The sequence below is a fragment of the Phocoena phocoena genome, chromosome 17 (genome assembly GCF_963924675.1).
Source record: "Phocoena phocoena chromosome 17, mPhoPho1.1, whole genome shotgun sequence".
In the NCBI taxonomy this organism is placed as follows: domain Eukaryota; kingdom Metazoa; phylum Chordata; class Mammalia; order Artiodactyla; family Phocoenidae; genus Phocoena; species Phocoena phocoena.
Window position 1 is genome coordinate 79,569,033 of NC_089235.1, and position 67,574 is coordinate 79,636,606.

At 60.8% G+C, this 67,574-nt stretch overlaps 4 protein-coding genes across 5 annotated transcripts; 2 read left to right on the forward strand and 2 right to left on the reverse strand.

The window, feature by feature from the left end:
- The first annotated feature begins 2,031 nt into the window (after positions 1-2,031).
- LOC136137276 (prostate stem cell antigen-like) lies at positions 2,032-3,734 on the forward strand. Its single transcript, XM_065895685.1, has 3 exons — positions 2,032-2,083; positions 3,144-3,251; positions 3,520-3,734. The coding sequence occupies exons 1-3, from the start codon at positions 2,032-2,034 to the stop codon at positions 3,732-3,734; spliced, it is 375 nt and encodes a 124-aa protein (XP_065751757.1).
- A 5,925-nt stretch (positions 3,735-9,659) lies between these two features.
- On the forward strand, positions 9,660-12,415 carry THEM6 (thioesterase superfamily member 6). 2 transcript variants are annotated; one of them, XM_065895711.1, is made up of 2 exons: positions 9,660-10,172; positions 12,302-12,415. In XM_065895711.1, the coding sequence occupies exons 1-2, from the start codon at positions 9,660-9,662 to the stop codon at positions 12,413-12,415; spliced, it is 627 nt and encodes a 208-aa protein (XP_065751783.1). The 2 variants fall into 2 exon arrangements, with proteins under 2 accessions (XP_065751783.1, XP_065751784.1); XM_065895712.1 differs by having other exon boundaries at positions 9,660-10,013.
- Positions 12,416-32,634: 20,219 nt separating this feature from the next.
- LYNX1 (Ly6/neurotoxin 1) lies at positions 32,635-33,396 on the reverse strand. The gene is made up of 3 exons (XM_065895624.1): positions 33,345-33,396; positions 33,029-33,130; positions 32,635-32,825 (listed from the first exon to the last, which is right to left on the reverse strand). Exons 1-3 carry the CDS (start codon positions 33,394-33,396, stop codon positions 32,635-32,637), a joined length of 345 nt encoding a protein of 114 aa, XP_065751696.1.
- Positions 33,397-40,094: 6,698 nt separating this feature from the next.
- On the reverse strand, positions 40,095-41,494 carry LY6D (lymphocyte antigen 6 family member D). Its single transcript, XM_065895652.1, has 3 exons — positions 41,443-41,494; positions 40,546-40,644; positions 40,095-40,330 (listed from the first exon to the last, which is right to left on the reverse strand). The coding sequence occupies exons 1-3, from the start codon at positions 41,492-41,494 to the stop codon at positions 40,095-40,097; spliced, it is 387 nt and encodes a 128-aa protein (XP_065751724.1).
- Positions 41,495-67,574: the final 26,080 nt, after the last annotated feature.

Consider the following 67,574-nt stretch of genomic DNA (forward strand, 5'->3'; position numbering starts at 1 on the left):
TCCTGCCTGCGTCAGCCAAGGACTGTGTCGTGCTGTGCTGTGCACGGCCGGGTGTGGAGCAGCATTCTCGGCCTGCACACCTGGACACCAGGAGCACCCCCATTCGGGCGACTGAAAATGTCTTCACACCCCACCAAACGTCCCCTGGGCCACGGAAACGCCCCCATCTGGGAACCACTGCCTTACAGCAACCACTTCATATCAGATCACATCAGCGAACACACGGGCAACTGTCAATATTTGAAGAATGAGTGCTTCAGGCTGGTGCTAGGTGCTGGGTGCCTTGAACACAAAACAGATAAGAAAGGCCCCAGCCCAGGGCACCGCAGCTCCCCGTGAACTGGGGTGGGGGAGGGGCGCAGACGGCAGCCCCACAAGGGAACAGTGAAGGCACAAACATTTTACATCCCACGTGAGGCAGCTGAGCTGAGGGGGCGGGGGGCGGGGGGGGGCACGTTCAGAGAGAAAGTGCCAGGCACGTAGCGTAGGCAAGGAAGGTGCACTGGTGCAGGGGACACGCTCACCTCTGTGTGACCTTGAGCAAGTTCCTCCCTCTCTGGGCCCCAGGCTCCAAGGGACAGAGCCCGGCCTTGGGGGAGCCGGGGGGCTGGAGTTGGGGTAGACCCCAGGAGTGCTGTGAATCCCGGGAGGGCCGGGTCTCAAGGCACCCCTGGCCCACACCGCCCTGTCACCCTGCTCCCAGGCTGCCCCCCACTGCGAGGCATCCACTGCCCCTCGGCCTTCCCTGCGGCCCACGGAGCCCCTTCCCCTAAGGATGTTGCGCCTGGCAACATCCTTTCCACCCCTGACGTGCCCTGGGCCCTTTTCTGGGGGGTAAACCAAGGAGGGGAGTGAGATGTGCTCCACGAGGCCATCCACAGGGCCAGGAAGACCTGAGGAAATGAGAGGCCCTCTCCCCCTGTAGGAGGAGCTCGTGCCCCCAGACACACCCTGGGGCCAGCAGGCAGTGGGTGCAGCCTGTGCCTGCCACCACCTGGTCGACACTCCAAGGGGTCCCAGGGAGACTGGGCACAAAGGGAGGGTCAGGTTGAGAGGGCAACAGGGACCACTCATGGCCCCCAGGGCAACAGCAGCCAGGAGCCACTGGCCCTCCCAGGTGCAGAGGAATGAGGGGAAGGGCCAGTCCCAGAGGCTGGCTGGAGCTGCTGTGATGGGAGAAGGCTGGTGACGCCATGGTGGCCCAGGCGTCAGGTGCGGCAGAACAGGTGGCCTGACTGCTGAGCATCTCACCCTCAGGTCTTGGCCAGTGGAAGCCTTTATAGGATCCTTATGGGACCCAGGACACAAACAGGGTGGAGAGGGGGCCTGGGTCTGGATGGAAAATATCTGGCCCAGTGCCGAGCTCTTGTCACCTCCTCGTCCCGCAGAGGCCACTGACACGGCATTTCCAGGACTCCCTTGCAGCTAAAGTGCCACGGTGTGGTGGGGTATTGAGTAAGGTCATGAGGGTGAGGCCCGCAGCTCCGGCCCGTACGTTGTGCTCCACACCCGCGCGCCCTGGCAGCCTCCCCAGAAGGTCCCCACCAGGCCCCCTCTCTGCAGCCCACATTTCCTTCCTGCTGATTGTGCCATCTGATCAAGGCCTGTCACCCCAGTGGGACTCAGCCACAGGGGTCAGCATGGCTCCCACACAGAGCACAGTGGGGCCGAGGGAGGGGCCCTCAACCTGGGCTCAAAGACAAGAGTGAGTGAATCTGGGGAATACGCTCTCCTTTCTCTGGCCTTGCCGCCCCTCTGAGGTGGTGAAGAAGTGGTCTGCGGCCTCGTCCTGGGGCGGCTGAGAAATGGCCCCTGCCCCGGGCAGGCTCTGCCTTCCCGAAGCAGAAAGAAGGCCAAAGGGAGCGGGAGGGTGCAGCCGTCGGGGGGGCTGGAGATTGGGACCTGCCCCGCCCTGGGGCCCTGCAGCCAGGAAGCTACTGGTGTTGACTGTGGGCAGCCACCCCCCCCACCCCAGCCAGCAGAACCATATAAAGCCGCCCAAGGTCTGCTCCCTGCTGCCCACCCACCACCATGAAGGCTGTCCTCCTTGCCCTGCTAGCCGCTGTCTTGGCCCTGCAGCCAGGTGAGACCGCAGGGGGTCACGGGGCAGGGTGGGGGGAGCAGGGCCGGGGCGGGGGGCGGGGGGGGGATGATCGAGGAAGGCCAGAGGGGCAGAGAGGAAGGAGGGGGCAGGCTGGGCGGAAGGACACGAGGCAGGGGCGCGGAGAAGGGGCTTTGACCCCACCCAGCTCCCCCTGGGGCAGCTCTTAGTGCAGCCAGGATACCGGGTCATCTCCTAGCTGTCCCCCGAGGCGGGAGCAGGCTGGGCAGCACGGGGGTCTCTCCTCCAGCGCCGTGGGGCTGGCCTGGCTGCTGGAGGTATGCGCAGAGAGCCTGTGGAGTGGGTGGGGGGCACAGGGGCAAAGGGCCTCAAGTGAAGAAGGGCCACAGAGGGTCGGAGGGAAGAGATCCTTCTGCCCAGGCCCAGCCCCGGCTTCTGATGGGGGCAGCAGGGGTAGGCTGTGGGCCTGCACTGCTCCAGTCTGGACTCAGGCCCGGTAGGGACTCTCCCGGGCCAGGGCCCCGGGTGATCAGTAAAGCCCTCAGAGCCTCAGCACCCTCTTCTGGAAAGCAGGGATCATGGTGGTGCCCGAGGACACACGGGTCGGCCAGCGTGTGTGGTGCCCGAGCACAGGCTGGCCGTGGGGAACCTGTTGGCACTGGGGTGACATGGATCCCAGCTTCATCATTGTTTTACCCAGAGGAGACCTAATCATCATGACAGCTGGGGCCACTGCCCCCCGGGACAGAGCAGGGCGGGGCCAGGGGCGCACCTCCGGGCTCACAGCTCCGGGTTGGGGGGAGGGGGATGCTGAGAGGGAGTGTGAAGGGTCCTGTCCATCCTGCCCTCACCTGCCTGGTGCGCGTCCCTCTCAGGAGCGTGGGCATTGTAACAGGGCCTTAGAAGCAAGGGGGTGGGCATGGTGCCCTCCCTGTGAGGGGCCCCCAGTTTGTGGCTCTTGTGTACCAGACAGTGCTCTCTACTGTGTGACCTATGAGAAAAAGAGGTTCCCCCCACACCCCCGCAGTGTGGGAGGGCAGGCTGGGCAGCCTCTGAGCTCCACCCCACCCCCACCTTGCAGGCACCGCCCTGCAGTGTTACTCCTGCCAGGCCGAGGTCAGCAACCAGGACTGCCAGCACGTGCAGAACTGCAGCCACTCTGAGACCCAGTGCTGGACCGAGCGCATCCGTAAGTGGCCCTGCTGTCCCCGCAGGCCTCCCTGTGCCCCTGCCCTGCCCCCTGCACCATCCCCTAGAAGCCCTGCACCTTCCCTCCACTGGCAGGGATTCAAAGGGCCTGGGATTAGGTCTCTGCGCTGGACTGTTCAGCCTTCTGTCCACCTGCCCACTTGTTCTCCTGTCCACACATAAATATAGATGCCCAGCTTCCCATCTATATTTGGTGGGTGAGTATCCAGGGCCCGGCCCTCGCCCAGTGGTCCCCATGCCTCGCCCAGGTGCTGTTGATCTCCTGACCCTCATCAGGAAGGGCTGCAGCTCGCACTGTGTGGAGGACTCAGAGAACTACTACGTGGGCGAGAAAAACGTCACATGTTGCTCTACTGACCTGTGCAACGCCAGCGGGGCCCACACCCTGCAGCCGGCCATCGTCACCCTGACCCTGCTCACCGCTCTTGGTGTGCTGCTGTTCTGGGGCCCCGGGCAGCTGTAGGATCCAGGAGGACGCTGTTGTGTCCCATGCTGGGCAGTGGTGCCCAGGGGCCCGGGGGGCACTCCTCACACACACCCGGTCCAGTCACGGCCCCTTCTGAACCCTAACTCAGGTCGGGCGATGCCCCTCTGCCCTTTCCAGCCCTCCCTGGCTCCCTCCAGGACTCCAGCCCAGCTCCCACCGCCCGGCAGGCTGCGCTCTGTGATGTGGAACAGCGTGCAGATGGCCCATCAGACCCCCTCCCAATATTCCGACCCACCCCTTAACCTTCACTCAGGCACCTCTTCCTCCAGGAAGCCTTCCCTACTTGCCCCCTCCACGAGCTGAGCCAGGTCCTGTCCGTGGTGTCCCCCGCACCCAGCATGAAGCAGGCTCTCAGGAGGGCCCCAAAAAGGCTGAGAGGAAATGTTCCGAGTAGAATTAGGGTCAGAGGTGGGAGGTCCTGGGAGCCCCAAGAGATGAAGCTTGGAGGGGGGAACAGCTCCCCATGTTCATAGGGGTCCTGGGGCAGCAGCAACCCCAACACACAGTAGGCCCTTAATAAAGGCCCATGGGCTTGGTTGCAGAGAACCTGTCCTTGCATGCCTGCAGGCTGAGGTCAAGGTTGTGGTCCAGGGCTGTGAAGGGTTGCCACCTGGGGGCCACGTCTGTGGCTGTGGCTGTGCACTTGGCTCCGGCCAGGGCAGGAGCAAATGTCTGACTCCTAGAAGGGAGGACATTGCTGCAAGGCCGTGTCCCTGGGACCTCCCGGCTCTTGCTGTGTGGCCTCGCACATGTTGCTCAACCTCTCTGAGCCTCAGATGCTCACTGGGACCCATCTCTGCTGTGAGGACTGACCCAGAGACTTCAAGGCATGGAGACATTTCTGGGTGGGAGGGGCTGCTGCTGCTGCATGAGGCCGCCAGAACCCCTGCCCTGTCCTCCCCCTTCAGCTTGAGGACAGCCCCTCTGTCTGTTTCTTCAATTTCTTATTTTGTTTGTTGTAAGGGCTTCACACCCAGAGCAAAAAATTCAAACTGTACAAGAGGGTCTCCAGTGCTGAGCCAGTTCCCCAACCCCGACCGCGGGCCCCTCCCCTCTCTAGGATGCTCCCATCGCACGCTTGGGGCTCCTTCCGGGGTAACTAACTGTGAGGCCTGGGGGAGCCCCAGGGGACGCGGCCCCTGCCTGGCCTTTTTCATACCTGGGAAAGTCCTTTTGAAAACCCAGTTGGCCCCTGCCCTCGGGCACCAGGGCTCACGGAGGGCCGGGCCCTGGGTGAGACCTGCCTGCACAGGACGGTGCTTCCAGCCCACACCAGGCGCTGGGTGGTAGATTAGGCAGGATTAGAACCCGGGTACTGGAGAGACCCTCCAGGTTGGCACAGCAGCAGGTGGGGTGGGGTCGCACTCACCCGAGTCCAGGCCAGGGCACCCCAGGGAGCCCAGTGTTGCGGCTGGTGACGTCTGGAGGGCAGAGGAGACCAGAGGTCCCCGCACTCAGAGCCCAGGACGACCCACACCTTAGCGCCTCCCTGTGGAGGGGTGCTCCGCCCTGGGGCCAAGGCTCATGGAGGTGAGGTGCCCCAGTGGTTTGAATTCTTTGGGTCAACATGAGAGGAGAGAGATGGCGGGTGGGTCCCCATGCCCTGTAACCCGGGGCCTCCTCTCGCCTCCTGAGCCATCCCTGAGGTCACGCAGCCTTGAGCCTCCAGAAGAGGGACAGGCCCCGGGAGGTGCAGGAGCGCTCCCGACCCAGCACCGCGGGGATGGAGGGCTGACGGGGCCTCTGCCTCTCCAAGGGTGAGGACAGCATAGGGGCCACCTGCAGGGGCAGCCCAGGGTCCCTGAGCCAGCCCAACGCAGCGTCTGGACTGGGACCCCCACCTGCTCCACCCCACACCACTTCATCGTCAGAAACTGTGGGAAAGCAAGAAAGAGGAAGTGCAGAACCCTCTCCCCACGCCCTAGGATGGTCCCCATTTTCCGTCCCCATTTTCACCCTCATGGTGACGCTTCTTGTGCAAGAATAAGGAGCATCCTGTGAGTTTACACACCTGGTCACACTCTCTTCAGGAAACCGCTTTTCCTTTTTTTTAAACCTCTATCTCTCCTTGGTAAGGACGAGACACCCCCGTGGTGGCTGAGGTGATCCTCCGGACAGACCGACGTGTTTTTGTTTTTAAGATGCCACTTGCCGAGCATCTTCCGTGGGAGAGATACTGTCCTGGTCTGTCTGCATCTATAGTAATAGGTGACGACAAAAGCAGACATGGCATAGCGCTCACCACGGGCCCCGCACTCCTCTGCCGCCTCCCTTGCAGTCATTCATTCATTCCTCCCCCCTTGGGGGCAGGGCTGTGCAGAGGAGGAACCCGAGGCACAGAGAGGTGAAGCAACTTGCCCAAGATCACACAGTTAGTTAGAACTGGTGAGGCTGCATTCCAACCCCGGTAGAAAGAGGCCCAGAGAGGTGAAGGAGCTGACCCGGGGTCGCACAGAGGGCTCCTGCCCACCCCAAATCGGGCCCCTGAGTGGGCATCTCCCGCCCTGGCCCCAGCTCCCAGCCACACCAAGTCCTGGGCTTTCCTCCCCTGAGGACTCTGGCTCGGCTGGACGTCTCTCCGCCAGGGCTGAGGTTGATGACTGGTCTGGCTCCCCGGGAATGTCCCCACCCTCCCCACTGGACTCCAGCTGCAGCAGGGAGTCAAGCTAGATGGGAAGGAGAGTGGGTCTCCAGTAGGTGCTGTGCAGTCCTGGAGTACCCCAGGGGGCCCTTCCTGAGTCAGAAGAGATGCAGAGTTCTTGCCCAAGCGCCCACAGCTGCAGGGCGCAGAGCTGGGACCCCATCCATCCACCCCACAAAAGATGTGGGGTGTTGGGGCAGCCCGCAGGTGAGCAGTTCGCCTGTGCCCAATGCTTGGACCACCACCGTGGCCCGCTGCCTGAACGTCAGCACATGCCCTGGGGGCCCAGGTCTGCCTCACCAGGGACGCTGGCTCCGGGACTCGCCCTGGGCAGACAGCACCCAGAAAAGAACCCCAGCACAGAAGTAATCGAGTCGGTCTCCCCCAGGGCTGCGATAGAGCTACCCTCTGTTAGGGAGACCGCCCCCTTTTTACGGAACTGAGTTTCAGGTCCACGATGGGCCGGTCCCCCAGTTCGCACTGCGGACAAACAGGTCTGCGCCCTCGCGACCCTGGTTCTGTCCCGCCCGCAGGCTACCCCTTCGTGGCACTGTGGTGGTGACCAAGGCGTGCGCGGACCCATGTGAGCCCTCGAACGCGGACGGGCTGGGCCAAAAGGGCCCACAGAGCTGCTGCCGCCAGGATCCGTGCCCCACGCGGGGCGCTGCTGGGGTCCGGGCCGGGCCGGGCCGGGCGGGGGCCGGGAGCCACTCTGGGGGCGGGGATGGGCGGGGCTTGGGCGGGGCCTGGGCGGGGCCGAGGTTGGGTCCCGGCCCAGGGGCTGCCCGCCGCGTTCCGGCCACTCGCACCGCGGCTCCTGTTTTGCCGGGCGGCATCCTGAGCCCCCGCTCCTCTTGGGTCTGGAGCCTCGAATCCAAGCAGGCAGCCGCTAGAACTTAGGCTGCGGGCCTGCCACTGGCGGTGACGCCCGGTGCTCCCCAGACACGAGAGTCCTTGAGGAACCGAGGGGACCCAGAAGTACCCCTCCTCTGCTCCTCCACCCTGCTGGATACTCCAGGCCAGGGCCGAGGGAAGGGATCGAGGTTCCGCGCCCAGGACTCCTTCCAGCCTCCCAATAAACGGCCAGTGACCCATCACAAGATGCCTGCGTCCATTGTGTGGGACTGAAGCGGCCCGATGGTGGGGGGAGGGGGGGCAGAGAAGGCGCTGGTCCTTACAGCATTCACGTTTTGAGGGCCCTCGGTGCACTGGGCATCCCGCTGGCCCTGGGCTTTGGCAATCAACGAGACAGACCAGGCCCTGGCCTCCTGGCCTCAAGGTCCAGCAGGGAGAGAGCACCCCCTGCCTACGGATCATATCTGTGAGAAAAAGTGGAGTGAGACCAGGGCTCTGGGGATCTAGCCCAGTCCGGGATTCAGGAAAGGGGCAGATGGGGCAGGGAGGGTCCCCTAGCAGGGACAACAGCATGTGCAGTGTGTGTGTGTGGTGTTGGGTGGCCTCCTGGATAGCAGAAGCTCAGAAGGAAGCCAGGTGGGCAGGGCGGTGGGGGGAGCACAGGCTGTGAGGAAGTTGGGGGCAGGGGTCTCATAAGCTCCCGGCTGGATTCTCATTCACCAAACTTCACTGACATCTCCAGAACCAGGTCTCTAGCTTCGGGGCCCTCCCTGGGGGGACGGGACAAGGTGGGTGACAAGGAGGCTGTGTTCTCAGAGGAGCAGCAAAGGGGGGCTCCAAGAATATGTCATTCTTCTATTCGCCCTGAGAAGCTAGCTCACCCCCGGACAGACAGCTCAGAGCCAAGCCAGGGCAGGGAGAGCATTACAGGGACACGCCCGAGCAGTGTGCGGGAAGGGCCTCCTTACCGCCAGGGCTTCCTAGGGCAGCTGGGCCTGCCCTGATAGGAGACGAGCTCCCTGTCCCTGGGAGTATCCAAGCAGATCCAAGGCCCAGGAAAACCCAGACCCCACTCTGCCCAGCTGCTGGCCCCAGAAGCAAAGCCAGAAAAGCAACAAACTCAGCCTCTGCCCTGACAGTGAACGTGGCATGGGAGCCCGCCCAGCCCCAGCGTGGACTGTGGAACAGGGCTACCCCTAGATCTCCTTCTTCAGGGGTTTTCAAGAACCCCGCAACCCGAGCCCAGGCTGGGTGTGGACTGGATGAAAGCCCAGTTGCCTCAGTCCAGGTGCTGCCAGATGCATTCTCAGAGCCTTGGGACCTCAGCGACCACTCCTTAAACCCACCCATCCCGGGACTCCAGTACTGACCTAAGGAGGCGGCCTCCAGGGCCACTGGCAAACGCCTTCGTTGGAGAGGCCTGGAGGCCGGCCGGCCGGGCCTTCTCTGGGCCTTCCCTCCCGGCCTCGCAGAAAAGAGGAAGAGGACACCTACTGTGCGTGGCAGTCTGCCAGGCCAGGCGTCCCAAGTGCCTAAGGCAAGGCCTTTGAATCGATTGCTGAGTCATTTACATTTACTGACTCTTCCCTCTCCTTCCGGGACGTTATTTGCTCCATCTTCAAAAAGTGCAAAAGGTGGGAATGCTTGGAAATGAGGTTGCGGTTATCAGGACCTTTGGGGAGGAAGGGGTGAATGTGGGGGGAGGGGTAATGAAGTTACAGGCTGAGACTGAAAAGGTGTATTGGGGCCAGACTGAGATACTCCCTGAACCCGCCGCATATGGGGCTGTCGCCCTGCGAAAGTGGGGAGCCAGCCCCCGGTGGTTCTGGAGTAGAGGAGGGTCGGTTTCCAGCAGCCTCCAAGCAGCGCCGCTAGGGACCGGCCTATGTCCATGTGTCCTGCCAAATTCCACAGCCTAGGCCGGGGAAGTGCTGGAGACTCTGACCCTCGGAGATCAGAGGCGAAATCTCCAGGGTCACTCCAAGTCTTCAAGAGCCAGGGAAAGGCGCGAGGGGCTCGCGCTCGCAGAGGGCGGGCAACGCTGCGGGAGACCCGGAACGCTCCTGCGCCTGCAGCGCGGGGAGTCACCGCCAGATGCCGCTGTGGTGCTCGGAGCGCCGCCCTGTGCCCCGCCCGCTCCGGGGAAAGCAAAAGCGGCGCGGGCTGCGGGGGTGGGACGGACCACTGAGAGCGGGGAGGGGGGGCTCGGGGCGGGGGGCGGGGCTCCGCGCAGGCCTCTGGCGCGTCTCCCCCCTCAGCCAGCCTCGCGAGATGGTTCGCTCCGGCCGCGCTGCGCTCAACGGTTCCCAGGCTGGCCGGCAGAGCTGGGGCATCAGGGCTGCATTGCCGCGCGCTGTCGGCACCAGCGCCGAGGGCCCCGCAGCACCGCTGCGCCCGCCGCCGCGATGCTGGGGCTGCTCATGGCGGTGCTGGCCCTGGCGCTCGCCTACTTCGCGCTGCTGGACGGCTGGTACCTGGTCCGCGTGCCGTGCGCCGTACTGCGCGCGCGCCTGCTGCAGCCCCGCGTCCGTGACCTCCTGGCTGAGCAGAGCTACTCGGGCCGCGTGCTGCCCTCGGACTTGGACCTGCTGCTGCACATGAACAACGCGCGCTACCTGCGCGAGGCCGACGTGGCGCGCGCCGCGCACCTGGCCCGCTGCGGCGTGCTCGGGGCTCTGCGCGCGCTCGGGGCGCGCGCCGTGCTGGCCGCTTCGTGCGCGCGCTACCGCCGCTCGCTGCGTCTGCTCGAGCCGTTCGAGGTGCGCACCCGCCTGCTGGGCTGGGACGACCGCGCCTTCTACCTAGAGGCGCGCTTCATCAGCCTGCGCGACGGCTTCGTGTGCGCGCTGCTGCGCTCCCGCCAGCACGTGCTGGGCACCTCGCCGGAGCGCGTTGTGCAGCACCTGTGCAAGCGCAGGGTAAGCGTCCCCCGCCCCGAGCGCACTCCTCCCGCTGGACCCTGAGGACTCATGGTCCCTGCCCCCTGCCCCTGGGGAAGGCCTGCCGCCTACCCGTTTTGGGGTGCCCCTGTCCGGCCGAGTACCGCTGCAGCCCTTTCCTTTGGACCCAGGGCCTTCTTCACTGATGCCATTCTTCTTGGGACCTCTCAGGGTCCCCTCATCAACTCTCTGTAGTCGGACTCAGCATGCTCCCCTCCTGCCATCCCTTATTAACCCCTCAAGGCTCCCTGCCCCACGCTACGCCTTTTCCAGAACAGGGAAGGCCAGACCAGGCGTCTCCCAAAGAGTCTAAGTGTGGCTTGGAGTGCGGAGCCGGCCTCACTGGTCCTTGGTTCTGAATGTAGCATGGAAGCCGGGTGGGGGTGGGGTGGGGAGATGGGGGCTGGGGCGTTAGTGAGAGGAGGTTGCTGGGAGTTCTCAAGGACCTGAGAGCCCTTTCACCCAGCTTAGACCTGAGGGGCTGGGTCACCATCACCTGGGTTAGGGGTGAGCCCTGAGCCCTATAGCGCTGCAAGCCCTTCCGCCTTTTCCAGTTGGAGAAAAGAAGGCTGCAGCACCTGCCTGGGGCGCAAGGCCCCTCCCCAGGGCCTGCTCCTCCCAGCACAGCCTGCTGCCGCATCATGGCACCCGGGCCCTGGGGATGCTGCTGCGGTGCTGGGTGCCAGGGCAGGCTCCTGCTGCAGGCACGTTCCTAAAAACATGCTTGGAGCCTCCATGCCAAAGCCAGGCCCGCTGGGCCCGAGGTGCCCTCAGGCAGGGTGCTGCCCTCTCTGGCCCTGGACAGGAGCAGAGGAGGGACACAGCCGCACGTTAGTCACGAGAGGCTAGCCTTTCCTTTATATCGAAGGTGGGGAAACTGAGGCTCAGAGGGGCAATGCGAACTGCTTGAGGCTGCACAGTGGGCCACAGGCCCAGTCCCCTGGTTTTCTGTCTCTTTGAGTCAGGGACGCCCCCAAAGGGCCTGGATGCCTCCCACCCCGCGCCCACAGAGGTGCTCTGCATGTCCCTTCATGCGTCAGGAGGCTGGGAGGGGATGGCCATCGAGGCTTTAAATCGACGGGCTGAGAGCTGCGAGCAGAAGGTGGAGGAGAGGGAGCCAGGGCCACTGTCCTGCAGGGGAGGGTGGTCAGGCGGGGGCTGATGGGTGAGACCTACATGAGAGGCAGGGGGCGCCCACACCATGGCATGGCGAGGACACTCGGCCACAGATGGCCAGGAGTCACCCGGCCTGAGCCCGTGGGTCGGGAGGGTCCCGGGTGCAGTCCTGGGTTTAGTGTGGGACAGGCTGAGCCCAGTGCCCAGAGATCTGCATGCTGAAAGGCTGGTGTGGGGCAGCACGGCCTTGCAGGGAGAGCTGGGCTACAGCCAAGTCTGGATCTGGTGATTCCAGCGGGGCCGGGAGGAGGATGCTTCCAGGAGCCAGGCCCGGCTCTGCCCAGACTTACCCTGTGACCCGACTCTGAGCACCTCTGCCCAGCCTCCCTGACGCCCTGAGGTGGGCGGGCATTCCCCCTCCTTCCTGAGAGGCCCGCAAGTCCTCGGACCCCTCCAGCCTGGCCCAGCCCCTTGCCCCGTCACGAAATGGTGGCCGAGTTTGCAGGGAGGTGGCTGGTGTGGCTGAGCAGGAGGGCGCAGGAGGCCGGTGCTGAGCTGCGAGGTGGCGTCCGGCTCCTGTTGGCGCGCTGAGAGGGGGCCTCAGGCATGGCCCTGTCCTGGGCTCTCCTGGCAGAGCCACTCTGACGCCGCTTCTTCCCCTCCATCCCCTGCCCTGCCTCTGGCCGCTCTGGGTCTCCCGTCGCCCCCTCCAACCAGCTGGCTTCAGAGGTTTTTGCCCCAGATCTGGGAATGTGCAGAGGGCTCAGTTGCCACCCAGTGGGGGAGACAGGCCTGAGGAGGGGCATGGTACCCCGAGAGCTGGGATGGGGAGGAAGGATGCCTGGGAGGGGCTGGGGCTGGGGAGCTGTGTGAGCCGAGGTCCAGACGTGTGAAGACAGCAGCCTGGCTGTCCCCGCCCCCCTCCCCCAGCCCTGCTGGTCCCCATGGCAGCGGGTGGCCCGTGGGAGTCTCACCCTCGTCTTCCCCTGCAGGTGGAGCCCCCTGAGCTGCCAGCCGACCTGCAACACTGGATCGCCTACAACGAGGCCAGCAGCCAGCTGCTCCGGGCCGAGAGCGGGCTCGGCAGTGTTGTAAAGGACCAGTGAGCGCCACAGCCTACCCGCCCTGCCCACCAGCCTTGACCTCGGGGCAGTTGCCCACCCTTCCCCGCCTGCCAGGAGGCAGAGAACGCAGAACGGGCTGGCCGGGCTGGGCTCTCTCTGAGCTGGAGTGGGCTTGCGACCGGCCCAGCCCCTTTCGCACGCCCAGGGCCCTCCCCCGCCCCCATTATTGATGCCCCTCTCCGCCCCGTCCCAGGCGGAGCACAGGGTGCGGGTGACACAGGCACCCAGACCAGCTCCGACGCGCTCAGGATGACGACGATGGGAAAACTGGGAGGCCCAGGGCCCTTGGCATGCAGGCAGCGGGGTTTGGGGGTGGCCCACCCAGCAGGTGCAGCCCCGTGTCCGTGTGTCTAGTTGGGGGAGAGTGCCTGGAGCAGGGGACTGGCTGGAGTTGCCCTGAGCACCGGAGCTTGGAGTCCGAGCTGCCGTGGGGGTGAGGCCCAAGCAGTCCTGGAGGCAGGGCTGGGGCTGGCCGGGGCCGGGGCCTGGGGGCCGGGCACGGCAAGGAGCTGGGAAGGATCAGAGCAGCATTTCAAGGCAGATCCCTCTGGCTGCGAGTGAGGGAAGGGGAGGCCCAGGGCAGAGTCTGGCAGACCAGGGCTCAGGCAGGCTGACCCAAGGGCACTCAGGAGGGAGGCCTGGCCACCGGGCTCCTGGGATGGGGCAGGTCCTGCCGCAGAAGCTTGTGGCCCTGGAGCGTGTGCTGGGGCCAGTGCAGGCCAGATGGCGCAGGGGCTCCAGTGGAGGTGGTGAACTGTCGTAGCTGGGGGTGTCCTAGTTGGGGCCTGCTGCTGAGGAGGGATTGGGGCGTGGGATTCTGCCTGGGTGCCCTCACCCATCTTCACCCTTCAGTGCCCATAGGACTGTGCTGTGTGACGCTGCAGGGGCGTCCTGCCCTCTCTGGGCCTACAGCACCTCAGTTGTCTGCCCTCCTGCTGGGGCTGTCCCTGCCTGACATTCCGCCCCGCTGTTGACTTTCTTCCTTCCTGTGCAGAGAGCTGCTTCCCTCAGTGGGCTGAGGCTGGAGAGGGTCTTCTTGGTTTTGCTTGAGTGGCTCTGTCCTGGCAGCTGCTCTTGGGGCTCCCTGATGGCGCCACCGGCCGAGGGCTCCCACTCCTGCCCAGTCTCCCGCCTTGTAGCTGGGGAAGGGAGGCCTGGAGAGAAGCAGGCACTGGCCCGGAGCCTCCAGGAGCGCTGAGGGCAAAGCAGGTGGGCCTTGTCCCTGGCTGGCTGGGGACAGAGGTCAGGGCTCTGGGTGTGGGATTACTGCTTTCCCGTGTGGGGGGCTGCCCAGGGCAGGGTGCCTGCTCACCTGTGCCCCTGCAGCTGCCCCCTCCAGCCCACGGGGCAGGCCAGAGCAGCTGGGGCCCAGGACTGCCCCCTTGCCACCCAGTCCACGACCCGCGGCCAGCTGGAGCCGGGAGCACAGCCACACCCCTCATGTGTCCCCACAGTGTCACCTGCCTCAGCCACTGTGGGGACCTGCAGTATTTCTGTTTTATTTAAAGAAAGCCCAAGAGTAAAGGGTCTTAAACGTGAGCTTGCTGGGGAGTCCTCATTTCCGAAGCCCTGGTCCCCCAGGGGTGTTTTCTGGCGTGGGGGTCTGTCGGGCTTGTTGGGTGAGCTTGGGGACCACGCTGGCTGGCTGGGATGCTGTCCACATTCCACAGAACATGGGGTCGAGGCCAGAAAGGAGCTGCCCCAAGCCCCTCCGGCCCTGGTGCTCTCCTCATCTGCAGTTTTCCACAGGGACTTGGGAGGTCATGCCCCAGAGTCTGGGTCTGGGCCCCCAGGCTCCTGGGGTCACTGGGCAGGGTGTGGGTGCCAGGGGGGTCAGAGGTCAGTGGGCCTTGATGCGTGGGGGCCAGGGGGAGCATAGGGGCTGTTCCACAGGCTGCTCCAAGAGGGCAGGGAGTGGGACCCCTGGGATGTAAGGCAGGTGAGTGATGGAGGTGTGGGTGGTGTCCATGCTCTGACCACCTGCCCAGGAGGGCCCAGCACTGGGACCTGGGAAAGAAGGGCAGTTGGAAGCAGCTGGGTTTGCAAGAGGCATTCAGCGATGGGACAGTGGGGCTGGAGAGGCGGCGAGCAGGTCAGCGGTTTGCTGCCAGGGTGGTCGGCTGGGGCCTCGGCCCTGTCCACCTTTCCGGGCAGCCTGAGGGCCTTGGGGACTGATGGGCCATGCCTCATGCCTGTCCTGAACCAGTGGCCACGTGGGGGGCAGTTGGGCACCCGCACAGAATGTCTGTTTCTCTTTGTGTAAGAGGTGTTTGCACAGGTCCTGAGAGGTCAGGGGCAGGGGAGGTGGGGGGATCATATTAGGTGTCTGAGCTGAGCATTGCCAGACAGGACAAGTTACGGGGTGGGACCACAGATAGGAAATGGTGCGTGCAGATGACCTGAGCCTGGGCAGGTCCAGCCAGTGGTCCTAATTGGCTGGCTGGGGCCCTGGAGCAGGACGGGGGGCTGCGGAGACAGGATGGGGGTGCCTGGGCGTGGTCTGACCCACTTGGCACTGTGTGTGTGTGTGTGTGTGTGTGTGTGTGTGTGTGTGTCAGAGAGAGAAGGGGTGTTCAGGATGGTCAAGGGCATCTGGGTTGCATGTGGCTGCCCCAGGGGCATGGGGACTTCTGTGTCCACTTCAGGGAGATGCACCCCAGCTGGGCAGGGGGAGGGGAGGCTCTCGGTCCACATTTGGAGGACAGGCCAACAGCAGAGGGGAGGAGGGTCCTTGTTGACTAGAGGGACTGGGGCCAGGGCTGGGGCTTTGGAAGTGTATCTGCAGCCTGGCTCTTGGGGCCAGTCCCACTCTGATCCCGTGGACTGGCCACTTTTGTTGAGAAATTCAAGTGACTGTTTCAGCCCGCATGCGGGCCGGGCACTGGTTCTCCTCTGGGCCATGCTCCCCACCTCTCACAGGCCGATGGCTACAGGGATGTCCGCGCCAGCACCCCGCAACCCTGTGTTGTCTGTGGGGTATCTGGCCGCCAGGTGACCCCCCCGCCTGCCACCTGCCTGCAGGACACTCGGGGCGGGGGCAGGAGGGGCGCCGGAGCTCCTGGTGGGGCAGTGGTGGCGTTCCACACCCTCATCTCTCCTTTTCTCGATTTTAACGTAATGGAAGAGGGACCCTTGCTCCTTTCCCTTGCCAGTGGGCAGGGGTGGGGGGGTTGAGCAGCCCTTGGTAACCCTTGGTGGGCATCTCCCCTCCCTTTGCAGTTCTCTGTGACCCACCAGCTTCCCCATGACTGGAGGTGGGGCGTGGGCACGGTCTGGCACCAGCTCCTTGCCTCTAAGGCCCCACGTGCCCGCAGATGGTGTGAGCAGCTGCCGGGCACCCTCTGGCCACTCCTGAGGCCCCTCCACCGCGGCCTCCCCATCTCCCGTGGCGGGTGCGGGCCGGTGGTCATTTCCAGGCCCACGGGCTGGGCAGAGGCTTGGTGGGCCCCTTTGGGCTCAGACCACCTCACTGAGCTCCCGGTGGAGGTGTCGGCAGACGCATGACCTGGGTGCCCAGGGGAGGGGTCCGAGGGGTGCGTGCCGTCTGCTGGCCGTGTCGGTGCAGGGCGGAGGCCCCACAGGTGCCTGCTGCCAACCACCTGCTCACCTGCTCTGCACCCCTAGAGAGCCCAGAGGTACCCTCCCTGTTGCTCCTCTGGTGAGGCTGAGGTGGGAGTGACTCAGCCTCCCACTCCGCAGGGTCCATTAGGTGCTGTCTAGAAGTCTGGCCGCAATGTGGAAAGTACCCAGCCCAGAGGCCCGATGGCACGGTGGGCAGAGACACCCTGGGCTCACTCTGGCTCCCGCCTCTGCCTCCCTATAATGGGGCTGGAGCAAGTGACCACCAGGGACAGCTGGGAGCCACGTGAGGGAGGGGCAGGAGCCTGAGACAGGCCCTCCTGGGACCTCAGGACCCTGGGCTCCTGGGGGGTGGTCAGCCTCCGAGGACGCCCTGCTGCCCACCCTTGGGCAGACAGGCCAGGCCACTGGGAGTGCTGCGGGCGCAGCACGGCCTGGACCCCCGAGCTGGCCCTGGGGGCCAGGGGTGAGCTGGCATGGCCTTCATGTTCCGTGCACACAGCCTCCTCTAATCTCAGCTGTCCCCAGGGCCCAGGGTGTAGTAGGCCCGTTGTCTCAGGAGGTGACTGAGGCCCGTGGAGATGTATGGGTGGCAGCAGGCCCAGGTGCGCCCCACTCCTACACACTCGGGAAGACCCAGCCTGGGTAGGCAGGCTGAGCTCCACACGCCCGCTTCCCCAGCCTCCCCTTGCTGCTGTGGCAGCCCTGGGCTGGACAAGCATACTCGCCCGTGGAGAAAACTGGATTGCAACCCCAGTTTCCTCCCCATCCTGGGGGTGGGGGGCGGGGGAGACGCCTACAGGGTCTCAGGGACTTCTGGGAGCGGGATCAGATTTTCCTTGGGCTGAGGAATGGGTCCTGCCTGGTCTGACATGCAGGAAGGCTGGCCCAGGATGCATTTCTCCTCCTAAGCCTCTGTTTTCCCATCTGTGAAATGGGTCAAAGTGGCCCTGGGCGAGAATGAGGCTCAGGGGCCAGAACACGCCTGGTTCCAAGCCCAGCTGCCTGAAGGCGGTCTGTGGGCTCTCAGTGTCCAGAAGAAAAGAGGTCGTCTCCAGCCTCACCTTATTTTCTACAAGTTTGGTGGAGGAGGAGGGCAGAGAGTGCCCTGAAACTGTTCTCTCCCCTAGGATCCCACGAGTAGCCTGAGGCCCAGTGAGCTTGGGCCGTGGAGGCGTGCCAGCAGCGCTGACCGCCAGCAGTGCCAGGCTCTTCAGGAAAGGAGGTGACCCAGGATTATGGCCCCCGAGGGGCCAGGGCCCCAGCACTGAGCCTGGCAACGCCCATAGAATTACAGAGGTCATGGGAGCAGCAGTAGCTGGGGTGGGCAGCCCCAGTGCTGTCTGGGTCAGCGGCCTCGCAGGAGCTGGAGCAGGAACTGGTCACCCCGGGGCTGTGGTTGAAGCGGAACTCCGCCGGGGAGGGCAGGCATCAGGGCCTGCGCCCCGCCACCCAGCGCCTTCTTCAGCCGCCCCAGCCTCCGTGCACTTGACCTTGCCCTTCCTGCCTCTTCCCGTGCTCCCCTGAGACCCCTAAGCTAACGGCTGCCCTGGGAAGTTACCCTGTTGGGGTCTGCAGTGTGGCCCCGAGGCTGGTGCAGCCCCACAGAGCCAGCCTGCGGGCCCCCAGCCTCACCTGACTCCACCATCAGCTGCGAGGTCTTGCACGCTGTGTCCTCCGGCTTGCAGTTAGTAATGGTCTCGCACAAAGGAAGGGCCGTGGGCTGCTCACAGGTGAAGCACCTTAAGGCCTCACCTGGGAGAGGGATAGGGACAGACCCTCATCATCCGGCCTTGAGACCCATTCTGGACACAGGAGGAAGGGCTGGAGAAGAGGCCAGGGATGGTGCAGGCCCTGGGCCATTCCCCACGGATCCACCTGGAGCATCTTCTGTCCCTCCCTGGGCGAGTGGCTCGCCCTGCTGAGCCCCTTCCGGCCCAGGCCACCAGCACAGACTTGAGCACCGCGAGCCTCTACCCGAGCTTTGGTCTGCCTTCCTGGAGAGCGGGCTGTGACCCCTGTCCTGGGTGAAGCCAGGCTCAGGACCAGGAGGCTCGTTTAGGGTGAGGGAAGGTGAGCCCAGTGGGGGACCTAAGGAAGCCTTCCCCTCCAAGTCCCCCGATGGCCCCCTCCCCACTGAGGAGGTAGGCCAAGCGAGAACCAGAGACAGGGCCCCTCGCCAGCCAGCCGCACTCGCCCGAGCTCACGGTCGAGACTGAGGTGAGCAGCGGCGGCTGCAGGGCCCTGGGAAAGGCCATTCCTTGTGCTCAGGAGCCGGGAGGGCGGCAGCCTGTGCCGGCCTCTGGTTGGGATTTATAGCCAGCCCTTGAGCCCCAATCTGGGTGGCACAGGGCAGAACTGGGAGGCAGCTGGCAGGAGGATGCGTGGCCGCCAATGCACTCACAGGCCCTGAGGGGGCAGCACCCCGCAGCGCTGGAGCCTGCCCTGGCCCCTCCCTGCAGCCTGGCCCGTTTCTGCCACTCGGGAACTGTAGGCCTGTTTGCCAGGCTCTGGCCTGGACTGATGTCCATCTCAAACCCAACCAGGCCAAGGTCCATCTCCTGCACTCCCAGATGTCCTCTACCTGGTGTAAACCTGACCCAGGGACCCACCAGAGCAGAGGCCCGGAGCTGGGGTGTCAGGCCAGGTGCAGAGGAAGTGAGTGCCTGGTGAGGGGGTGGGTGTGGGGCAACCAGGCCCCCTTTGGGCTGACGAGGGTGGTGCCCGGACCAGCCGCCTCATCACTGCCGACCCCTTCCCCGCGAATGGCCTTTAGACCAAGCCTGAGCCTCCTGGTTCTAGACCCCAGACAAGAGGGCTCTGCCCACACCCCCAGGCTCCTGGATCTTCTCCACTGCCCACCTCCACCGCACACTTTCCCATTTCCGTGCCTTTGCCTGTGCTCTGCTTCTCACTGAGCGGCCTCTGGTCTCCCATCGTAGCCTCCAATCTCACCTGTGCTCTAAGACCCAGTCCACGTGCTTCTCACCCAGAGTCCTTTCTGGTAGCCCAGCCTCTCTGGTTTCTCTGTCCTCTGAGGGCTCAGTGAGTGCTTGTGTGGATGGATGGATGGGTGGGTGGGTGAGTGGATGGATAGACGGAAGGATGCATGGATGGATGGTTGAAAAGACAGACGGGTGGATAGATGACGTTTGAGAGAGTGGATGGGTGGAGGGAGGAATGAGTGGATGGGCACTGCATGAGTGGGGGGCTGACTGGTGGGAAAGGGGGGTGGATGAAAGAACAAGTGGATGGGTAGGTGGTGGATGAAATGGTGTATGCTGTGTGGACGGTGGAGGGGGGCCGGCTGCAGGGTAGGAAGTTACCCCCAGTCTCAGGGCAGAATGGCGTGCTGGGAGGAACTCAGGGCTGGCACCCGGGAGGCCTGGGTCTGGGCTTTGCTGCCGTCTCCACGTGTGGCCTTGGGGTGACTCTCTCATCCCTCTGGATTGGATTTCTGTCTGTATGATGAGACTAGGGACCCTGGGCCGTTGTGAGGGCAGAAGTGACCTGGCCACGTGGACTGAGAGATGGTTGCACGGAAACAGAGCGGGGGCGTTGTTTGCAAAGGGCGAGACTGTGCTTAATGCAAGTCAGACCAGCAAGTGGCAAACGGCAGGTGTGGCACAGACAGCAGCAGGGCGGCCCTCCCCTGGGGCTTGGTCTGCACTAAGGACTTGGTGAGAGGAGCCGGGGCGGGGCTGGTCTGAAGCCTTGTAGACTGAGTGGGTCCCCGCCCCCCAATCTCCCGTGCTCTTGAGCCACCCTGACCCCCTTCTTTGTTTTTTTTTTTTTTTGCGGTACGCGGGCCTCTCACTGTTGTGGCCTCCCCCGTTGTGGAGCACAGGATCCGGACGCACAGGCTCAGCGGCCATGGCTCACGGGCCCAGCCGCTCCGCAGCATGTGGGATCTTCCCGGACCGGGGCACAAACCCGTGTCCCCTGCACCGGCAGGCGGACTGTCAACCACTGTGTCCCCAGGGAAGCCCCCTGACCCCCTTCTTTTATGTGTAGACCAGGCAGAGGATCATGGACCCAGAGGGCAGCTGTGAAGCTGCCCGTGAAGGTCACAGCGGAGGTGGACGTGAAGCAGTGGTGGGGTGGGCGTGCCGAGAAGCAGGGAGACCCTGTGTGCTGTCGGGGAGGCTGCCTGGAAAGGGCCTGTGCCCGGCTTTGAAGGAGCCGGAAGACCTCGGAGGTGGCCGCTGGCAGGGAGGGTGCTGCCGGGGCAGCAGCGGGGTAGTGGCCAGGAAGGGCACGCAGCCTTCCCGTGTTTGCCTGTAGGGCTGCGTGTGTGTGTGTGTGTGTGTGTGTTTACTGAGTCTCAATCCAGGCTTTAAGGCCAAGTGACCCTCCGTTGTCCTCATTCTTGTGAGAGACACGAGAAGAGCCAGGCGAGAGGTGTGATGCGTGACTGAGGGCAGTGTCTCCCCCTTGACAAGCTCAGCGCTGAGTCGCGGCCCCAGATGTGGCATCCAAGACAGCGTTTGAACGTTCCTGGCCTCCCAGCCCAAGGGTCCGTCCGCCCAAGGCAGGGGGTCTGCGGGGGTCCTGCCCGCCGGGAGCTGGCTCGGATGGCAAGTCTGGCCCACAGGAAGCAGATGTGTGGAGTTGCCAGGGTCCGAGGAACAGGGGGCCTTCTAGGCCACCACCGGTCTCTTCTCCCGCAGGCCTGGGCGCCCTCGGAGGCACCTGGCCATGAGTCCTGGCTGCTGCCTTCCTTCCTCCCTTAAAGGAGGTGATGGCTGACAGTGAGGCTCTCTGGACCCAGGGTTGCAGGCTGGGGGCACCCTGCGGTGCAGAAGGAAGGCTACACAGCCCCATCTCAACTTGGCTGGAGACGCTGGCTGCTGGGCGCCCCTCCCAGATCCCAGGGGCCCACTCACCCAGGGGCCTAGGAGAAGCTTCTGGAGCGGGGCAGGGCAGGGTGGTGGGGCAGAGAGGGGGCGTCCCAGGGTACCTAGGGCCCGTCTCCTGCCCTCCCCTGGGTCCATCCTTCCTCAAGTTCCCTGGGCCCGTGCTGAGTGCTTATAGGACCATGTATGCGTGTGTGTGTGTCTCACCACCCCCGTCTCAGTCCCTCCGTGACCCAGCCCCTCCTCACGTCCACCACCGTTGCACAGCACTCGTGGTGATTTGCTCCAGATGCCCCGCGGGATGAGGCCGCTCCTCCCCCAGCAACTCCCCAGCCAGGCTGAAGATGGTTCCCATTGCAGGAAGGACAGGGAGGAATGAGGGAGGGAGGGAGGCTCGGCTGCTTGGACCCAAAGCCTTTTCTGGAATTGACAAAGGTGGTGACTGCTCTCTGCCCACGGGCTGCCTGGCCTGGAGGCAGCTCTGACCCTGGGACCCGGCCCCGCCCTACCCGGCCCCACTGCCCCATCTCCAGGGAGCAGAGCGTGGTCCTGCACACGGTTCTGTGGGCATTGCAGGTCGTGGTGGTGACTCAGCTGGGCACGCTGGTGGGCTCAGGACAGGTGTAGCGTTGCAAGGCCAACACTGGGGGAGGAGTGGAGAGGGACAGGTCAGGCAGGCCCCGGACCTCCCAAGCCCTCTGACCAGAAGGCCCAGGTTTGAGGGGGACAGCTCCACCCAGGGTCCAGTCGCCCAGCGACCAAAACTCAGGGAAGATTCAAGAGCTTGGAGCTGGGGTGCCTGAGTCCGGAGGCCGATTATGCCCCTGGCCAGGCAGGGATGAAGCAGCTTTGGGAGCGCTGGGGAGGCGCAGGGAGGCGCAGGGAGACGGAGGCACTGGGGCCCCTGCAGTAAAGGGCCTGGCAGGGGCAGGTGGGTCACCCCTGGTGTCCTGATCAGCCAAGTGCAGGACCCGAAGAGGGGATCAGGGATCATCAAGGAGGCATATGGCATGCAGGGTGGGCCGGACTGGGCCCGGTGTGCCTGCTGTGGAAGCTTAACAAGGGAGGGGAGAAGAGCCACGGTGCAGTGAGAGCCAGGCCGGTCAGGGCACAGGCTGGTGGGGCGGCGGGGGGGCTTAGGGCACACAGGCTACTGCTCTTCCCTCCAGCCCCAGTGCCCGACCCCTACCATGGCAGCCCGGGCCGCCCGTGTGCACAGTGAGGCCCCTCCACCCCCGCTGACTCTTGCTGTGTCTCTTGGGATGACCTCAGTTTTCCCCTCTGGGAAATGGGCAGAGCCATCTGGCTGGGGCCCACCCAACCCAGCTCCTTTTCTGGTTGGGTGTGGGCGCCCAAGGGCCCGGGATGTCTCTCAGACCCCGAGTCTCCTGGTATGTCTGGTTTGCTTCCTTCTTCTCCACCTCCTGCTCCCCCAACCCCCAGGGCCTCCCTGGTGTCCGCAAGGCCCCTCCTGAGACTGCCCGCGCAGCGTGGCCCGGGAGCCAGGAGCACGGTTCTGACCCTGCCCGCCCGCCCCAGCGGAAAGCCCTTCTCTGGCGCCCAGTGCTGATGAAGGGCTGTTCTCCAGTGGGCACCCAGGGCCTTGGCCATAAACCCCCCTGCCAGTCTCAGCCCTGGGAAGACGCCCCTCCCCGCCACACCCCTCCTCACCCTGGCCCAGGTCGCAGGCGCCCCGTCTGCCCCAGAGCCCCTCCGTGCCTGGCCCACCCCACTCCCACCTCTCCCTTTGCACACCACATCTCCTCTGCCTCCCTGCTTTCTTCCTCTCCCTCCATCCCCCCAACCCCCCAGGCACTGCCCCCTCTGGCGGCCCCGCACCCCTCACCAAGATCACAGCCGGCAGCCAGCACCAGCGCCAGCAGCGCCAGCTGTGTCCCCTGAGTCTCGTCCCTGCAGCGCGCGGTCCCGGGCCTGCCCCGCGGGGATGGTGAATACCCACTGCAGCCACCAGACTGGTCAGCCGAGCAAATCAGGGGGACTGGTTTTCCCGTTGGTGGCAGAGGTACGGAGACCCGCCACCTGCCCACTGGGGCCCACCTGCCTCCACCTGGACACCCGCTCCTCTGTGGTCCTCCGCCGCCCCTGCCTGCCCCTTCCTCATTCCTCCGCCTCCCGCAGTCTGGGCCCCTCCCCGCACCCTCATGACCCCCCTCTTAGGATTGGGGATTCCTCACCCACCTCTGCAACTCCCTTGGTGGGGCTCTCTACCTTCTCCCCCCACCCCAACCCGAGACACCCCTGCACCTGAGGAAGACCCCCAGGCTACCTGGAAGGGAGCAGCAGACGGTGAGGGCTCTCCTGCACCCTGACTCCTGCCTCTGTCAGGCACCTGTCTGGCCTGGGGTCCCCACTCCTTTCTCCAGGGTGGATTCCTGGTCTAGTGGTTCCGCGTTCGAATCCTCCCAGGGCGCCCCAGGCCCCAGCACCCAGCCTCTTTGAGATGGTCACGTGGGACGTAGTGATGGGGAGATGGCCGCCAGGACCACCGGCCAAAATGTGCCCACAGGCTTAAGGGGACAAAGACAGGGCAAGTGCTGGGCCAACAGGAAGGCCCTGGAGGGTGGGAGGGGAAGGGGCAGGGTCGCCTGGGAATGCTAATCCTGGCATCCCCTGGAGGGGCAGGCACATCTGGATCAGGGCCCAGGGGGCTGCCCCTCAGGCAGGGCTCCCCTGGCCCAACTGCAGGTCACGAAGTTGACAGGCAGGCCCTTGCCCGGGCTCAGATGGGGGAGATGTGGATTTGGGCCCTAGATTCAAGCGGCTCCAGGCACTGCTCCCCCTCCCCGCCCCAGGGCGGCCTGTGCCTCAGCCTTGCCAGGTGTGCCCCACCTGTGACCCTGTCACCCCCTCCTCCAGGCCCCATGCTGCCGGAACACTCGCTGGGAGGGTAGGGGCGGGTTGTTGACAGGGCTGTGCGCAGATGCCCTCGGGGCTCTGCTGCAGCCGCGTGAGACCCTGCATCTTCTACCAAAGGCTCCAGAGCTCACTCCCCTCCAGACTCCACTCCCACCCTTCCTGCGCCAGGGATGCCCTCCCCACCCCTGCCTCTCGCTGTTGAAATTCTGTCTCGGGACCGCCCGCCTCACCCCGCCACCACCCCACAGCCTTTTCTAGCCTCCGGGCATCAGCTCCATTTGGCGTCTGGTCTTTGACCCCGAGACTGGGAGGGCCCATGTCCCCCTGGGCACTGGGTCGGGGGACACCTGGCCTTCCTTAACACCCAGAATGTGTCAGACACTCCGCCTGCTGGATCTTACTTTCCTCACTACAGCCAGCGATGGTACCCAGTGCTAATGGCTGGATGTTGGATGCAGAATGGGAGGCTCTAGCTGCGCGCTGACAAGCCGGTCATCCAGGGAGGCCTGGGCAAACGCCAAGACAGCAGCCGGGCCTGTCTGATTCTACTCTTCACCAGGCTGCCAGGCTTGAGGCTGGGTACAGCTAATCCTGGCGGTGCAGACACCACCACGCACAGCCGAGCTCCCTCCTCGGGTCGAGCCCAATTCCTCTGCTGTGGCTGGCCCGGCCCACCGCCTTCCTGCCCTCAGACCCACGGCCCCCACCTGTTCTTTTCTTCCTAACATACCTGGCCCTCGGGCATTAGCTCCTCCTAGAGTTTCTGCGTGACCCCTGCTGGGGAGACACAGGTTGCTCCCTACTGAGGGTGAGGAGACATGTGCCCCAGCCAGCGTCGGGGCTGCTCTGCTTAGGCTGCCTCCCTGCTAAGAGGTCTACATCCTTCTCGCTGTTTCTCCAGGAGCCTCCGGATCAGAGATCAGCGTGCGGCCAGGCTCAGGGCTCAACGTGGGGCCAGGCTCAGGGCTCAGAGTGTGACCAGCATCAGGGCTCAGCCTGTGGCCAGGGTCCGGGCTCAGCGTGGGACCAGGGCCAGGGCTCCGCTGCTCCGTCTGCCTGGCGTGGCCTCCTACCCAGCCTGCCTGTGGGGTTGTCTCCTCAGAGCAGGCTCTGTGGATCCGCAAGTAGGCCAAGGGGCTTCCCTCCCTCGGTTTCCACTTACCTGTGCCCCTCTTGTGTCCGGCAGAGCAGACCGAGCGCCCTTAAACCCATGTTTCTAAGATGTGAAGAACCTGCACAGACGGTGCGAAGGGCTCCTGGGGCTGCTGCCTGTTTCTTCTCTCTGCAGCACCAGTGGGGCGCCCTCATGGGTTATTCCCTGTCCTAGTGGGCACTCAGGCTGCTCAGTCTGTGCTCAAAACACTGCTGTGAGCGTCCCCCACTGCAGAGTCTTCACGGCCTTTAGCCACGAGCAACGGGACACACACACAGGGGCCAGATCAGTCCCTCGAGCACCGTGCCCTCCCTCACGGGCAGGGCCCCCCTGGTCCAGTGGTTAGGGCTTCTTACCCCACGTCCCTCCCATCCCAGGTGTTCGGGTGACCTCTCGGGAGCCTGCACTCAACAACACTCCAGGGACATCTTACAGCTTCCCAGACGGCACCTCCGAGAGGCTGCGCGATTCCCGCGAGGGCACACGGCGGGCTGTGTCCCTGCCGCCTTGGCGTCCTTGTCCTGCCATTATTTTGCTCGAGGATTTAAAATGCTACTTCCTTCATTCTGCTCCTCTCTGATTGGAAGTGTGGTTGAATGTCTTTTTCTTTGAACGTGCTACTCACATCCTTGCCCCTTCCTGTGGATTTGTAGTTTTCTTTGTATAGGAAAGGAATCCACCTCTTTTTCGCATATAGCAAATGTTTGCCACCTTGTCTTCCTTTAGTTTTATGGCATTTTTCACGCATTTCTTTTTAGATTTTTATGTCATCATGAATCTTTCTCAATCTGAATTTTGAGTCTTGTTTTTCCTAAAATGTTTTTTCTTTTTTTTCAACAGCTGTATTGGGTATATTTCACATACTAGGCAGTTCACCCATGTGAAATGTTTTTGGCATATTTAGAGATATGTGCAACCATCAGAGTCAGTTTTTGAATACTTTCATTGTCTCAAAAAGAAACCCCTACCCTTTGGCCGTCACCCCCAAACCCCCTGATGGGGGCCCCTGGGGGCGGAGGGTCCTGGGTGGACCTGGTCCCCTCTCTCAGGCCTTCTTCTGGGCTGAGGCCAGTGGGTTCTCTCCCTGCCCTGCTCCTGACTTGCTGGACGCCTGGGTCAGGCTATGCCCCTCTGAGCCTGGCTCTCCCCACCTGGGCCAGGAGGGTGTGGCCAGCCCGCTCCGCACCCCCTACTCATGGGTGGCAATAGTGATACAGAGGCTGGAGCCTGCTGGGCATCTGGACTTGTGGGAGCATCCTCCAAAGCCCTTGCACTGGTGACACTGCCAGGCTTGGACTGCAGCCACAGGCGTAGGGACAGACAGATGGACGCATAGACACAGGGACAGAGCTGAGGGCAACTCCTGCACAATGGCACCGTCTCTTTCCACTCAGCAACGTCTCAGTGGACTCTCAGCACCCGGCAGGGCTCCCATGATCCCCTGGCCATAGGCTGAGCCGGGGGAGGGAGAGGAGGCTGCCCAGCCCCCGTGACCCAGCCCTGGCGGTGACAAGGGCTTTCTCTGCATTGAGCTCAGATTGCCCAGTCTTCCTGTCCTCATCCATCCACCCTGATGACGCAGGGGCAGTTCTCGGGGGTCATTGGTGAGGCCTGGGCCCCGAGCCTCACAGTCTTTTCCCACAGGGCAGAGACCTCCCTTCCCCAGGGTCCCTGCGAGGGGAGACGGTGGGCAGATCCCAGAAACAGTTGGGAAGGGGAGTGCCGGGCCTGGGCCGGGGCTGTCCAGATGCTTCCTCTATCCGTCTCATTTAGGGCCATGGGGCTGGTGAGGCGGGTGTTGACCCAGATGGGAAAACAGGTGAGGGCTGGGGGAGTGGGCTGGTTGGGATTGGATCGGGAGGGCCCAGCTGGTCTTGTTCAAGCATCTGGGTGGGTGGAGATGCCACCCCAACACAGGGGTCGGTGGGGAGATGACGAGGCCAGGTGTGGGCAGCCCCATTTGGGGGCATGTCCCCGAGGAGCCCTCGAGCAGGCCTCAGGGGCAGATGCAGCCAGCGACAGTGGATGTGGGCAGAGCCAGAGAAGACTGCAGAGATGGGAGTGGGAAAACTGCCTCCAGAATAAGGCCAGACCGGAAGGGGAGCGGCCTGGATCCTCCCTGGGGGAGAGGCAGGGGGAAGGCAGGAGAGGGCGGGCCCAGGAGCAGCCAGGGGGGCGGGGTCACTGCTGGACGGGGAAGGCCTGTGCGGGTGGGGGAAGGAGGGGTCAAGCCAGGGGCAGGGTGCTGAGCGGTCCGCAGCTCTTGCAGGGACGAGGACAGGGTGAGGGCTCAGCTGATGGGCCCGCAGGTCCGGGGAGGGGCTGGGCAGAGGGTAGGAGCTGGTGGATGGGAGGGCCAGTGCCTCAGGAAAGGGGGTGCGGGGGCAGGAAGTGGGCTCCCCCAAGGTGGGAGTCACAGCTCAGTGGTGGCCGAGATCGGAGGGGCAGGCTTAGAGCAAGCGGGGAGAGCTGGAAAGGAGGTGGCCGTGACCCCTGGACTCACCCAGCTCCAGGTTCAAGGCAGCGGCCAGCAGGAGCCCAAGGAGCAGCCTCATGTCCTCCTGGGGGAGGCCTGGCTCCCAGGGCGCCCGGGCTGCCGTCTTATACCAGCTGCTGCTCTGCCCCGCCCCAGAGGCCAGTGTAGCCGAGGAACTGGACTGGGGCCTGGGCAGCACGGGGGTCCAGCCTGGTCCCCAGGCTCGATGGCTGTGTGGCCTCCGGAGAGCCTCATTTAATTCCATAAACCTCTTTCCTGGTCCTCAAATGATACGATTGGGGATCAGGTAAGGTGGCGTGACACACGATGAACCCTCAGCACACAGCCTCTGGCCTCCTGGGTGAACAGGAATGAGGGTCTGGCTCAGGCCTGGGGGCCAGGCCCTGGCCCTAAACATGCAAACAAAGCTTAGGGCCCGCCGAAACCAGAAGCTTCACCAGCACGGCCCCCTGCGGTGAGTTAGTGGAGCAGCTGCCCTCCGAAGAGCCACAAAGCACGGTCCTCGGCTTTCCCGTCTGTCAAATGGGCCTCCCTCCAGAAGTGGTGGTTCTGCACTGCCTACCCGCTGGGAGTGGCGAGGGACCCTGGTCATGATCGTGACTGTATCGCAGGGCCCAGGACCTGTGGGTGTTTGCCCAGTGCTGGGGGGCGGGGAGCAGAAAGGCCCTTGGTACTGAGAGGCCCCATGATGGGTGAGAGCCCAGAAGGACCCTCCTGAGAGCAGGAGCCAGACTTTGTGGGGGCGACGCGCCAGCCAAGCCATTCTGCCAAAACAGGAGGTGCACCGTGGGGGCAGTGTGGGTGGCTGTCTGAAGGGGGCCAGCCCTGCCGGCCCAGAGGCCGTTGTCTGCCCTGGCAGCCCGGGTGGCTGTTGTCCATCCCTCTATCTGGTGGGCCCCTGTGGGTAGTCGGTCTCAGACCCCGTTCCCAGGCAGAAAGGAAGAGCCGGTGCCAGGAGCTAGAAAGCTGGGCGGTGGGTGAGTTCCTGGGGTCCTACCTCCCCCACCAGCCCCGTCAGCCTTCCCCAGGGGGCCGCTGGGTGAGGTGGTAGGTCTGCCTCGCTCCCAGGGAACCAGAACCGGGGCCGCTCCCGTGAACCTTGGGAGTCTTCCTGCCTCGCCTGCCTGGCTCCCATCCCTCCCATGGGTCACCCCCTGCCCTGGACCAGGGCTGGTTCCGAGGTCAAGACTGGGCGACCCAGGGTGGGCGGGAGTCTAGGACAGACAGAGCCAGCAGGACCAGCAAACCAGCCCACAGGGTAGAGGTGAGCGCAGGAGGGGTGGCTGGTGGGACAGAAAGTCCACACATATTCATCCGTTTATTCACTAGCTCGAGGAGGTGCAAACGAGACCTCTCTGGGAGGCCGTGTGAGGGAGGGGGCCGTGGCCTGAAGTCGATGCCCATGCTGGGTAGGGTCAGGAAGTGGACGGAAAGGGCACCATCCATCCGTCTGTCCGTCCGTTCATCCATCTGTCCACCCGGTGCTTCCTGTGTGCCAGGCCCCAGACTGGGCAGTTACTGGCCCCACTGGGCAGCCTGGTGGGCGCTATTGTCCCCATTTTATCAGCAAGACAACAGAGGCTCAGAGGTGTGAAGGACAAGCTCCAGATCAGCCCGAGGGATAGGATCCAACAAAATTTGGGGGAGGGGGAGAGATGAAAGAGAGCTCTCACTTTCTTTTCACCTTTCTCAGAGGTTTGGAATCATTAAAAAAATACACGTTCATCACCACAAATCAGCTGTTACAAAGGGAGGTGAGAAGCAGCTGTCCAGCCTCCCCTCCGCACGTCCGTCTGCACCGGGGCCGCAGCTGTGTTCCAGGCAGATGGACAGCACAGGAGTCCGTGGAGGTGCCACCACACAGTCAAGCAGCCGCTCCTGAGACAGGCAGGCTGCTTCCAGATCTGAAACGCCGCGAAGAGCCGCGGGGAAGAGCCTGGGCCTCTCCGCCTGCTGACCCACGATCCTGACACAGGTGGGGAAGGGGTCTGGGCCAGGCGAGCTCGGAGTGCCTGGCACCCCTCTGCCCTCCTCTGTGCTATTCCACCCCTGGCCCAGCACCCAGACACAGGGCTGGATGGCCTGACTCTGTCTTTCATGGCTTCTCAAACCTCCTGGTGCTGATTTTCTCCTTTCCTGACCCTAAGCTGTTACAATGATTTCACATGCTAAAATCCTCTTAAATTTATAAACCCACCTTCTCAGCTTCCCCTTCCTCTCCCAGCTGATGGGAGAAGCGACTGCAGGGTGGGGCAGGGGTGCAGTGGGGGCGGGGGACAAGAAGTCCCACCTGGCTTGGGCAACTACTTCACCTGTGCCTCAGTTTCCTCATCTGTGAAAGGGGCATGATAACGGCTCCTACCTTGCAGGGTTGTCTTGCAGTGCTTAGAGCCACAACTGCAGGGAAACGGGCAGATGTTAGTCACTAACCTCATGGACAGTCAGTTGGGACAAGTTGACTTGTTTGATTTCCAAGGGCACTACTGGTGCAATCCCCTGATTTTGCAGTGCCACACGCTTCCCACTAGGGGGCCCGGCCAGGGCGTGAGCATAACACGTTAGGTGTGTCTGAGTTTCGACCACAGCCGGGCCAGGCAGAACCCAGTCTGTGGAGGTGGGATGGGCAGCGTGTTCCGCGGTGCTGGGGGCAGTGCCATGGGTATTGGGATGGGACCAGGTCAGGGTGGAGGAGGGTCGGACAGATGGAGGCAAGAGGCAGGTGTGAGAAGCTCCCCCAACACCAAGCATGCCCAGCTGCTGGATCCCTGCTCTCAGTGACCCCAGAGCCCACAGGGGGCCAGGCAGGGCTCTACTCCATCCCCGCCAGGACAGGACGGAGGGAGGGAGGGAGGGAGGACCCGATCTAGCCGAGGAGCCACCGGACCCAGGACAGAGTGCTTGCACAAGCAGGGCAGTGACGGTGCTTCCCAGGCCTCTCCTGCTGAGTCAGGAGGGCAGTCTGCCCAGGGCTGCCCTCCCTCCCAGAAAGCATCTGGAGGTGCCGTGGCCCCGCAGCCAACTCTGCGGGGAGTGTGGTCACTTCCCTGAGATGGACCACTCCTGGGAGTCTTTGGGTGGAGGAGCTGGGGGTGGGGTCTGGCTTCCCCCCAGCCTCCCCCAAGGAGGGGCTCACACCACACTGGGCATCAGGGGGAGGGGCCACCTGGACGGCTGTCTGGGGTTCGGTCCTTCTGCTTATTGGCCCTCCGGGAAGCCTGACCCAGGCCTGCCTAAGGACCGGATACCCTGAGGTCTGGCGGTCCCAGAGGGAAGCTCTCAAGAGGGAATTTCCAGCACAGGTCCCCCTGACAGGGGCCATGCTTAGGGGCCAAGGGCTTCTGAGTTCCAGGGACAACTTCCCACGTGGGCACCTGCCACCATCCTGCACACTTGGGCCGTGCCAACCTGAAGGGGCTCCTTGGCCCCTCCCCGGACACTGGAGCTGGGGGCACTGGTCAGCTGAGGAGGCCTCAGGTGCCGTGTGACCCCGGGCACAACGCTGCACATCGACTGGCCTCACTGAAAGGAGGGCCCGGCTCCCCGGGCCACCCGGATCCAGAACAGCAGACGCTGGGCAGACCGGGCTTCCCCGAGCTGGCCGATGGCGGGGCTCACCTAGGGTGGGTGCCTTTTTTTTTTTTTGCGGTACACGGGCCTCTCACTGTTGTGGCCTCTCCCGTTGCGGAGCACAGGCTCCGGACGCGCAGGCTCAGCGGCCATGGCTCACGGGCCCAGCCGCTCCGCGGCATGTGGGATCTTCCCGGACCGGGACACGAACCCGCGTCCCCTGCATCGGCAGGCGGACTCTCAACCACGGCGCCACCAGGGAAGCCCAGGGTGGGTGCCTTTTAAATGATGCCCTTTCTTGGGTCTCTGGGGTTCCCAAGGCCCAGCTTGACTGGGGGCACCTGAGAGCCACTCCCTGAGCTGAGGCTGGAGCGTTCCAGCCGGAGCGGAGCTCCCGCCCTCCCCGTGGGCAGAGTCAGAGGTCGAGGGGCCCGCGAAACCCTTTGGGGCCAAGGCCGGCGCACCCAGCACTCGTTCAGTCGGGATCCTGCTGCCGCCCGGATAGCAGTCAAGCCGCTGCGAGGGGCGAGGGGATCCCGGCTGCGCGGGGAGGGAGCGCGGCCCTTTGCATCCTTCTTTCCCAAACCGTCCTCCCCTCCTCCCCCGGACCTCCCCTCTCCCTCTCCCCTCCCCTCTTTTCCTGACCACAGTCCCCTCCCTTCCCCGACCCCTCCTCCCCTCCTTCCCTGGACCCTGCCTTCCCTTCCCCTCCCCTCCGGCGGACCGAGCCCACCCCTGCCCGGCGCGGCCCCAAGCGTCCACCAGAGGGCGCACCGCTCCGGTTCAAGGATGCACTGCCCCCGCCCCCGCCCCCGCCCCGGCGAATCCTCGGCGCCCCGGCGAATCCTCGGCGCCCCGGCGAATCCTCGGCGCCCCAAACACCCGCCCCCCAGTAAAGAGGCGCGCTCCGCCAGGGCCTGCTTAGGGCTGAAGGCCAGGCTTCGGCTGGCTACCTCTCTGCTCCCTTCCCTCCTGGCCCAAAATAGTACTGGGATCAGCTCTCAAGCTCGACCAAATATAGCCTGGCCTCTCCAGGCTCAGGCCTCGCGCAGGGACCCAGTGCCGGGTCTGGAGGGGCCTCACGGGCCTCTTTAGGCTGACCCACTTCCTCCCCTGCCAAGGGCTGCCTAGACACGAGGGGACGGCCGACGGGGGACGGGGGGCACAGGGCTTCCCCGATCGGCCTGCCATGCCACACCTGCCCTGGGCAGCCCTCCTAGGACCCTGGAGAGCCTTCTTCCTAGGACTGTTCCCCACCCCCTGGGTCCCTAATCTCCCCTCCCCCTCCAGCACACTTACAGGGCAGACGCTGAGGTCCCCTTCACGTCAGTGTTCACCGGCCAACTGAAGATCCCCCATAAACAGCACACCGTGCCCACACCCCCATCCTGAGACAGAGGAGGGGGCTGAGCTGCCCCGTCAAAGCCAGATGCCTTGGGAGGTGTGGTCCCACATCGGCCTTCTGAAAACAACAGGTCATAACCTGGAAGCAGACCCCCGGGTAGCTGGGGGAGGTCAAGAGTCCTCTTGCAGACACTCCTGGATGTGGCTGGGGCGGGGGGGGGGAAGCGGTTCTGGGGCGGGCGGGGCGTGGGTGCGCAGGGGGAGAGGGTGGGACCGTGCTGCTCCGCACTTTGCCCTTGAGTGAGTCTGTGGAGGGCGGGACGGGGCTTTAGAGCAGACCCCAGAGGGTGGCCAGGAGTACAAGGGCCAGGGTTGCAGGGGCTGCGAGGCCAGCGCCGTTACAGAGGTCGTACTGGCAGCAGGAAGTGGTGGACGCGTGCTTGGAGTAGCCATCGTACACGGTCTCAAAGCAGCTGGGCACGCACGACTTGCTCACCTTCATCCTGGTCGGGGTGTAGTCTGCAGAGGGATGGGGAGGTGGGCCAGGACCCTGAGGGGGCCAACCCCAGCATGCAGGGCCATTCGGCCAGGTTCCCTTAAGCCAGGAGCTCCCAGAAAGGATCCTGGGGCAGGTGGGAGCCTCCCTCCTCAGCTCCCGCACACTCCCCCACCCGCCACCGCGCCCCCCAGGCAGGGCTGTGAGGGGCATCCCAGCAACTCACAAGTGCGCGTGGTCATGCAGTAGGTGACCATGGCCGGGCAGCGCATGGGGTTGAAGCAGTTCTCGCCATTGTAGGCGCACACGTGGCAGTCCAGAGCCTGGGCTGGGGGCCGGGGGCCGGGGCCGGAGGGAGACTGGGGTCAGAGAACAGCGAGAGGCCCCCTCCTCCAGCCCATCAGCCCCCTGGTCCCGTCAGCCTCCCCAGGTCAGAAGAGCCGGGAGGAGAGGTGGTCACTGGGATTTCCGCCCCCACCCCCTCCAGCCTGCCTGCCCCCAAAGGTGGGTCTGTCCATCCCTCTGTTCTCCATCCATCTTACCCACAGGCAGGCCCACCAAGGCCACCAGGAACAGGGCGAGCACGGGCACCATGGCCGGAGGTGAGAGGGCAGAGTGGGAGCAGGGAAGAGGAAAGCAGCTGGTCTTCGATTCAACTCAGGCCAGGGCTGGGGCAGGGCAAAGAGGGGGTGGGACAACCCCCTGCCCTCTGGGAGCTCCTGGTCGACTGGAGGCGCTATAGCCCTGCACAGAGGGGGATGAGGACAGGTGGTCACAGCAGGGCCTGAGGGACCCACAGGTTTGGGCAGAGGAGTCCCCCAACTCAGCCTGGGAGTCAGGGAAGACTTCCTGGAGGAGACGACACGAATGAGATGAGAAGGAAGCAGGGGTGGGGGGCCAAGGGGAGGCCAGAAGGCTGGAGGGGCTTTGAATGCCAGGCCAAACCCACAGTCTACCAGGGATGGTTGATGCAGGGGCCCAGGAGCTTGGTATCCAGCCCTCTCCCACCCAGGGCCCTGGGGCCCCAGGGGTGGGTCTATCCTCACTGCTACCCCTACCCTTTGCCCCTGGCGTGTCCCCGCGTGGGCCCCCCCAACTTCCTGACACTTTCAGGGCCCAGCTAGGGGCCCCTCTCCCAGAAGACCTCCAGAACCCTGCCTGGGGTTTTGAGTCAGTACTGCAGAGCTCAGGCCTTGCACAGGGGCCCAGCGCCGGGTCTGGAGGGGCCTCAGGGGCCTCTTTAGGCAGAGCCACTTCCTCCCCTGCCAAGGGCTGCCTAGACACGAGGGGACAGCCGACGGGGTGGGGGTGGGCACAGGGCTTCCCCCATCGGCAGCGGACTCTGTCCAGCCTGTGGGGGAATGTGCTTTGATGCACTCCAGGAGGGCACTTGGGCAAGACAAGAACTTCCCAGTCTGGATCTGCTGTTTGGGGCGGAGATGCCCACTCTCTCGGAAAGGGTCTGGGGGGGTGTCTGGAGCACGACTCCCCTCCCCGCGCGGAGGGTCCCCGCCTCGGGGAACTAAGTTAGACCCTCCCGTTCCCGAGAACAACAAATCCATCTTCCATGACCCATTTTCCGGGCGTGCACCTCGGGATGTCGAAGGTCTGAGCAAGCCCGGGCCTGCGGCTCCAGCTCCTCCCGCCCCCTCCCGGAGAGCCCCGCCCCCAAGACTGCGGTCCCAAGTTCGGGCGGCTGTCGGGGGGACCTCAACCATGACCTTCACCACCATGAGCCCCCTTTGCGCCTAGGACTCACCCCTCGCCGGCCCTGAGAGCCCGGGTCTGACCGTGCGTCCGTCCTTGAGCCCCGCAGTGCCCACGCCGCGCCGCCGCCCCGCGGCAGAGCCGCCCATCGCGCGTGACCTCACCGCAGGCCCCGCCCCGCCCCGCCCCGCCCGCGAGTTCGTCCTTCCCGCGGGGACCGGGACCCCCCGCCCCCCGCGGAGGGCCAACCGCGCCCAGACCTAGGCCCCCGCAGTGACACCCGCGCTACCCTCAGACGCACGTGCACCTCGCGATGGGGCACGGGACAGAATCTTCTGCCCCTCCCTCCCTCTCCCTGCTTCCGCCCGCCGCCCTTCGCCCACTCACCCCCGTGCTGCTAGTCAGCCCCGCACCCCAGCAGCAGCCCGCGCCCCTTCTTCCTTTAGCTCAGTTGTACAGGGATGTTAGCGGAGCTGCAGCGAGTGCCGGGGGTTGGGGCGGGGAGGCGCTGATTTCTGGATCCGGCTTCTGGGTCCCCACGTGACCCCGCTTTACCTGCTGTGTGACCTGGGCAAGTTACCTAGCATCTCTGGGCCTCGGTCCCCACACCAGGTCCCTCCTAACAAAGCGTAAAAGCAAGCCTTGAAAGAAGCCCATTGTTTCATGGACCCCCTTCCACGGTAATAATAATGTATGTTTAAGGCAAAATTTAAGATTTTCATGGGCCCTAAATTTTTTTTTTTTTTCTAATGTGAGGGGAAAAAATGCAACATTTTCTTTGACCCTCAATTTTATTTTTCTTTAAAAGAGTTGAACCACTTTGGGGACCCTAGGCCCTGAGCCTCCAGAGCGAAGTGGGCACTCTCCCTGGACAGACTGGGATGGTTGGTCACGCTATTTGCCACATAGTCCCTGAGAGGCCTCAGGGTGCCAGGAGTTGGAGATAAAACGGGCAAACATTCCCAAATATTCTTGCGGTCATGAAGCTCACACTCTAATGGGGCATATGCTGTGGGCTTCAGCATCAGGTCATGATGAGTTAACAGCAACTGGAGTTTCCGCCTGCCTTTAAACAACTGAAAAATGGGGCAAAATAAATGAAGCCACGGTTCTCGGAGGTCGCACAGCAGGCAGCGGGGGCCGTGACCCTGGAGGTGGGGGAGACAAAGGAGCTGCAGGCCACAGAGCAGGGAGGGGAAACCCAGACAGAGCCCGGGACGCTCTGACTGAGGAGAGGAGAGTTCAGGGAAGCCAAAGCAGCTGGATCTCACAGGGCAGAGAGGAGAGAGCCGTCCCCTCTCCAACCCACAGGGCTGGGGAGGTCAGCAGAGGGCGCCTGTGTCTTCAGCTGAGGGCCCATCAGCGCACACATTTGAGGAACCAACCCCAAGATGTGGAAGGAGCAGGCACAAGGGTTCCCAGAGCTCACACGGGGCTGGAGGAGAAACCTCGTGTCAACTAAAAAAAGTACAAACCCGCACAACCTAAAAGTCTTGAGTTAATATTTTACTTGGGGACCCTACGGAGGACTACGGCCCAGGAGACAGCCTCTCGGCTCTGAGGAACTGGTCCAAGGAGGTAAGGGAGGAGCCGGGACATACAGGAGTTCTTGCTGGGAAAAAACAAACAAATGTACTCAAACATCAAAAGATCACTGCTAGTCACAAAAAGCAGACACCGCAAGTTAATGATTTTAGTGCTTTTCTCTGTTCGGGAAGATGCAAGAGTCTGGGCTCATTGAAATTATTCCTTTGATGTGCATCTTAGCTATTTAGGGCAAGTATCCTGTTTGCCTCCATCCTGAATTCCCCTCAGGGAAACTATAAACTCATGGAACCCAGAAATTCAATGAACCTCAAGCACAAGAAATTGAAGAAAACTATACCAAAGCACATCGTGATCAATTGCTTAAAACCAGTGAAGCCCACAGCATATGCCCCATTAGAGTGTGAGCTTCATGACCGCCAGAATATAGGGGCTTCCCTGGTGGCACAGTGGTTAAGAATCTACCTGCCAGTGCAGGGGACACAGGTTCGAGCCCTGGTCCGGGAAGATTCCACATGCCATGGAGCAACTGGGCCTGTGCTCCACAGCCGCTGAGCCTGCGCTCTAGAGCCCGTGAGCCACAACTACTGAGCGCATGCTCCTAGAGCTCGTGCTCCACAATTAGAGAAGCTGCTGCAATGAGAAACCCATGCACCGCAACGAAGAGTAGCCCCCGCTCGCTGTAACCAGAGAAAGCCTGCACACAGCGACAAAGACCCAACGCAGCCAAAAATAAATTAAATAAATAAATTTAAAAAAAAAAAACAGTGATAAAGAGAAACCACTAAAAGCAGACATTGTGCAATGCACAAGAAGAGAAGGACGCCAGCAGATTTCTTGTCAGAAACAGTACAAGCCAACACAGTGAAGCAATATTTGAAATACCAAAACACAAAAACAAAACAAACAACTTGGAATTATATGCCCCCCAAAAACATCTCTGAAAAGTGAAGGGGAAATAAAGATATTTTCAGACATGCAAAGGCAAAAAGAATTCTTTTCTAGAATTAAAAAAAAAAGTAAAGAAAGAGCAAGAACAGAAAAATCAAAGAGCTCTGCTTAATAAGGTAACAAAGGAGATAAAATGGAATCACAGGGAGTAATCTGGTCATTGACAAGAATGCAGAAAAAGAGGGGAAAGGAGAAAGAACAAGTGGGACAGAGAGAAGACAGAAGGCAGGGTGAGAGAGTTAAACCCATGACGCCTCTAATCACACTGAAAGGTCCAAACACCCCAACTAGGAAGCAGAGGTGGTCAGATTAAATAAAACGAGAAAGAGCCATGTCTCTGCTGCCCTCAAGAAGTCCACTGTACATGTAAGATCACATGTAGGTTAAAAGGCAAAGCACGGAGGAAGAGACACCAGACTCACGGTAATTAAAAGAAAGCAGGAGTGACCACACTCATATCAGACAAAGTGGATTTCAGAGCAAAAGATATAGCCAGGAAAAAAGAAGGATGTTACATAATGATAAAAGGGTCGGTTCATTAAGGGGACATAGCAATCCTAAATGTTTATGCACCTAACAACTGAGTTTCAAAGCACATAAAGCCAAAATACCTGATAGAACAAAAAGAAGAAAAAGAAAATTCATGATTCCAGCCAGAAATTTCAACGCTCCTTTCGTAGAGAATTTTTTTGTTTTGGCTGCACTGGGTCTTCGTTGCTGCACGTGGGCTTTCTCTAGTTGTGGTGAGTGGGGGGGCTACTCTTCGTTGCAATGCACGAGCTTCTCGTTGCAGTGGCTTCTCTTGTTGCGGAGCATGGGCTCTAGGCATGCAGGCTCAGTAGTTGCGGCGCATGGGCTTAGTTGCTCCGCAGCATGTGGGATCTTCCCAGACCAGGGCTCGAACCCGTGTCCCCTGCATTGGCAGGTGGATTTTTAACCACTGCGCCACCAGGGAAGCCCAACACTCCTTTCTTAAGAGCTCATAGAAGTCAACGGAAAATGAATAACGATAAAGGAGACTTGAACAACACTACCAGCACATGTGACCTGCTTGATAAGTACAGAAAGAGAGCCCGTTCTTTTCAAGGACACACAGAATATTAATCAAGATAGGCCTATTGTGGGCCATAAAATAAATCTCAACAAATTTACAGGGATTGAAATCCTACAAATTATTTTCTTGGGCTACAATGGAATTAAATCAAGAACAGAAAAATAAGATCACCAAATATTTAGAAACTGGGCAACACATTTCTAAATAACTGGTGGGCTAAAGGAAAAATTTTAAAGGAAATTAGAAAGTATTTCTAACTGAATGAAAATGAAAACACAATATATCAAAGTTAGTGGATGCAGCTAAAGCAGTGTTTAGAAGGAAAATTTTGGCACTAACTCTTGTATGAGAAAAAATAAAGTTCTCGACATAATGGCCTATGATCCCACCTTCAGAAACTAGAACAAGAGTAAATCAATCCCCACATAAGCAAAATAAAGGAAATGATAAAAATAAGAGCAAAAAAACCAAGGAAATAGAAGAAGAAAATCAATAGAGAAAATCAATCAACTGGCAGTCATCTTGGAATTGGCCGCCAGTGGTCTGGTCAGCGTCATCTTGATTGTTTTAAGTACAGTTAAATCTTCGTTTCCAGGGTTGGTTTGTTCCCATTTCTTTGAGGCCAGTTCTCAGAATTGTGGCCGCTTATGTCATGGCTACAGCCTGGTCCTCATGTAGTTAACTTCTTCCACCTGGTGGGGATTTCGAACCTGGGGCCCAGGTGGCCTCGGTGTCCCTTCAGGGATGGCTGCTCTGCGGAGCCTTCCCTGACCCCGTGTGGCGGCCTCCTCCTCCTTCTGCCCCGGAAGTTTGCTGACTGCACCCCTGGCTTCCAGGTGGGGGTGAGGGGTCTTCTCCGGAGTTTGGCACCAGGAGGCACTTTCCTCCCTGGCTCCAGCTGGCCCAGCTCAGAGCACCCTCCCCTCTCCGGAGGCGGATGTCCCTGACCCCCCCACCTCTTGATTCAAATCCCAGCCACACGGCCGGCCTGCTGTGGGATATCCCGAGGACTCGGGATGGTCCGCGCCCTGTGCGTCCCCGCCCGTCTCTCCGACCGCAGTGGCCGCGTGTCTGATCCGGCCTTTCCACTCCCTGCCCCGGGTGCCGGGTGCCGTGGGCACAGAATGGGCTCTGAGGGAGGGGAGAGGCATGCCCCCTTGGCAACTCCTCCCAAGGCCCGGCTCTCCGGTGGCCACCGGGGTGGCGCGCTGGTCCTCGGAATATTCCCGTCGCAGCAGGAGCTACGGTCGGATCGCAGCCCACGGGGGCGCGGAGCGGGAGAGACCTGCCGCGGGCAGAGGGTGTTGCTCAAGGTCACCTGGTAGGACAAGGTGGGACCCGGGCGAGCCTGGGCAGGCGGGGCTTGGCCGTGAGGGGTGGGGGAAGGGCTGGCAGGGTGGGCGGGGCGGCCCTGCAGGGAGGGGTTCCACCGCGTGGTCTCCGGCAGGCTGGTGGCTGCCCGGGGAAGAGCTATGGCCTCGCATCACTGCTCCACTGACAGACTTCTGCCGGCGCGCCTACTCAGGCCTCCCCCAGGAGGGCCCTCCTTGTCTGGGGCTGCAGAGGAGGTGTCTGGGGAGGGTCGTGTCCCCTCCGGGGGTGAAGGGTGATGGTGCCCCTCCAGGCGTCATGCACGCTGCCAAGACTGGCCCTGGGTGACAAACCCTGGGACTTGGGGGACTGTGTGTGTGGATGGCTCCTCCCCACCTCCTCTACTCCCGGAACTAGCACAGACATGACCACAATGGTTTGCAACCATTTATTCCGGTGCAGGGCTTTGGGTAGAAAAATAAACGGAAACCAAACAGAACGAATATGAAGCCTGAAGGGAGCCGAATGCCTCCTGTCCCCCCTCCTCCCCTCGCTGCTCAGGGAGGGGCGTCCTCTTGTGCTGGGGGAGGGGCGGCTCCAAGCCAGCAGCTCTTCGTGCCGCACCACCGCCCTGCACTAGACCTTCCAGGGGAGCCCCCAGCCAGGGTGTCTGAGCCCCCATCCTGGCCAGGGAGAGGAGGGGGTGGGGCCCCGGTCCCGAAGGTCACAGGCTGGCGGCCCAGGTGAGGGCGAGGAGGCCCAGGGCCAGCGCCAGGCCGAGGGGGGCGCTGGTGAGCAGGGCGCGGGCGGGCGCAGCGCTCTGCAGACTGTCGTTGCACAGGTCGCCCCTGCAGCACAGGGTGGCCGAGGACCCCCTGCTGACTTGGCCCTGCAGGTTGTGCGTGGGCGTGCACGACTCGGCGCAGTCCTTCTCCACCAGGTTCCCAGATAGGGGCTCCACTGGGGACGGGCGGGCGAGGTCAGGCCAGGCACCGCCTCCGACCCCCAGGGCCACCCAAGTACCAGTTCCCAGCGTCCATCGCCACCGTGACCGGTCAGTCACCGAGATCACTCCCACCATCCTCCCCAGGGATGATCCTCCAAGCCCTGGGGCACCGGGACAGAGCCCTGGAGTGTCCTGCAGGGGCCCCTTTCCCCTCCCCCAGATCGCTCACCCTTGGTCACCGTCTTGCAGAAGTTTGAGTTGACTGAGCAGACCTGAGGTTTCTCACAGTTGGTGGAGCTTGTGCATACGTGACACCGGAGAGCCTGGGCTGGGGGCGAGGGTGTAGGGGTTTCAGCAGGCCCCAGGGAGACCTCCCAGGGAGACAGGGATGCCTGGGTTTACTGCCAGAAAAGACTCCTCCTGGACAGAGCCCTCTGTCACCCCTACCCTAGACCAGTCGCCTCTGAGGCTCCTGGGCCCCGCCAGGGTCCAGGTCTTGCACACAGCCTCAGGAGGCAGGAGGTGGCAGTTCCTGTCTGCTGGGGCCCTGGCACCCCACCTGGAGGAGCTGTCCAGTGCCGGGCATCCCTAGAGGACCAGTGAGGGGGTGGCCAGTATGAGGTGCACTGAAGACCCTTCCCCCGGGGCATCAGAGGCTCTGGGATTTGCTAATAGTGGCTCACAGGACCTGGCTGCAGTCCCCACCCTGGGGGCTGTCTCCTGGTGGGGAGCCCACGGTGAGGACCTGAGGCTGCGTTGGGGTCCCGGAGGCCGTCAGGTTGGCCATGCTGAGCCTACGGGGGGGGGGGGGAGGGGGAAGGGTGACCCAGGAGGGCCCTGGGCCCTGGAGAGGGGGATGAGGGGCTGAACCCTGGGTATCTGTCTTTCCCCAGGAGAGGCATCTCAAGACAACTCCCAGCATCGCTCCCTCTCAGAATGTCTGATTCTTGGGGTTGATTTTCTGATTCTGAAATATTGTTAAGTCTGTGATCCCACAAAATTAAGATGCGGGGTTCACTTTGTTCTAGGGTTCACAACGCCAAGGTTCTCCGTGCCTAGAAGTGAGCAACTCCAGGCTTCCAGGGTCCGGCTCCCCACTGCCCCCAGCCCCCAGCCAGCCCCTCACCTGGCCCAGAAGCCACAGCCAGGGCGGCAAGGAACAGCAGGGCTGTCTTCATCTCGGGGCGTTCCCGGAGCAGTGGGAGCCCCTCCTCTCTGGAGGCCTTATAGCTGGGACCGGTGCTGGTGGGAGGGTAGGGGCGGGGACCTGCCCCTTCCGGCCTGGCCCACGCCCTCCAGCAAGGCACACCCCTGCCCTGCCAGCTGGAGGGATCTCTGCCCGCGCTCCACCACCGCCCCCCACCACCCCCCACCGCCTGCCCTTCTCTGGGCTGTGGACAGCGGCCTCAGCTGGCTCTGCCGCCTGCCTCCTCTCTGTCCTCTGCCCAGCTCTGGTCACTTTGTCTTTGACCTTCCACTTTGTCTCTGACTTCCACCCTCAGATAAGGTCACAGAGTCCCAAGCCTGTGTGGTTGCCCTGGGGATGCCCAGTGCTGTGCTCGGGGCCGAGGGGCGTGGTGCAGGAGGAGGTTCAGGCCCTGCCTTCTTGGGCTCCCGGGGGCTCTGGGTTGCTAGGTTGACCCCCAGGGGTCCTGGGGAAAAGACCCTAGGGAAGTGAAGTGTTCACTAAGATGTCTGGACCTCGGGAGAAGGGGAAAGAGAAGCCCTCGGGGCAGGGACGTGGATGCCAGATGTACCTGCAGAGAGGTGAGCACCGCCGGGGTGAGGGATGTGAAGTCCAGCGGGGCCTGGGGCTTCGGAGGAGGGGCAGGGGCTGGATGCTGGGGAGGCGGTGGTGTGGAGGCAAAGACTCAACCCCCCGTCGTCTCCACCGCCCCTACCTGCCATCTTTCCAGGCCCCAGGTCCCCTCCTCGCCAAGTGCTCCCTCCGCCATGCTCCAGCCCGGCCCTCCTCCAGCAGCTGCCTGCGTCCTGCCTTGTGACAATTGCTCTGCATGTCTGCTTTGGTCCTGAAAGGCAGTGTGCTCTTCCAGGCCAGGCCTAGGGTCCCGCCCGGTGCGGGGTTCGGCTGGGGGCTGCCGGGCAGATCCCGCCGCACCTTCCCCCTCCGGCACTGCTCACAGGAGGGACTCGGGCCTCTGCATGTAGGCTCCCCCTTCCCTTGTCCCTCTCCCCACAGGTTTCCCTGTCTGCTTGCTGACCCTGGGACCCCACTACTTCTCCGATGTGCCCGGCAGACCCTGCTGGGAGGTGCGGGTGGGACCCGCAGAGGCAGGCTGTGATGACGCTGACTGGGGCCGGGGCACCAATGGAGGTCGGCCCTGGGCCGCTGCCAGCAGCCGAACCTGCCGGTGGACATCCCCCTGAGGGTCTGGTGGGGCAGCGCCTGCTGTGGGGATCTGGGCCAGCCTAAGGCTCTTTGGAGCAGAGGCTCAGGACGGTCAGGTCTGGGCTACAGACCCCTGGCCTTTCCTCCTGGCAGGCCCCCAGGCAAGCTGGCTTCTGAGCTGGGCCTCACCTCCTCCCTGCCGAGTCAAGGGTGCATATCGTGATGCTGGGGGGCCAAAGAGGTGTGCCCACCCTGAAGCAGTCACTGGACCTGCAAGACCTGCACGATGGTGGAGGGGTGGTGTTGCGGTGCCTTCCAGGATCCTGGGGGGCACAGGGAGGGGGCAGGCAGGAGCCCCCGAGGCAGCCCCGCATCAGCCGCCTGAGCCCGCAAAGGCTGCCTGTCCTACTGGCTGGTCCCTGGGGCTGGTTTAAGGCAGCTGGGGTCTGGATTGACAAGGCAGGTGACGTGGGGGTCCCTGGGCCCTGATCCAGAGAGAGAAAGTCACCCTGAGCTCCAAGGCCTCCCTCGGAGTGGGAGGGGATGGTGCCCAGGAGGCCCTGGGAAGCAGGGCACAGGGCTCAGTGACAGGGTGGTAACTAGCAAGGGGTGGCAGATGGCAGGTGGGGAGTGGTGACTACTTGGGCCAAGGGTTATGGAAGCTGCTGGAAAAATAGCTTTGGGGGATTGGATTTCCTGCCGGGCCCGGTGGCGCTGCAGGATCCAGGGATGTCGGGCCGACTGGGAGTGGAGGTCTGGGCGTGAGGGAGCTGGGCAGCGGGCTCCCTGCATGTGGGGCTGGAGGGGGCCCTGTACCCCCGATCCACCTCCGTGAGGCACCTCAGGCTTTTACGTGGCTGTGTGCCCTGGTGGCAGGGCTAGACACTGGAGCAGAGACGGCAGCTGGTCCTGTTCTGCGGGAAGGAGGCCTTTGCCCCAGCAGGGCTGCCCACGAGGACGCGAGCTGCCTCTCCTGGGGCTTCCTAGCAGAAACGTCAACCCCAGATACACTTTACTTGTGGGAGAAAGTGGGTGATTCCAATGACTGGAGCTCTCAGAGAACTGGGAGTTATCAGGACGGTGCAGTCGGGGAGGGCTTCCTGCAGGCAGTGCTCTGGCCACCACGGTCTTAGAGGCCGGGTTCAGGGGAGAGAGGAGCCCTGAAGCTCTTCCCCTACCAACCCCTTTCACCGGTGAGGAAATAAGGGCCAGAGAGGGCCGGGCTGGCGCCAGGTCATCCGGGAGTGGGGCAGAGACTGGCTTGTTTCTGTCACCACCGACCCCTCCTTCCCTTCGCCCTCACATGCTGGAAAGAGCAGCTGCTTTCCAGAACCCGAGCCCTCCTATCAGCCTGGGTCCCTAGACCTGACTGTACCAGCAGGCGTGACGCCCAGGAGAGGCCTTGGAGGGAATACTACCCCCTACACCCACCCCCAGCCCTGCCTGCTCCCTGAACTCAGCTGGCCAGGAAGCCAGACGCCAGGACAAGCCCAGGCCTCTGCCTGCAGCTGAGGTTCTCCTGCCCGGGCCCTCTCCCTGCACCTTGCCTTCCTGCCCTCTCCCCCTCGTCTCAGCCTGGGCATGGGAGAGGGGCAGGGCCACTGGGGTTACACAGAGCAGGAGTGTGGCCCAGAGAGGGAAGTGCCTGGCTCAGCGTGGCACAGCAGGCCCCCAGGCCTGCCCGGGCTGAGGGTGGGCACCTCCAAACCTCAGGCCGGGACAGGCTTCTTCAGCTCAGGTCACCATAAGGGGAGCCCCGGCCCCGACTATACCCCCAAACTTTCCTCCACCTCGAGGCACCCCATTCACCCCCTCCTTCATTCCTTCAACAGAGTTTTAGAAGGACTCAGCACGTACCAGGCACAGAGGATGCAACGGAGACTGAACGAGGAGAGACAGGGTCCAGGCTTCAGGGCCCCCTGACTAGCCGGGGAGATGTCGAGGGGGTGGACACGTGATGCTCTGTGTGTACCCCACGTGACCATGATTATCAGGGAGGCCGAGGGACCCAGGGGGGCTCTCCCCGGGGGGGAGTGGGGAAGGGCATCCCGGCAAGGCAGCCAGGGTCTGGCTCAGGGGCCGTGCATGGCCTCGGGGGTCATGCTCCCTTTCTGTCTCTCTCCTTCCCCAGCTGGAGTGAGGTGACTTCCCCTGAGTCAGGCAGCGGAGTGATCCAGGGTCTCCCTTGGGCCTGCTCTGTTCCTGTAAGTCACACACCTGCACGCATACGGGGCCTCCCTCAGCTGACATACAGAGGGCAGGGCCTTGCCCAGGGTCACCCAGTCAGTGAGTGGGAGCCAGAGCTGGGCCTGGCTCCCCAGCATGGGGCTCTGACCCTCACCCTGGCCTCTCCACTCATCCTTCCTGGTGCCTTTACACCCAGGGCCGCGGGCCTAGATGTAGGTCTCTCTCACCAACTGCCCAGGACCTGACGTGGCCCCATCCATCCTAGATCATCCCCTGGGGCCCTGGCCACCAGCTGCCCTTCTCCAGAGACACCTTCTCCCCATCGCTGGGCGAGGCTTCTGGGTGCAGTTAATATCCTTGGGCTGGGCTGGGGGCTGGGGTCCAAGGCCGGCTCTGCCCCTCCGCTGGCCTCTCATACATGCGGGGCCCCTCTTTCCTGCTCTGCCAGACCAAAAATCCAGGGAGTAGCTACGTGGGCAGCCCTTCCCTGCCTGGAAGCACAGCCTGTTGCCAGGAGTGGCTGGGCAGGAGCCCTAGGAGAGGCCTCACAGGAGCCCTGCTCACAGCAGCTCCTAGGGCCAGCACTGGGCACCTCTCCACGGAGCCCCACGTGGGCCCTGACCGTCAGCTTCTCTGGCTGTGTCCCTGAGAGGACACTGGGACTTGGAGATCTGGGTGATGAGGGCGAAGCCCTCAGGTGTGAGCTGCGTCCTTCCATGAAGGCATGGGTATAGGTTCTGGGGTAGTGACCACGGGGCCCTTCTCACTTTCCACCCTCACTTCTCTGTCCTCACTTGCTCCCAACACCTACCCACCCATCCACTCATCTATCCATCATGCACGCATGCATCCATCCACCCATCTATCCATGTATCCATCCACCCATCCATTACCCATCCATCCATCCTGGGTGTGGGTACAGCCCCGGGGCAGGGAGGTGGGTCCCAGTCTGGGCCTGCCAGCAGCTCATGACTACAATCCCAGGGGCTCAGGGGATCAGAGGGTTTGTGCCGTCATAACTTCGGATGTTATGTAAGAAGGGAGCAGGGGCGGCCCCCCTGGCTGGAGGAAAGGTGACTCACAGAGGCCCAGGAGCCCCCAGGGATGTGCCCAGAACAGAGGAGGCAGCTCTGACTGCGAAGCCCAGGGCACACGGAGGGCCTGGTGCTCCAGGACCCCTGCTGGCTGGCAGCCTGGGCTTCTAGCCCAGAAGACTGCAGAGTCACCCCTGCTCCCAAGCCCTCTGAGCTCCAGCTGCCTCCCTGCCCTCCCACCCCACCCTCCCTCAGGGATTTCAGAAATAACAGGTCGAAGCCTGAGCCTTCCACAGACGGCCCTACCCCCGCGCCCCCTAAATGCTCCTCCCTAAACCAGCAGCAGAAGCGGGGGCTCCAGGGTCAGAGCCAGCCTCCCTGCCCCGTTGTCCGAGAGCCCTGCTCTGCTGGCACATCAGGTGCCCACCCTCAGTCTTCCCGCCGGGGGTCCTCTTGAAGTCCCTCCAGCCCTTCCCTACCTCCGGGCCTTTGCACCTGCCGTCCGACTGCCTGCCCGTGGTCAGGATCACAGCCACAACCTCGCCTTCTGAGAGGCCAGTGAGCCCTGCAGCACCCGACCTCCTCCCGAGTCCCCGTCAGAACTTGCGGGCCCACTTTTGCTTGTCGGTTTGCGGGCTACGGCCCCCAGGTCTGCTGTGTCACCGTGATGTCTCAGTGTCCACGTGATCTCTGAGTGTCTGCTGATTTAATGACTGGGGGGCACCTGTAGGTGGGCGTAGAGAGAACTCAGGCTTGGGTGCAGACCACCACTCCCCCACCAGGAGCTGGGGGGCCGGGAAGGGGTCCGGAAGGCTCCTCATGCCTCAGTTTGCTCATCTGTAGTGAGGGAGAGTGAGTGTCTTCATCTGGAAACAGCCCCCTTGCCCCACCCCTACTTCTGAACACAGAAGCTCTTGGAGGAGGTGGCCATGAGTCGTCATGTGGCGTCCAACGTGGCTCTCCGTTGGGACTTGTAGGGGTGGGGCCTGCCCCAGAGGGAAGGTTGGTCAGAGAAGAGAGGCAAGAAAGGAAATTTCCACTTTCCTTAAGAGAAGAAACCCCAAGCTTCTAAGGCTGGGTGGAGTGGTCCAACCCTGAGCTCACCTTTGCTGCTGGGATGGCTGCCCCATACGTGCCCCAATAACACCTGTTCCTGGGCCTCTGGGCCTGGCTGTGCTGGGGGCTGGGAGGGCCCCCAAGGGAACCCTGACACCCTTATTTCAAGGCAGGGCACCCTCAGCCTATCTTGTCCCCCAGACATAGCCCAAGGTGCAGACAGCGGGCAGGAGTCCCACAGGAGGGCAGGCCCCCTCCCACTGGCTTGAGACCTCTGCTGCCCTGCACTTCTCAGGGCTGCTGTGCTCCCCGACGGAACGGCCACCACTGCCTTGCCACAGGAGCAGGGGACCGACAGTGGCTGCGCACACAGGCCCTGGGGCCACTCAGAGCTCCGGGCGCCTGGCGTGCCCTGATCGCGGATGTAGGATGGGCAGGGGTGGGCACAGAGCTGAGCACCCCTGCCGGGGTACACTGAGGCTCCGAGGGGCTACCCGGGGGTGCCGTGTCAGCCCCCAACGTGGGATTTGCTGAAAGCATGTTTCTGCCTCTCTGGCCCAGGGGGTTCGGGACAGAAGTAAGTGCTGCGTCCCCACCTGAGCATGTGCCTTGCTGAGGACCTGCCTCCAGGGCACAGCGGGGCCCCCAAGACCGAGGACGCGCGAACTCACCAGACCCCACGCCTCAGACAGCTCAGAGCAGCCCTGCAGCTCTATTCCTTCTCTCTCAACACCCTGCGGGGTCGCCTCTGGGGGAGGTAGGGCCACCTCCCAGTACCGATGTCCCCCCCCCGCCTCCGTGGGCAACCAGGGTACCGTGGGAAAGGTCTGACTTCACCTGGCAGGGGCTGGCAGGGGTGCCAGTGGCCTTCCAGAGGCTCCATCCCTCCCCGATTTCAGCACCCTGAGCCCCGGAGGCAGGAACGAAGGAGGCGCCGTGGGTCTGTGATGCATGAACGCTCTGGCTGACCAGTGGACGGGAAGGTGGGAGAGCGAGGCGGCTGGAGGGACACTGGCCCTGCCTGTCACTGTCACCAGCAGGCCCTACTCGAGAGCTGGGGCCCCGGTTCAGCCGGCGGATGCTCAGAGCTGAAGAGGGGATCCCGGGAGGTTGCAGGAAGGAGGGGCCTGCCCTGGGGGTGTGAGGGGAGCCTGGAGAAGGCAGGGTCTGGGCGTGGTTGGGCAGGGCAGGCCGGGGCCCCAGCACAGTGCGAGGTGCCCAGTTCGGGGGTCCTGCCACGCATGATGGGAGGTAGGGAGCCCGGGAGAGGCGCCCCGGCCGGGCTGCCGACCGAGGCCAGGCGTCCCAGGCATCACCCTCCTTGCGTGCCCACGTCTTGCAGAATCCGTGGACCGGCTGCTCCCTCCCTCCCGAGTATTTTACATGGACTCACTCAAACCAGGAAGCCCACGCTGGGGCCTTGCTGGGACGGTGTTGTTGGGCTGCAGAAGGAGTTTCTCTTAACCGACCCTTGTATGGACACGTGAGTATTACAAACAAGGATGGGTAGCCCCTGCCCCCTAGAGCCCCGGGGTGGGCCCCACTGCGGGGATTCCTGCTGGAGGGCGTGGTGTCCCCCAGGGTCTGGGTGGGCCGAGGAGAGGGCACTCCACCAGGCTCGCAGGGCTCGAGGCCGCAGCAGGGCAGGGCCTGGGCTGGGAGGAAAGGAAGCAGACCCGTGGTCAGTCTGGGCTGGGGGCTCAGGCAGCCACTGGGGTGGGCGGCCTCGGGGCCCGGGCCTGGGGCTAGACTGAGCGCCCCCTCTTCTTGGTCCCCTGGGACAGGCCGAGGGGCAGGGACTGCTGTGCTCACTGGCCCTGTGTGTGTGAGCGCCAGTCTGGCAGCAGGAGTGTGGGCAGAGGCGGTGGGTGGAGGTCTGCAGGCTCCCCCGGGACAGAGACGACCTGGGTCCTCTTCCTCACTGCCCCGTCCCTCTCTGGGCCGCAGTGTCCTTACCTACAGGATGGGGCTGCAGGCTCAGGACTGCTGCCTGCACACAGTAGGTGCTAAGTGTTGTTTACTAGCAGGAAGGAAAGGCCTTGCCCCTCAATACCTGGGGCCTGCTGGTGCACCCCACCCCAGGCCGATCGATGGGGAGGCTGCAGCCAAAGGTCCGGTCCTGGCTCACCCCTGAACGCTGAGCAGCCGGCCCTAGGGCCCACCGACAGGGAGACCGGGACAAGGCCCCTGTCCCGGAGGCCCCAAAGGCCGTCCAAGGGTGGCCGCCCGCCCGAGGTGCAGTGCGTCACCCCAATGTCCTGGAGCGGAGTTGCAACAGACACCCTGTGGGCACTTGGCCGAGAGGGACCACGGTCTTCACAGAGGGTGGCTGCAGTCTGGGAAGGCTCCCTGGAGTGGGTGGCCCTGGAGCTGGGCCTGGACAGATGAACAGATTTTTACTTGTCATCTGGGGAAAGAGCCCTCGGGCGGAAGGTGCAGCCTGGCGGAGGCCAGGCCGGCGGGGACCAGGCTGCGAGGACCCAGGAGCTGTGACAGGGCAAGTGGGCAGGTGGGAAAGCTAGGAGCCCCTTACGCGGGCTGTGCTGTAGGAAAGGGCACCTCTCTGCCAGGGCTCGGGGTAGGGGGCTGTGGGGGACCCGGGCGGGGTGCCCCGTGGGGTGTCCTTGCCCACATGGGTCCACTGATGTCAAATCTATTTCCGCCTATGGGGAGGGTTGGGGCGCTTGTGGCTGGACCACAGGCAAGCAGGAGGTCAAGCTCAGACCTCCAGAGCCCCCGCCCCGGGCTCGGAGGCCGTACCTCCCAGGTCAGGCTTCTGGAACTCCCCAAGAAGAATAGGCCTCTGTGTCTCAGGGTGACCCCCCGGCGCTCCTAATCCTCTGTGTGCAGCTACGTCCTGGGCGCTGGTGGGGTGGGGAGACACTCCTAGCTTCCCTTGACCAAGAACCTTATTGTGCCTCAGTTTCCCCCACAGGGGTCCAGATCGTCCCTACGTCCTTGGGCCGTGCTGAGCATTAATGGGTTAACGCTCCACAGGTCCCTGTGCTATCTCCCAGTGTCAGCCTCCCAGGACCGCTAAGCCCTGGAGGATGGAGACGTCCCAAGCCCGCCTGCCCCCTGCCCTGCTCCCGCAGCTGGACCCTCCCCAGCACCGGCTCTCTCTTCCCGCTACTCACCTCTGCGCCAGGCTCTCTTTTGAGAAGCGACCCTGCCCACTGCCCGGTCCACGGAACCAGCCTCACACCCTCGCCCGAAAGTCCCCTCCACCTGTCTTTCCAGCCCCCCCAATCTGGGACTGATCCCCAAGGTGCCTCCTTCCCCTCTGCCCTCTACCCACCCCCCACCCCGGGCCTTCCCCGACAGCTGGCGGCTCCACCTCCACCCTCATCCCCCAGCCACCCTCAAGGGAAGCCACAGATGGGGCTAATTATCCCCAGATGATAGTTATTCAGCTGATAATCACGGGCTGTACCCCCCACTCCTCAGGCCCCATTTCCGGTGACCTTAAAAGCACCAGGCGCTGGTGTTCAAGGTCATAAAACCAGGTCATCAGGTAGGGGCAGAACTGGGACTCAAGGGGGGTGACTGATTTTTTCCCCTGGTTTTAGCACCACAGTCCCACCTCCCAGAAATCCCAGGAAAACAGGACAGTTGGTTACCCTCACTGGAACCAAGGTCCCCCTGCCTGGCCCAGAGCTCTGCCGCCTCGGACCGCTCGCCAGGGTCCTTCGCCCCACAGGAGGCAGATATGCCAGAAACTGTGCCCAAAGGGACACCAAGGTCTCCGTGTCTGGCTGGTCAGGGAGCAGCCACGAGGGCCTCTCCCCCCAATCCCTGCAGCCCCCCATCCAGGCTGATGCCGCAGACCCTCAGACCGCAGCCAGCCCTACCCGGCACCTCCCACCCAGGTCAGCGTCCCTTACCCAGGTCAGTGCACAGCACAGCCGGAAGCAGGAACACCAGGAGTGGCCTCATCGTGGGGCATCTACCAGCTAGGACTGGGAACACCGGACACCGCCCGTGTCCCCCACAGCCGACACCGGGGGCCTTTGTACGGCCGGCTTCCTGGTCAGGCAGACCTAGGCATTTAGCTAGAGGTGAGCTTGGGCCAGCCAGGCCAGCCTGACTCATGCCTCCTGGGCCTCCCCTTGCCCTGCCCCCCAGGGGCCCCAGGGGCTCTCAGGAGGTCTGCTAATCCTCTCTCTGCCTGTCCCTCTGTGCCGAACCTTCGGCCTCCCTGTCTCTGCAGTTATCACGAGGCCCCAGGTTGGGCTGGGAAGAAGGAAGGCAGCACGGGCATGGTGACCCGCTCTGGGAGTCTTAAGGACAGGGCCCTGCCCTGAGGTCTGGTCTAGGGGTCACAGCTGTGCCCTGGGGTCTGGGGGACACGGCTCCCCCAGAGCTCTTCTGAGTAGGCATAGCCATCTCCCCTGGGCCTCTCTCTTGGGCCAGGGCCGGCAGGGAGGCATTTTAACGGGGAAACTGAGGCACCACAGGCTGAAAGCTGGCTTTGGACGGGCCTGTCAATCCAGAGCAGGCACACAGATCACCTGGGCTCTGGCAAAATGCTGCTTCTGACTTGGAGCCCCAGGTGGGACCTGAGCCTGCATTTCCGGTGAGCTCCTAGGGTGCTGGTCTGTGGGCCCCACTGACCAGGGGCAAGCGGAGCCAGTGGCGTCCCACTGGGAGCCGCTCTGCTGCCCTTCAGGCCTCCAGGCCAGGCTCGGGGGACTGTGGGTGACAAGGGTGCCCTGGGGAATGCAGCAAATGGCCTACTCACACGGGGCTGCCCCCACTTAGTGTCTTGGGGTGGGAGCTCACATCTCCTGGTGTCTCTACTCCATCCCCTCCCAGGGCGCAGCCTCTCTCGTGATGGCTACCGGCCCCTCCCCGGTAACTATAGCCACCCTTCTGGATGCAACTCTGACTGGGCCGCAGGGCTCTCTGAGTAACTCTGCCCTCACATCCGCCTCCAGGGCGGACCCACACATACCTCCAGGCCCTCCCTCGCCCAAGCCTGGCCTGTGCCCACGGCCCTCTCTCCACCTTCCCCTCCTCGGCAGAATCACCTCTGTCTAGAACACTGTCAGACCCCCGCCCTGACCTGTGTCCTAGAGGCGCCCGCCTGGAGCCTGCACCCTTTCCCAGGACCCCTGTGGGGGGGATGGCTGCTTCACCCACCCGCAGAGCACGGGCTGAGCTTCTGGGTGCTCATCCTCAGGCCCAGGTGTGGCACAGGGCAGCTGTTGGTGGGGGTGGGAGGTGGAGCTGGCGTACAGGCTGGGGCCACACGCACGCAGGGCCAGCCTTGCAGCGCAGGGCAGCTCAGGTCTCGGGCTGGGGCCAGCCGCCAAGGAGCCGGGAACCTAGACTCGCACTAGACGGTCCAGTTTTTGTTTGTTTGTTTGGGTTTTTGTTTTTTCCGCGCCATGTGGCACGTGGGATCTTAGTTCCCCGACCAGGGACTGAACCTGCTCCCCCTGCATTGGAAGCAGAGTCTTAACCACTGGACCGCCAGGGAGGTCCCTGTCCAGTTTGTTTCCATGGTATATTTGTCAATGATATTTTATTCTAACTTTTTTAAAGCTTCTTTTAGAACTGTCATATTTTTGGCTCTATGGTACGTGGGCTCCCATTTACCCCAGGCCCCAAAAGATAAGGGTGGGTGAGGAACCGAAGTTCTGATCACTTCCCCAAAAATTGTGCACATCTGTATACTGAGATGGGACAGACACTGAACAAGCAATCCTGGTGTCCACACCACCCCCTCCGTCCACACTGCCCACTCCGTCCACACCATTCATCCATCCACACCACCCCCTCCGTCCACACCGTCCACACCACCCACTCCGTCCACACCGCCCACTCCGTCCACTCCGTCCACACCATCCACTCCGTCCACACCATTCATCCATCCACACCACCCCCTCCGTCCACACTGCCCACTCCGTCCACACCACCCCCTCCGTCCACACCGTCCACTCCATCCACTCCATCCAAACCATGCCTCCATCCACACCACCCACTCTGTCCACACTGCCCCCTCCGTCCACACCACCCCCTCCATCCACACCGTCCACTCCGTCCACTCCGTCCACACCATTCATCCATCCACACCACCCCCTCCGTCCACACCACCCCCTCCGTCCACACCATCCACTCCATCTACTCCATCCAAACCATGCCTCCATCCACACTACCCACTCTGTCCACACTGCCCACTCCGTCCACACCACCCCCTCCATCCACACCGTCCACACCACCCCCTCCGTCCACACCATTCATCCATCCACACCACCCCCTCCATCCACGCCGTCCACACCACCCACTCCGTCCAGACTGCCCACTCCGTCCACACCATCCATCCATCCACACCACCCCCTCCGTCCACACTGCCCACTCCGTCCACTCCGTCCACACCATCCATCCATCCACACCACCCCCTCTGTCCACACCGTCCTCTCCGTCCACACCATCCATCCATCCACACCACCCCCTCCGTCCACACCGCCCACTCCATCCACTCCGTCCACACCACCCACTCCGTCCACACTGCCCACTCCGTCCACACCATTCATCCATCCACACCACCCCCTCCGTCCACACCATCCACTCCATCCACTCCGTCCACACCATTCATCCATCCACACCACCCCCTCCGTCCACACCATCCACTCCATCCACTCCGTCCACACCACCCCCTCCATCCACACCGTCCACTCCGTCCACTCCGTCTACACCATTCATCCATCCACACCACCCCCTCCATCCACACCATCCACTCCGTCCACTCCGTCCACACCATTCATCCATCCACACCACCCCCTCCGTCCACACCATCCACTCCATCCACTCCATCCAAACCATGCATCCATCCACACCACCTACTCCATCCACACCGCCCACTCCGTCCACTCCGTCCACACCATTCATCCATCCACACCACCCACTCCATCCACACCGCCCACTCCGTCCACTCCGTCCACACCATTCATCCATCCACACCACCCCCTCCGTCCACACCGTCCACACCACCCCCTCCGTCCACTCCGTCCACACCACCCCCTCCGTCCACACCATCCACTCCATCCACTCCATCCACACCACCCCCTCCGTCCACACCACCCCCTCCATCCACACCACCCCCTCCGTCCACACCGCCCACTCCGTCCACACCACCCCCTCCGTCCACACCGCCCACTCCGTCCACACCATCCACTCCATCCACTCCATCCACACCACCCCCTCCGTCCACACCACCCCCTCCATCCACACCACCCCCTCCGTCCACACCACCCACTCCGTCCACACCACCCCCTCCGTCCACACCGCCCACTCCGTCCACACCACTCACTCTACTCCATTTATCCCACCCACACCACCCCTCTACTCTGTCCACTCCACTCCCTTCAACTCCATTCAACTCCATCCACACCTCCCACCCCATCCACACCATTCTCTCCATTCGACTCCATCCACTCCATCATCCCTCCGAGCTTGGTGATCTCCTGCGGCCACGGGCCGTGGCAGCAGCCAGGCCTTGCCCAGCAGCTCCTGGCTTCCCTGGCCTGAAGCCCAGCCTTGCCTGGAGCTGTCCTGAGATACGGACTGGACTCTGAAGCCTGGGTGACTTTCCAGACTCCACCTCAGCCCTCAGCCCAGGCCTGAGGAAGTTCTTCGATCTTGCTTCGAGGGTCATGTGGCTGGGAAGGGCACGATGGAGCCCAGACTGGGGCCATGAGCCTTTTGTTTGCAGCGCCAGGCAGTGGGCCGGCCCTAGACCCAGCTCAGAGGCCAGCAGGCGGAAGCCGGGCCTTGGGTCTGTGGGTGCAGGAGACAGTCTGTGGGAGGGAGAGAGCTCCTGGGGCTCTGGGCTCCCCCTGCCCCAGGCGTTGCTGATTTCTACTCCGTAACCCCTTGGTCCTGGGGTGCAGGGACGAAGGGCTGAATGTGAGGGGTTGGGGGACCCGCGTTCAGTGATCTGTCGGGTAACACACCAGAGCCCTGTGCGCAGCCTGGAGAAGGTGGACTGCGTTTGAAGTAGGGGCGATGAGGGGCGGGGCTTGAAAGAAGGGGAGGAGCCAGTGCAGAGCAATAGGCAAGGGGGTGGGTTCCCAAAACCCTCCCACAAGCAAAGTCCGCTGGATTTCTCCCGGGGGCACAGCATTTCTCAAACTGAGGTCTATATTCCTGGGGATTTGTAAGAGATTTTTTTCCCCTAATAGGGCAATGTGGGAAATACTGAACATAAGGACTCTCAAAGGGCCTTTTGCAGCAAAGATTCTGCAGTCCTGTGGGGCAGGGGCCTGAGAGGGCCCAGCTATCTGCAGAGATGCTCTCAGGGAAGGGGGGGATCCTCCGCACGAGGAGGGCAGGAGGGCAGAGGCTGCCCTGGCCTGGGGATGGGCAGAGAAATGCGTCCCAAGTACCAGCCTGCCCAGGGGCTGGGGGCCGGGGGGGAGCCACGCCTCATTAAACTAACCAGGCATTTGAAACTCACTCTTTTACCAGCTGGACGTTCTCCAATTAAGGCCCAGGCTCCCACCCCAGGTCACAATTAACACATGGCCTCCTCAGCCTGGCATTGGCCTCCACTCCCCAGAGTGGCTGAGAGGAGACATGGAGCTCCCTGCCCCACAGGTGTGCAGGGCAGGCGAGAAAACTAAGATCCCAGTGAGGCCCTGGACTGGACACCTGCCCAGAGGAGCTCCATCCCTCCCTCTGGGAAAAGTCCTTGACCCCAGTTATGAACCCAGGACCACCACGTGAACAAGAGGCTGAGCCCTGTTCCTGCCTCCCCCTTCCCCCCTCCCCTCCCTGCGTCTGACCCTTCCTCCCGCCCTGTGCCAGGGACAGAGTGGTGGGGACCCAGGATGTGAACTCAGGCCCCACGCTGTCAGGCAGGTCTGGAAAAGGGATGTTCCTATGCCTATTTCACCAAGGGGGCTCCAGAGCCCTGAGCCTGGTCCCACTCTGAGCCCTGACCCTGGTCACACTCTGAGCCCTGACCCTGGTCCCACTCCGAGCCCTGGCCCTGGTCCCACGCTGAGCCCTGACCCTGGTCACACTCTGAGCCCTGACCCTGGTCCCACTCTGAGCCCTGACCCTGGTCACACTCTGAGCCCTGACCCTGGTCCCACTCTGAGCCCTGACCCTGGTCCCACTCTGAGCCCTGACCCTGGTCACACTCCGAGCCCTGACCCTGGTCCCACTCTGAGCCCTGGCCCTGGTCCCACTCCGAGCCCTGACCCTGGTCCCACTCTGAGCCCTGACCCTGGTCCCACTCTGAGCCCTGACCCTGGTCACACTCCGAGCCCTGACCCTGGTCACACTCCGAGCCCTGGCCCTGGTCACACTCCGAGCCCTGACCCTGGTCCCACTCTGAGCCCTGACCCTGGTCACACCCTGAGCCCTGACCCTGGTCACACTCTGAGCCCTGACCCTGGTCCCACTCCGAGCCCTGAGCCTGGTCCCACTCTGAGCCCTGACCCTGGTCACACTCTGAGCCCTGACCCTGGTCACACTCTGAGCCCTGACCCTGGTCACATTCCGAGCCCTGGCCCTGGTCCCACTCTGAGCCTGGGCTTTGGTCACATGCTGAGCCTTATTCCTGGCCATAAGGAACGGATGCTGTTCTAGTCTTAGGACCCATGCCCAGAGTGTTGGGGAAGGACAGAAAGGCTGCTGTGCGCACGGGCACAGGGCGCCTCAGAAAGGGCTTAAGCAGCCACCAGAGAGCTCAGGCTGGTGGGACTCTGAGTGTCCTGAGTAGAAAGCTCGGTGTCCTGAGTTGCTCTGGCACCTGCCCTCGGCCAGTCTCCCCTCTTCCTTCCCTTCCCGCTCACGCAGAGCCTGGCCCCTACCCCCCGCACTGCAGCCTTCTGTTTCCCTGCAGCAGGGAGAACACCAGCACCTCCCTACCCATCCTGAAGGGCCCCAGTCTCGGGGTGGGGGTCTCTGAGTGTCCACCTGGCCCGGGAGTGTCCCAGCTAGCCCCTCCTTGAGCCTCCCTGGCTCCTTCAGAGGAGGGACAGAGAGAGAGGTGGAGGATGGGGATAATTCACTCTGGGTCCCCAGGTGGGAGGGCTGCTCCTCTTTGGGCTGGTCTGGGCAGCAAGGAGCCAGGATGCAGGGACACCCGTGTTCCTGATCATGGGCAGCTGGTGTTCTCCAGGAGCAAGAAGGTGGGAAACTGGATAAACAAGGGAGTCCCAGCAGCCAGCGGCCAGCAGGGCACACCTGGGACAGCCCGGCACGCCCTCCTTGCAGGCTGGGGCTGAGCCACGGAGTGGGGGGGGGGCACTGCCAGCTCCCCAGTGAGGGGCACTAGAGATGGGCCGGGAAGGGTGAATAGGAGCTCACCAGCCAGAGCAGGGGCCAAGGTGAACAGGTACACCATCTCAGGGGATGTCTGCATGGGAGAGGCTCCCTCTCTGAGATGGTGCCCTTGGGTTCTGTTCCAGCAAAACGTCATGGAAACTTCGTCACACCCTGGGCAGAGCCGTTATCCTGTTTAAAGCGGTGCCAAGGGACAGCCGTGTCACAGGCACAGCTCCTGCCCTCCAGTGTCCATCTCCCTCTAGCACCCTCTGCTGGCAAAGTGGGAGTGTGGCGGGCAGCCTTGCTGCCAGAAGCTGGGCACAGAGGGTAGGTGTGGACCTGAGCCCATTTCACCACCAGCCCCCTGTGAAAATTAATAAAGGGAAAGTCACTAAAATGGAGTTGGGATGCCAGAAGAGGGCGCTCTCATGCACCTACCCCTCAAGGTCAATACAGATCCCAACAGGAAGAGACCTACCTTGCATCTCTGGCAAGAAGTGACACCAAGACCAGCAGGAGGAAAGAAGATTTTTCTCCCCGCCCGACAACAGCCCAGCCAATGAAAAGCTACCACTCCGTCAACTCCCAGTTTCCTCCAATGGACTCTGTTTATAACAGCCCCTCCCAACTCCCCTTCTCCTCTGCAAAAGAGTCTCTTCTTTGCTTTACCAGACATACATATAGTTCACCACAGTTGCATTCTTTGCAAATCCCAAATTGCAATCCTTTGCTATTCCAGAACAAACACATTTTGCTGGTAAAAGAACTGGCTGTTATACTGTTTTAGGTTAGCAACCCCCTCCCATAGCCGAGACCACGCGCCCCTCAGGGCTCTTTCAAACCTCCCTCCAGCCCAGGACTGGAAGATGCCTCTAATGGGCAGCTTGGGCCTGGCCCAGAGCACACTCCCTCCCCCTCCCTGCGCTGTGGAGAGCTCTGTCTGCTCCTGTTATCCTCCTAGGGCTCCAGAGAGCGAGGCCACCGGTAGGGGCTGGAGCAGGGTGGCTCCAGGGCCACACTTCCCACCTGGACGAGGAAGCAGGGGACAGTGGAGGCTACGCTTGCTCGGGGCAGTGGAGCTTTCTCTGCCAGGTTCAGACCTCGAGTTCGTGCCCCTTGCCAGGTGGGGAAGGGTCTTGAACAGGCACTGAAGTGGCTGAGTGGACACAGGATTGCCGCCCAGCTTGGAGGATGCCAGCAGGGATGGTTTTGAAGGAGAACCTCGTGTCCCCAATGCTGCCCTGAGGTTCTCCATCCCTAAAGTTCAGGTGCCCTCTTGGCTGGTGAGGTAAAAGCTGGGTTGCTGGTCTGCGGGCAGGGACCCAGGCCTCAGGGTCCCCTCCCCACACTCCACCCCACGCTGTTTATACCACCACTGGGTCCCCTCTGCCTTCCCGTGCCTGCAGTGCCCAGCTTGGAGCCTGCCACCTGGAGGGCCTGTGTCGCTGTAGGGCAGGCGGCTCCTGCAGGACCGTGCGGGGCCTGGAGAAGTCAGCTGGCCTCCTGGAGGCTGGAACGCCCCGAAGGCAGCACCACCTTGCTGGTTCTGCTGCAGAGGCCTGGCCAGTGGGCAGGCTGGGCCTTGGCATCTTGGCCCCCAGGACCCTGGCAGATGTCCTCAGTCTGCAAACGGGAGACAGGTAGGGGAGGACTGGGCGAGCTGGAGACAGTGAGGCCCCTACGCACTGATCTTTTCATTTATTCACTCATCCACAGACACTTATGTACCTCCTCGTGCTGGGCACTGTGTCCAGCACTGGCTCACGCTGGCCTTGGCTGGATTGGAAGGGCCAGTGGCTCCACAGGAAGGGGGCCCTGGGCGTGAGAAGAGTGAAGGGAATGGTCTCTGCACACGCTTGCCACAGTCCCAGGGAGCGGAGAAGACCTTTCTGGGAGGTCCTCAGGCGGGGTCGGCGGGCCGGTAGTTCAGACACCTGACTGTAGCCTCTGGCCTCCAGCAGTGAGAGCTTAGGCAAGCCGCCTGCTTCACTCTCGGCTTTACCATGAGCCCCCGCACGGCCAACCCTGGAAGGCACCTACCAGGGACCGCCGTAGGCCTGGCCGCCTCCCGCCTGTGCCCCGTTCCCAGCACCGGCGCTGCACTTCCTGGCCTGGATCCCATTTCCCCCCAGCGAGGTAGGGAATCGATACCCCCCTCAGTCCCTGAGGCCCCAGCACTGACAACTGGGAGACGGTACCCGCACTTCCTCGCCCAGGTGGGACGATTCTGAGGTGAGGGTTCTACATGGGCGTCAGAGAGCCCTAGGGGACCGTCTGCAGTGGCAGCTGGATGGTGACCTCCCTTCCCCGTCTCCCCTGGAGATGAGCCTTCACCTCCGGAATAAGCCACCTGCTCTCCAGCCCTTGTCTCAGGGCTGCTCCTGGGAGGCCTGGAACTTAGTGCCTTTGGCACCTGGCACACAGCTGATCAACCACCAGCAGCTACGGCCATGATGCTAATGATTATCTCAGGGGTTATGGGGCTCCCGGGGAGGCTGCAAACACCCGGACGGTAGACCAGATGTCTATCTGTCTGCCCACAGCCGAGGGTCCTGGAAACTGCGGCTGGATCTGCCCTGGGCTGCTGAGTTCACAGAAACCTTCCCAAGTGGAAGCTGAGCCAGGTGCGTCCCCCCAGACCACACTGAGGCTGCCGAGATCACAGAGAGCAGGAAGAGTTGTGCGCCTAACTTGCTGTTGCAACTGTCAGGACGTGAGGAATGTATTTTCTTGATTCAGTTTTAAAAATACAAGGAACAGCAAGACATAGACATTAAGATCTATTACGACGGACCGTGTTCTGACGTCACCTGGAGCCGAGTATGACTATCTAAATTCAAATTAAACAACGTAAAATCGCTTCCTCTATCACACGGGCAACGCTTCACGCACTAGGCAGCCGCGGGCGGGGCGGCTACGGGCGTGGAAGCAGCCCCGGGGGAAGGGCAGTGCTGGCAGGTGGGGAACCTGCCGCCGTGGTCACAGAACCTTCCTCCCGCTTCCCACATCCCCAGCTCCACACGAGCCAACGCTACCGCTGCATCAACGGCTCTTTCGCTGGCAAATCAACCATGTCTCTCTAGTTCCACTCGTCCCGGTGACCCTGCGGGGCGAGCACAACCCCGTCTTTCACTATTTGCCGGCCAGAGGCACTGACAGTTTGTGGGGAGGCAGCCCTGCCACAGAGCTTTGCATCCCAGCCCTTGTGCCTTCTGTCGCTCCTTCCGAAGCCCTGCATACGCTTCCCAAAGACCTAACAAGATAAGAAACGTCCCAGTGGGGAGCAATCAGAGCCCATGGATCAGGGCTGATCTAACCAATTTCCTTCCATAAAGTGTCCCAAAGAGAAGGAAGGTCTCTCACTTGGCTTGCCTTGGGGCTTTACCCCATGGCAAGCTTGAAACGTGTTCAACTGACCCTTCATTTTGTCACCTGTAGGGTGGAGAAGGTGTGAGTGCCCTTCTCACTGGGTGGATCTGTGGGTACCGAGCTTAGGACAACAGCTCACCACATACTGTTCATTCATTCATTGATCACCGGCTGCACAGACTCGGCTGCCTTCTCATCCTCAGGGGATCCTACCATGAGGCTTCCCCATAATAGGTCCTGGGTTTCTGGATGGTTTGAGAAAGCCTGTATCGTTATGCAGATGGATCCCCATAGTATGTAGGGGGAGACTGGTTGCTTTTCTCACTCAGCACAATTCCCTTCAGATTCATCCAGGTTGTTGCCTGTTTCAATAGTTTGTTGCTTTTTATTGCTGAGAAATAGTCCATGACATGGATGGACCGCAGCTGGTTTAACCACTTGCCCATTGAAGGACATCTCGGTTGTTTCCAGTTTTGGGCACTTTTAAATGAAGCTGCTATACACGTTTATCCACGGGGTTTTCTTGTGAACATACATCTTCATTTCTCTGGAATACACACTCAGGAGTGCAAGTGCTAGGTCATATGGTAGTTGCATGTTGAGTTTTATAAAAAACTGTCAAACTGTTTGCCATTGTGGTGATATAACTTTACATTCTCACCAGCAACGTATGGATGGTCCTGTTTCTATGCATCCTCATTGGCATGTGGTGTGGTCACTATTTTTACTTTAGCACTTTGATAGGTGTATAGTGCTATCTCATTGTGACTTTGATTTGCATTTTCATGAAGGATAATGCTGGTGAAAATCTTTTCGTGTGCTTATTTGCCACCTACCTCTGCTTATTGGTGAAATGTCTGTTCATACGTTCTGACCCATTTTCTTTCTTTTTTAAATATTTTATTTATTTATTTATTTAATTTTTTGGGCTGCATCAGGTCTTAGTGGTGGCACACGGGATCTTCGTAGAGGCACGCAGGATCTTTCATTGCGGCGCACGGACTTCTCTCTAGTTGAGGCACGCGAGCTCAGTAGCTGCGGCCTGCAGGCTTAGTTGCTCCGAGGCATGTGGGATCTTAATTCCCTGACTAGGGATCAACCCGCATCCCCTGCATTGGAAGGCGGATTCCTTACCACGGGACCACCAGGGAAGTCCCCTGGCCCATTTTCTGATCGGATTTTCTTCTTTTTAATTGTTGAGTTTTGAGAGTTCCTTAGAATTTTAGATGACACTTTGCTGGATACGTGCCTTGCAAATATTTTCCCCCAGTCTGTAGTCTGTCTTTTCATCTTCTTATCAGAGTCTTCAGCAGGGCATAAGTTTTTAATTTTGATGAAGCCCACTTTATTAACTTTTCCTTTTATGGATTGTGCTTTTGGTATCAACTCTAAGAACTCTTTGCTTAGCCCTAGATGGTATCTTTTTCCATATCTTTGTAATGGTTATAGGACCTGTAGATATGTCATCCTTTTCATTCCTGATATTGACAATTTGTGTCTTCTCTTAGTCATAATCATTCTTTCTAGGGATTTATCAGTTTTACTATTTTTTCAAAGAAATAATTTTTGATTTTTTTTATTATTTTGTGCATTTCTATTTTGCTAGCCTGTTTCTACTTCTTTGGAGTTTGTTATTCTTCTTCTAATTCCTTGAAATAGATACTCAGATCTCTGACTTTCAGGTTTTCCCCGTTAATATATGATTTCAGATTACAAATTTCTCTTTATAAGCATGGCTTTAGCACTATGCCACAGGTAATAATATGTCATAGACACATTGTAATTTAATATAAATATTTTCTAATTTCCATTGTGATTTTTTTGAATCTTAGGCTATTCAGGAATGTATTGCTTAATTTCCAAATATTTGGGAGTATTTTAATTTTTGTTCTTAGTTTCTTATTGAATGTCACTGTGGTCAAAAAACACACTCCAGATGATTTCAATCCATTGAAATTGTTGAGAATTGCTTTACACCCAGCATATGGACAAACGTCTGGTGAATATGCCATGTCCCTTGAAAAGATTGTTCAGTTGTATGTAATACTCTATATATGTTATGTGGAATTAATTAAAGAAATCTCAGCTAAAGTTGTAGTTGGGACAGGCCTGGAGTGGGGAGCGCTCCCCCTATATGCATAGTCAGTTACCCCAAGGGGAACACACAAGGGGCTACATACATTGCCACAGGAAGGAACCCCTACTTCCTGTCTAGCAGAAGGAAGACACTGCTCTCTGCAACCCGCAGCTCAGCCAGTCAGAAACTGCAGCAGCTGAACCAATGGGAAGCCTCCATCCATTGGCCTCCCAGCTCCTCCAATGGGCTGTTTGGTTATCACGGCAGCCCCGCCCAACGCCCCCGTTTCCCTATAAAAGCAAGTTCCCCTTCCTCATCCTCTGGGTTTGCCTATGGTTGGCCTTAGCTGGCTCCTCTCGTGTCTAAATTCCTTTCGCTATTCCTGAATAAACTCAGGAATAGTTTATTTTTGCTGGTAAAATACCTGGCTGTTATATTATTGAAGTTGACGGTTACTAAGTCAAGATTGTTAGTCACGACGTGCAAATATTCTATACCTCTATTAATGTCCTGACTTGTTCTATCATACACAGAGAAAATTATACTGAAATCTACCAATTCTTCTTTTATTTCTGTTAATGGTTGCTTTATATTTTGTGGCCATGTTAATAGATGCATACTCTTTTAGAATTATTTCAGCCTCTTGGATTTACACTTTTGTAATTACCGAAAGCTATGATAGTAATGCTTCTTGTGGTGGGATCACCTTTGTCTGATATTAGATGCTCTACCAGATTTCTTTTGTTTACTGTTTGCAGGGTATGCCAATGACTAGTTTTTGACTCAGCATCTGTGCCCACCCAGGAAAGCCCCCCGCGCCCACCCAGGAAAGCCCCCCGCCCCTGGACTCAGCTCTGCAGATCCCATTGGATCTTCCTGGTGCCGCCGGGCGAGGCTGGGCCGCTAGGGGCGCCAGAGGGAGCAGTGGGGCTGGGAGGAAGGAGGACACACTCCTTCCACCGTGCTTCCGGTTTGCGCGTTGCCGCTTCCGGTTCGCTGGCGGCTCTGCGGAGTTTGGGGCGCACAGCTCGTTCACCTGATGCGGGCGTTTTTATCCGCAGTCGTTTAACCACGTTGCGGTTTCGCCGGCGTGGAAACCTCGTGCATCGCGCTCCTCTTGGCGGGGGTCTCTGTGACCGCCCCGTGGGCTCCGCTCGATGGAGATTCTAGGTGTTAGTGGTTCCCTGATGCAGTGGTTGGCCGACTGCAGCCTGAGAGCAGTCCGGCTGCTTGTTTTTAGTTGCACCTGGGAGCCGAGAATATCTTTTGTACGCTTAAACGGTGGGGGTGGGGGGAGCGGGGGGAAGCAACTTTTGTGAAATATATGAAATTCAGGTTTCGCCTGTCATAAGTAAAGTTTTTTTGGAACGTAGCCACGGTTGTCCATTTCCATGTTTACCGCCTCTGGCTCCGTGTATCTCGCTGCCACCTGTGCCACTCCTGTCGCAGGCAACTCTTTACACTATTGATATCGTTGGGTTAAATATGCTATGTAATTCTTTAACTCTATGTAGCGAAACCCCAAGACCTCGTTGTTATTGCTTCAGATAATGATATTCATTTACATTGTCTCACATTCACCCTTTTTCTTCCCTTCTTTCTGTGCATTTCTGTGCTTATGTTTGAGATCATTTTTCTTCTACCTCTTATAACTTTTTTGAGTGTGGTTCGCTGGGGGTAAGTTCTCTGGGATTTTTTTTCTTTGAATTTGTTGTTACCTTTGATCTTTCTTTTTATTTATTTATTTAGGGTTTTTTTGTTTGTTTGTTTTTCTGGCTGTGCTGCGAGGCATGTGGCATCTTAGTTACACCACCAGGGATTGAACCTGCACCCCCTGCATTGGAAGCGCAGTCTTAGCCGCTGGACCACCAGGGAAGTCCCTGTTACCTTTGAATTTTGAAGGATATTTGTGCCTTGTATTAACTTCTAGACTGGTAGTTATTTTCTGCCAGTGGTTTGACGATGTCATTCCATTGTCTCCTGTCTTTCACTGCTTATTTTGTCTTTTGGAACTCAGTTGTTGGTCTTGACGTTGCCCCTTTAAGTGTGGTGGCTGTCTTCTCTGGCTGCTCTTAAGATTTTCCCTTTATCCTTGGTGCTCAGCAGTTTCACTGTGATGCGCGTGGGTATGATTCTTCTTGATCCTGCTTCAGTTCCTTAAGGATTTCTTAAATCTGTGGGATGATATCTTTCATCAGTTTTGGAATCGTATTAGCTCCTGTATCTTGGTGAAATGTTGTGTCTGGCCCATTCTCTTTCTTTTCCTCTCAGTGGATCCACATTGTCTCAGTTAGCTGCTGCTGCTGCTGCGTATCAAGTGGCTACACAGCTCTCAGAGTCAAAGCATTGATGTTATCATCCATGCACCTGAGGGTAGGCTGGGGTTCAGTGCTTCTCACTGCAGATCTGGGGTCAGCTGAGATGTTCAGCCACAAGTGTTTCTCATCCTCCTGCTACAAGGGCACTAGTGAGCATTTTCTCTCATGCTGGTGATAGCGGCATAAGAAAGCAGCCCCTGGCAAGTTACAAGATTGAGCCCCAAGTCAAGGTCAAGGAAATAAATCCAGCCTTTGGTTGAAGGGACTGCAGTTATATGGCAAAGGGTTGGTTAAGAAATGGGGTCCATATTTACATCTGCATTCAAGTATGTTAGACCCTTCACCATGTCCCAGATATCAATCTCTTTGCTGTTTTCTAGGCCTTTAAAAGCGGTACTGTGTTTAGTCTGATGTTTTCTACCTACTACTCTTCTCGATTACTAAAAGCTCTCTCCTTGGTTTTGTCTCCAATGCTGCTAATCCAACTCTTGGTCCTTTCTGTTATACCCTAGATTTTTATTTCATGAATTTCTGCCACTTCATTATTTCTCATTACAAATTTCTAACTTTTGAAATGGAATGTCCAACTCCTTAATTTTCCGATGTTCTTCTTTTCTGTTATAAGCGTTTGAGTTTTACAATGCTTATCAGTTTCCCCTGGAAGCTGCTCTAGCTTTATCCCAGTGTTCCGTTGTGTATCGTTTTGTTTTCTGTAGACCTTGTTAACTAACCAATTTAAAGTACTTGAGGGGCTTCCCTGGTGGCGCAGTGGTTGGGAATCCGCCTGCCAATGCAGGGAACACGGGTTCGAGCCCTGGTCCGGGAGGATCCCACATGCCGCGGGGCAGCTGGGCCCGTGAGCCACAACTACTGAGCCTGCACGTCTGGAGCCTGCGCTCCACAACGAGAGGCCGCGACAGTGAGAGGCCCGCGCACCGCGATGAAGAGTGGGCCCTGCTCGCCGCAACTAGCGAAAGCCCTCGCATAGAAACGAAGACCCAACACAGCCAAAAATAAATAAAAATAAATAAAATTTAAAAAACAAAAGACCATATAAAGTACTTGAAAATTTTCATCATGGTGTCTTGTTTTTGAGCAGAGTGCCTATGTTGTAATTGTTGGGTGCAGGGTACAAGATATGTTAGCTGTGTTGTTCAGTGTTTTTACTAAACTTCTGCCCTCAGGTCTGTCAGTTGTTGGGAGAGGTGTGTTTAAACATTCCACAGTGTTGCTGGTTTTGTCCATTTCTCCTTGTTGTTCTAGCACTTTTTATGTATTTTGGAGCACTTCTGTTAGATAGATACACATAAGTTTTAAGTTGTTAAAAAAGTTTTTTTTCCGGTGAGTTGAATATTTTGTCATTTACGTCTCTTAGTGATTTTTGCCTTAAAGTCTATTTGTCTAACATTAATAGTATAAGTCCATGATATCTTCTTCCATCTTTTTTTTTTTTTTTCTTACAGTACGCGGGCCGCTCACTGTTGTGGCCTCTCCCGTTGTGGAGCACAGGCTCCGGACATGCAGGCTCAGCGGCCATGGCTCACGGACCCAGCCGCTCCGTGGCATGTGGGATCCTCCCGGACCGGGGCACGAACCCGTGTCCCCTGCACTGGCAGGTGGACTCTCAACCACTGCGCCACCAGGGAAGCCCTCTTCCATCTTTTATGATGAATTTTTCTGTGGTCTTTTGTTTTGAGTGTTTTTCTGGAAGAAAACAAAAACTTCAATCTAATAATCTGTCTCTGAGCTGGTGATTTTATTTATTGTGGTTGCTAAGGCAGGCAGATGTATTTCTATCATCAGTTATGTAGTACTTTTAATTTTTTCTATCCGTTTTCTCAATTATGACTTCCTTTTTCTGTACCTATGCGGAAGGTAACAAACGCTATTTCTGTGACCCTTTGGCATTGACCCTTTATGCCTATGGCATCTCTAACCTCTCTGTGAACCACGTAGAAACCAGAGAACACTTCATCCTTAAGCACATTCCTCCTGTCTTTTCATGCTGTTTGTATCCCACGTCGTCTTATTTTCTTTAACCTCCCAAATAAGAAATTGTTAGTTTTGTGCTCTCTTGTCAGTGTTTGTTTTGCTTTACCCACACGTCTTAGTCTGCTCGGGCTGCTACAACAAAACATCGTAGGCTGGGGGGCTTAAACAGCAGACACTTATTTCTCACAGTTGTGTAGGCTGCGAGTCCAAGATCACTGCCTTGTCCTCTGTCTCCCATGTTGAGCTGAGGTCTGCATAGGGTGTAACTGCTGTTGCCTCCGAGACGTGTCTTTTCTCTCTGGCAGCTTTTAGGATTTTCTCTTGGTTTGAAATCTGGACATTTTACTCTGAGTGTGTCTCAGTACAGGTCTGTTGTGATTGCTTGACCTGAGTATTCGTGTCTTTCATCACTTTTGGAAAATCATCCGTTGCTCTTTTCTTTGAACATTGTCTGTACTCCATTTTCTGTGTTCTCTTCTTCTGGGATTCTGCTTGTTTCTGTACTAGCCTCTCTCCTTCTGTTCTTCATGTCTTCTAGTTTCTTCTCTGTGTTTTCCATTTCTTTTAATCTCTAGGTTGCAGTGGAATAATTTG

Excerpts from the sequence above, each read along its gene's own strand:
- LOC136137276 (XM_065895685.1), top strand. The coding sequence starts at position 2,032 with ATGAAGGCTGTCCTCCTTGCCCTGCTAGCCGCTGTCTTGGCCCTGCAG. Across the intron at positions 2,084-3,143 it reads TGTCTTGGCCCTGCAGCCAG|GCACCGCCCTGCAGTGTTAC; the intron begins GTGAGACCGCAG and ends CCCACCTTGCAG. Across the intron at positions 3,252-3,519 it reads GTGCTGGACCGAGCGCATCC|GTGCTGTTGATCTCCTGACC; the intron begins GTAAGTGGCCCT and ends TGCCTCGCCCAG.
- THEM6 (XM_065895711.1), top strand. The coding sequence starts at position 9,660 with ATGCTGGGGCTGCTCATGGCGGTGCTGGCCCTGGCGCTCGCCTACTTC. Across the intron at positions 10,173-12,301 it reads AGCACCTGTGCAAGCGCAGG|GTGGAGCCCCCTGAGCTGCC; the intron begins GTAAGCGTCCCC and ends CTTCCCCTGCAG.
- LYNX1 (XM_065895624.1), bottom strand. The coding sequence starts at position 33,396 with ATGGTGCCCGTGCTCGCCCTGTTCCTGGTGGCCTTGGTGGGCCTGCCT. Across the intron at positions 33,131-33,344 it reads CTTGGTGGGCCTGCCTGTGG|CCCAGGCTCTGGACTGCCAC; the intron begins GTAAGATGGATG and ends CCCGGCCCCCAG. Across the intron at positions 32,826-33,028 it reads CTGCATGACCACGCGCACTT|ACTACACCCCGACCAGGATG; the intron begins GTGAGTTGCTGG and ends ATCCCTCTGCAG.
- LY6D (XM_065895652.1), bottom strand. The coding sequence starts at position 41,494 with ATGAAGACAGCCCTGCTGTTCCTTGCCGCCCTGGCTGTGGCTTCTGGG. Across the intron at positions 40,645-41,442 it reads GGCTGTGGCTTCTGGGCCAG|CCCAGGCTCTCCGGTGTCAC; the intron begins GTGAGGGGCTGG and ends CCTCGCCCCCAG. Across the intron at positions 40,331-40,545 it reads CTGCAAGACGGTGACCAAGG|TGGAGCCCCTATCTGGGAAC; the intron begins GTGAGCGATCTG and ends GCCCGTCCCCAG.